This window comes from Rutidosis leptorrhynchoides, chromosome 7, assembly GCF_046630445.1.
Source record: "Rutidosis leptorrhynchoides isolate AG116_Rl617_1_P2 chromosome 7, CSIRO_AGI_Rlap_v1, whole genome shotgun sequence".
Taxonomy (NCBI): domain Eukaryota; kingdom Viridiplantae; phylum Streptophyta; class Magnoliopsida; order Asterales; family Asteraceae; genus Rutidosis; species Rutidosis leptorrhynchoides.
In genome coordinates this window covers 49,340,829-49,412,917 of record NC_092339.1, presented here as the reverse complement: position 1 = coordinate 49,412,917, position 72,089 = coordinate 49,340,829, and the positions used below count along the sequence as shown (strand labels likewise).

Here is a 72,089-nt window from a genome sequence, read left to right as displayed (position 1 = left end):
CGCTCATATACAAGGAAAAGACAAAAGTTTGGCACGACAACCGTCTTAGGAATCTGAAAGATTTTAAAGAGGGTGATCGTGTTTTGCTATTTAACTCATGATTTAAACTTTTCACTGGAAAACTCAAGTCCCGATGGATGGGACCATTTGTTGTTAACAAGGCTTTTCCATATAGAACGGTGGAGTTAAGGAATTCAAAAGGTGAAACGTTTAAGGTGAATGGCCACCGGGTCAAGCACTATGTTGATGGTCCCCTAGAAATCGAAGATGAGGTTAGCCTCAACTTCGAGAACAAAGCGTAAATCGAAATGGGGACGAGTTGGGTGAACGACTCGTTAAAAAATGGTTCACAAATGTAAATATTTTGAATTGTGTGTACGATAATTTTTAGTGTTGTGCAAAATGATTTACGTTTGGACTTAAAACTGGCGAGTGTCGAAGAAAGCAGGTCAGTGAGTTTTAGTTAATTGGGACGCCGTCCCATTTTCCTAGACGTCGTCCCACCTTAATGATCCTGGACACCGTCCCATTTAACTCGACGCCGTCACATCTTTAAGACTTGGACGCCGTCCCAGGTACTGGACGCCGTCCAAGACCTCTGACTCAGAAAAAAAAATACGCGTTTAATACCCTATCCACCCCATTTCTCAACCACAAAACACATTTTTTATCAACTTCTCTCTGCCAAACATGAACACACTTCCAAAAACCCTAATTTCCTACCTCAAATTAGCGTTTTCTTCTACCAAATCCAAGCTCCAATCATGTTTTCTAGGGTATGGTTACTTCATTTTCACATTTTTCTTTCTCAATTACTTGAATTGTATGTTTATATGTCTAATTGGTGAAAGATAAGTGTGGGGTGTTTGATTTGCATGATTATTGTTTAGATTAACATGCCTTAGTTGTTTCATTACCCATATTGAGTTGATTTTGCAAAAATTACATGTTTTTAAGGGTATGCTCATGATTCTAGGGTTTGTGGAAATTGAATCCGAATTTAGGGTGGTTAATTCATAATGTTGAGTTTATGTATGATGTTAATGAAGGTTGTGACGTGTTTAATTATTGTTGGTGATATAGATGTCAATTTGGCCGGGTCATAATTTGAATGTTCTTGAATTTTTAGCATATTGTTGAAATGTAATGAACTTATGAAATATGTATGCTTAACTTTCACTAGTTTAGGCCTGTTGAAGTAAATTGTTGGAATGGAATGCCATAATGTATGACGTTATAATGGTCATTTGAGCTAAAATTGTGAAAATTGTGTTATGATTTGTGATGAATATCATTAAAATGCAAGTTTAAATGTTATGACCTATTAACGCAACATGCTTGAGTCCTAAGTTGATGCTAAATTGTGAAGTTGTGATTTTCATTTTTGAAAGTGTATTAGCGAGTTCATATTGACTTTGGTTAGCTTTGGTTAAAAATTGTGAACATACGCTTTTGTTTAAATGATTCATAATACTTATGAACTTTGAATGGAATGATTAAGTTCTCTTGCTACTCGGTTATGTTTTTAGCTAACATTAACACAACGGTCTCTATGTTCTTTTGGTTTGGTGTTATTATGTTTTGCAGGGACAATCTAGCCGAGGAGGACCAGCAAAGAGAGGCAGGACCGCAGGTTTGGCTCTACCACCACCACCACCGCAACAACATTCATCATCATTGTCTGGAGAGGAAGAAGAGGAGGATCTAAATGATTCTCGAGTTTGGTTGAGACTGGTTCAAAATGACGAAGACTACGCAGAAACATTTGAGAAGGTAAATAGTAGGCCTATTAATGCCACGTGGTATTTTATCTGGGGCCCGTTGGATGAGTCGGGTATGCACCGCCATGTTTCCAACTTACTAGCCATCCCCTACGGTAGGATAGTTACCCACGCATGGGAACAAGTTTTCAGCATCAACGAACCAATTTATCCCGTACTACTAAAAGAATTCTACTCAACGGTACGGTTTAATAATGTCCGTGATTATTTGTCAAATGATTTTCTCCAGTTTCGGTTGGGGGGCAAATATAGGGGTATAAGCAGTTTTGAGCTATGCAGAGTTTTGGGTATTTTTGAGGAACTCACCGACACCCAGTTAGGTGAATACTTGCGGGGTTCCGATTACGTGGTCGATATGTTTTTAATGACACTGTTTATTGGAGAAAAATTTGTAGGCCAAATACATCTACACCATTCAAATCGAGCAGACACAGGTATAATGAGATTGCATCCAGGGATGATACACTTCTGCATCCACTCATTGCATGCACTTTCAATGCGAGAGTCGAAGGCAACGAAAAGGTTAAAACTTTGGATCTATGGATAATGGACCAAATTAAACGGGGTCGCTATACCGACATTCCTGGGTTGATAGGAAACTATTTCCTGACCATCGCTACCGAGACACGGCGAGAAAAGCCGCTTCTTGGAGGCCACTACATCACCAGAATTGCTCGACACTTCAACATAGATTTCAGCCGATTACAGGAGTGTACTAACGTCATGAAACCATTAAAGAAGGTTTCTTATATCAATGCTGAAATTCTTATGAAAGATAGAAATGGGCATTTGGTACCTTTTGTGGCAGGTGGCGCAGGTGGCGCGAGTGGTAGTGGCATGCAGCAAGAACAGCAGGTAGAGGAGGAAGCAGAAATAGAGGCGCAAACGAACGTTGGTGATCAGGGCCCTTGGCATCCGTCCCAATCTAGTTGGGATAATTTGATTAGTAGTGTTAATAATATGAGGTTGAGTCCGAGTGAGCAAAGGACACACAACGATCGAATGTGGGATAGTCAGCAGCGAATAGAGCAACGACAGATTGCTCAAGTGCACGATCAGGGATGGATGAGTTATGGTATTGATTGGAATAACCATAACTCAGAGTTGTTTTATTCCAACCCCGAGCAGTACTATGGGACTACACGTCTGACACCCCAATATTACACAGATCCTCAAAACCCACCTCCTCCTCACCCGATTTATGATAATAACGCTGCGATGCAGGATGCTAGGAACCGGTTTGATCAGGAATACCCGCAAGGACGTCCGTACAGAGATGGTTCGGGAAACTACTTTTGGCCATATGGTAACTAATCCAGTTAAGGCCTGCGTGCCTTTGATCATTTTGTACACTGTTTTCAGATAATTTAATTTGTATGGTGTGTTTTTAGACAATATTTGGTTTGTAATAATTAACTGATTGTGTGGATTGATAATGGGTGTGGTTGAAAAAACACCATTATTTTTAGTATTATTTGTGTGGTTTGTTAAATTGTGCAGCGTGATTGAACTTCAAAGACTGGCATTAAGTTCAGCAACATTTAATTTTATGATGTGTGTATGATGATAATCGCGGAATGGACGATGCTCTTATGCTGGCAGTAAGTTCAGCGGCATCCGTCTACATGTTCCACGATTTGCAGGTTAAAAATTGAAAATTTCTACAATCACCCTATCACTTTGCCCTCTAAATTTAATCATTTTTCTGATTTCATGCAATGAGGGCCTTGCATGATCTCAAGTGTGGGGTGGGGAATAGAAATTTATCGGGAACTCGTTTTACTAAAATTAAGGCGTTTATTTAAAAAAAAAATTTAAAATTTTCAAGTAGCCTTAAAAACGATTAAATGTCCAAAAACCATGTTACACACATTGTGGTCTTAAAATCTAGAAAATAAATGTTGATTTATGTTTTAAATTATTAATAGTCTTTGAAGTTGCTCTATCATTCAATTATTTGGATGAAAATCCTACTAGTTTAGTAAAGATAACTTGTAGGTCACTTGTACCAAAACGAGTGTAAACCGTGAGAGAGCGGTGATTGTATAGCGTGGTCGGAAACCGGATCTCGCGCCAGATCGAAAACCCTAAGGACGATCATCATTGTTTCTCCTAACAAGGACAATGTTGCGTCCGACCACTTCTTATGACCAATAGGATGTATCTATTCCATCCTCAAGGAAGTAAAGTCTTCCGAATGACACACTGATTTAATTCAGAAGATGTAGTCCAGACCAGTTGTAGGGTGACGAAAAATCTTGAAAAGTCATTACTAACATCGACTGGAAATCTACCAGGCCTCAACGTCAAACGGGGAAACTGGTAGTCAAAGTTTGTCTCAATGAGGGAGATTTACTAGTAAAATGGGAAGCGCACCATGATACACAAAATGTCAGTGAATTGATCAGATTTCCAGTGGATAACCTCCGGAAAGGTAAGATATCAGCTTTTAAGACTGATGAACCTCAATCTTCATGATTGGTTTAACGAATTAGATGATTACCTCATAATTGTCAATGATATCCGGACGTAATGTGTATCCTCCTAAGCACATTATTTTCTTACCGGTATCGCGTGGTGTTAGGTACCGTGGGAGGGATTGGCTTGACCAATAGCGGGAAACCCGCACTCATTTTTCAAAATTCAGAAAATCCGACAAAATCGAAAAACGTGCCTAGTTTTAAAACTAGCATGATATTTTCAAAAACCATAAAACGTTTTCATAAGGTCCTGATTTTCGTAGGATCAAATTTTTCGGATACTTGGCTCTAATCTCCCAAAAATGTGTGTGTGTATTTCCATTGTGTATATAGCGTGAGTGTGATTACAATAAAGTTGTGTTATACTTAAAGCGTGTGTTTCATATAGCGTGAGTTGCGTTCCATATCAACGTGTGTGTATCGTGTGCTTCGAGTGATTTATGTAATGTTTGTAATCTATATTGTGTGATTGTGTTTGATATTGTTCTACTTTGTAAAGAAAGAATTGCTTGAGGACAAGCAAGGTTTAAGTATGGGGTGTTTTGATATTGCTCAATAACATCATATATATCTATCGCAATATCGTGTAAAAATGCTCTAGAATCAAGGATAATGAAGGCGTTTCTACAAGTAATAGGCCAAGATGTGCAAATTTGTATCGGAGAGTGATTTATAAAGATTTTTGATGATCTATGACCTTGGTTGATCCCGATACAAGTTAAGGTCTAATTTATGCTCTAAAATGGTAAAACAAGGCATCAAAGGTGTTAGGCTTCGTCCAAATGAAAGAAGATTGAAAAGAAAACGAAACAGCAATTTTCGTTACATTGGGACGCCGTCCAAGGCTTTGGGACGCCGTCCAGCCTTTTAATGTGGGACGCCGTCCAAGTCTTTGGGACGCCGTCCAGCTCTTAAGAACGGGACGCCGTCCAGACTTTAGGACGCCGTCCTGTAGTAGGTTTTCAGCTACTTTTTCCTTTTGACCTACTTTCTCCACTTTAAAACCTACTGATTGAGGGACTGTTTTATCATATACGAAACCAGAGGTTACTGAGACGATTTTGGGAGCAAATTTGGTGAACTCTAAGCTCTTGAAAGAGGATCAACATCAAGTCTTCAAAGATCAAAACCTTCTCCATCCAAGATTCATTCTCTATTAGGTTGTTTTCTTGTCCTCCAACAATGAAATCTACTTATCAGTTGATTGTTATTTTGTTTGTAATTATGATTGTTGGCTAAACTCTATAATGTTCATCTAGATAAATAACTGAGATGTTGAATGTTTACTTTTATTGTTATTATGCACGATAGTTTGATGTTTGAATACAAGAACCATTCTTGTTAAAGCTTAATCCTTTCGATTCAACTAGTTGATATGTTCATTTGATTAAGAAACATCATCTTGTTAAATTAATGTATTGATTTACATCTAGTGACATGTGTTTATCCATCTTTTACCAAAAGGGATAAGTTGAGTTCAAATGGTTAGTTTATATAGGGATGTAAGAACGACTCTTGTAGATACTTTCGGATAGCCTAATTGATATGTGTAGTTATATAGGTGAACGATCAATTCCCTAGATATTGTTATACATATTTTCATTACTCGATTCCATATAACTAATAGGTGTTAGTAATTTGCCTTATCTAGTGACGCTTATAGGGATCTTATTACCACACTAAATTGATTACTTGGGTTGGGTGAATTGAGCATTTAACCGGACCAAGGGAATGAACTAGGCTAAATCATAAGTTGACATAGGAGTGGATCATGATCAACACACCATTGACTTGATCATTCTTCAAGTCTTTAGACTAGTTGAATTATTTGATTACAAATAGGAGGTCTTAGATGACAAGAACATCACTTGCGTCTTGTAATCCCGTTTGAGTGTTTACTCAAGACTACTCTTGGTGAACCGATCAATTAGTTCTCGTGCATAACCAATCAATCCGGTCTTAATCTTAAATAACATTCAACATCGAGGGTAAAAATTGTAGATGAGCATTTTTCCTTAAATTGATATCAAATCTATCTTACTTACTTTCTTTGCACTTATTTTCATCTTATAAACTTAAAAGACCAAAAATATTGTTTTTACTTTTAACCTTCTCTGATTTGGCTAAATCGTTAAATAGCCACCAAAACATAAAACTTGTACCTTTAAGCTTCATTTACTTAGTTAATCATAATATAGTTTATAATTCTAGTTTGACTAATACAACTGTCCTTGGAATGATACACGAAACTAAACTAGTTACTATACTACTACACGATCGGGTACACTGCCCGTTAGTGTGTAGCAATCTCTAATCGGTATTTTTCCATATTATTTTATACAACAATTCATACACCACTTTTCGCATATCATAGGGCTTATGAAAATCATAAGCTCTAGGAAAATAACTTACTTCTACTAGCTTATGAAAAAAAGTAGAGTTTATGAATTGAAAAATAAACTCCAGCTAGTTTACCAAACACTTACAGAGAATAATAAGCTTCAGCTACCAGCTTCAAAAATAAGCTCCAGCTCTAACTCTAGTCCATAGCTCCATCTTCAGCTACAAGTTCCAGTTCCAGCTAGTTTCATCCAAACACACCCATAATGGGTGTAAGTAATAAAATTACTACTCCGTAAAAGAGTAAAAGGAGTCTTTCATGGTTCCAGAGTCCATGGTTGTAAAAAACGTTATTCGGGGATTAATCGGTAGGGCTTTTGGAAGGATTAATCGGTAATTCGAGGATTAAACGGAGATTAATCGAATGTTGACTAACGTTGACTTTTAAATATATAAATATATTTATAATAAATATAGTAAACGTAAATCTTTCAAAAATAAATATTTCTAACTTAAAAATTATAAAACGTAAACATATATACTAATTGAAGTAATTGTACTAAAATATCCTAGTATCACTTTGATCTTAACAAGACGATAGGTCACGCGTTTCGCGGCTAAGAAACATTTGCAAGTGTTTCAATGCGTATTCATTATGCACTAACTTGATATGGAAAAGCATTTTATGGTCCAAAAATTACTATTATTCGTTGATGGCTATATCACAAAGTTAGCTTACATTGCAAAGTATTTGACGATTACAAAGATAGGATTGTAAACAGGATAATGTATGTAAAAAAATCAAAATAGAAGCATACCAATTGCATACATCAAAATAGAAGCATACCAATTGCATACATACACTGGAAGTACTTAAAACGACACATTGATTAAGTATTCTGCATATCGCCACTGAAAATTGTAGAATGATAAGATTACAAAGTTACCATAATCTACATGCTAAAGTGTTTCAGGAAGGACTACAAACCTAACAAATTACCATAATTCACATCAACACATTATCTCTTGTGAACTTTAACAACATACAAAGCGACAACCAAATGGACCTGAATTATTATTTAGTTCGCCACATTACCAATAAATGTCCATTGTGAAGGTAGCAAACTGGCCATATTCCATTTCTCCATGAATCTCATCTGCAAGTAATGTTCAAACAAACACATAAAAAAGTGATCAGTAGCAAGTAACTAACTGAAGCTGAACTATCTAAAATTTGTGACAATGGACTAAGTAAAAAACATTCAAAAATGATACTTCGTATACGAATGAACTAAGTAATATCATGTCCATTTTCATCGAAAGAAACAGTTTTTAAAATAATTATAAATTACCTTCAAATAACCGAATTCCAAGCCTTCCAAATGTATCTTCAAGCAAATGAGCTTTTTTCGTAACTCAAAAAGCTCACCAGAAGCAATCATATAGAATAACCCACCATTACTAAAATCAAAACTAAAAGACAACATTAGCAACAACTTAGATTTATTGTCCAAGAATAAATACAATTTACAATGACATTCACAAACACATACATATACAGATATACTTATATAGTTATATACATCCTTAAATTTAGAATTCAGGTAATGTTTCTAACATGTCAAACTTGTAAAATAGAAACAGAATGATCGGACAAATGGTTTGAAAGTTGACAAAAAGGCATTTCTACATTAAACTATGGAAATCGTTTGTTTTGAGTCATACGATTCGTATTGAAGTAATATAATTATTGTAAACGCATTTGGCAAACTAATTATAATTATGCTAGTACCTTGAGGGATGCATTTTGAGCAAGAAGTTGATCATAATCACTCCTAAGGTGACCCACTTCTGCTCTAAGAGAAGCGTTTTCTTCTTTCAATGCTTCGGCCCATTGTGCCAGCTCATCACATTCAGCCTGACTCAAAACAAAAATAATAAATGTAATCTAATCAAATTTGAAATAATTATGAGAAAATGGAGAATGTAAGACCTTCCAAACTCTCCCTTGTTTCTTACTTATGCAGTCATATTTAAACTTGTACACATAATCTATGGATAACTATAATACTTTTGTTAATCATGATTAAAGTATCCTTTACTAATAAAAAGATTTAAAATGCACAAAATGGTGTTCTGACATGGTATAAAAACTACCCATTTTGACCTATAACACAATCTGCCTACCTAACCCATCTTGCCACCTTTGAATAGTTTGTTTTTCATAAACAGTTATGTTGTAACGGGACTACTTTAGCAATAGTAAAGGCTAATTTCTCTAGATGCATACAGCTTTCCCATCACTTTGTCTTAATCCTTGTTGAACCATACAATTACCATAAAATAATCAGCAACTTTCGCTCTTTTTTTCTTCTTTAAGGTTGCTGGTTGTTGACCTAAAGCATTACTTAATATAACCAAATGAGTTTACTTTACTATATCATTTCCCTTGATAACTCTTAACTTTTTATCACACGGGTAAAAATGGGTTGGGTCAGAACAGATTAACACAAACAATTTAACATTCTAATTTAACCTTTCAATCTTCATAAATCACACAAAGTTTTATGCATAAAAAAAAGTAAAAGAAAATGTAAACCATAATGAAGTTACCTTGAAAAAAGATAACTACCTTGACACTCCTCGAATCATCTTAAGCTACATCTAAAAAGGAAACCAAACACCACAATTAAAAAAAAAAAAAAAAAAAAAAGGAGCCATTAAATTGACCCAATATAGTTTAGTGCAACTTACAATTTCCAGCCATATTTTTGCCAATCAGCAACTAAATATAGGACAGTTAGTCACTAGTGTGCGATGTAAAATTGCTAGCCCGATAGCAGTCACACACGACTCGAACCCAAAGTGTGAAACTCGCAAACACCATCTTCATGACAATTATTTTTCCCTTTTCTTCGATGTCATTTGAGTACAAATTATTAATATCAATTAGAAAATATGAAATTGTTATAATAATAATAATAATATAGATATGGATAGTCAATTTTGGTGTATACATATAGTCAATTTTGGTACACAAAGTATGTATTTTTATATTGAGATTTTAGGCTATAAATACTCATGAATGCAAGCATTAAACTTGCACCATTTCTCACACTTACAAAGTGTTTCTTTCTTTCTCTCCATTATCATCTTTGTTCTTACAATTCATTATTAGTATTCTAAATCAAGAATCAAATCACTAAAGGTAGTTATAAGTCTACTGAATTATAACATCAAGAATCAAACCACTAAAGGTAGTTATAAGCCTACTGAATTATAACATCAAGAATCAAACCACTAAAGGTAGTTATAAGCCTACTGAATTATAACACGTTATCAGCACGATAATCTTAATACTAAATATGGTTGGCTCTGCCACCAAAATGATATATGGTCGGTTATACCACCAAAATGATATATGGTCGGTTATACCACCAAAATGATATATGGTCGGTTATACCACCAGAATGATATAGGTCGGTTATACCACCTGAAAAAATATATGGTCGACACTGTCGCCAAATTTTCATTTATGTTTACTAATATTTATATTTTTGTTATATAACATTTATTTATGATTACTTACACATGGTCGACACTGTCACCTACTTATCATTTATGTTATATTAAATTTATGTTTAATGTTTATATACTTATGAATATAAATTGACTCTAATTTATCATGATGTTTGTTTTAATTTTTGATAATAGAAAATGTCGAATCTGAAAAAGCTTAAATTTACTCCTTTAGAATCAACTGGAAACAACTACATGCCATGGGTTATAAAAGTAAAAATGCATCTTAAATCAATGGGCATTCTTGAAACCATAAATGAAAACAACACTTGTTCTGAAAAAGAACAAGCTACGGCATGTTGCTTTATTCATCAACATATTGATGAATGCTTACAAAATAATTATGTGACTGTAGAAGATCCCCATGTTTTATGGGAAGGTCTCAAAAGCAGATTCAATAATCAAAGAGAAATTTTACTTCCAGCTGCAATGGAACAATGGAGAACATTAAGGTTCCAAGACTTTAAGAAAGTAAATGAATACAGCTCAGCTCTGTATAATACATGTTCACAACTTAAATTCTGTGGACATGAAATTAGTGATGCAGACATGATGGAGAAAACTTTCTCCACAATGAATGCTGCAAACATCACAGTGCAAAGAAATTTGAGAATGCTAAAGTTCAAAACATATCCTGAACTTAATTCATATCTCTTAGTTGCAGAGCAAAATGATGAGCTATTAATGAAAAATCAGCAATCCCGTCCTACTGGTACACTTGCAATCCCTGAAGCAAATACTGCAAATAATTATAAACAGGGACAAGGACGCGGGCAAGGTCGTGGTTATAATAACCATCACCATCATCATGCCAAAAGCCATAACTATGGTAGAAACCATCCTTATGGTAATGGTAATGGGCGTGGACGTGGTCGTGGTCGTGGCCGTGGTGGTCAAAGAAATAGTAATCCACGAAAATATAAATATCAACCACAAAACAAGCCCATTAAACAAGATGTTGAAGAAAATTCTTCTAAAAATTCTGAAGAATCTTGCTACATATGTGGTAGAATGGGCCACTGGGCTAATACTTGCCAAACATCTAAACATCTTGTTAAGATGTATCAGGATTCGCTGAAAGGTAAAGAAAAGGAAGTAAATTTTGTGGATAATATTGATCCAACAGTCACTGAGAAACCATCTGATTTATATGAAGATTTCTTGAATGTTTAAGTTGTGTGTTTTTTGAAAAATAAACGATTTAATATCGTCTGTCTTTGTCATTATGTTTGCTAAATGTTTCAGTACTATCTATTTGCGTTTAAAATATTGTGTAATATTAATGTACTCACTATTTATTTCTTATATATGAAGTTCAATATGAATTTTGCTGGAATACAACATCAATCAAGTGGTGGAGATCTCTGTATAGCAGACAGTGGAACTACACACACTATACTTAAATCCGAGAAATATTTTATTGATCTAAAACCAACGGAAGGAACTATACATACAATATCAGGACCTGCTAACTTGATAAAAGGGATAGGAAAGGCAAATTTCATACTACCAAATGGTACAAAATTTTTAATAAATGATGCCTTATTTTCTCCCAAGTCAAGCAGAAATTTATTGAGTTTCTCCGACATATACCTTAACGGGTATGATTATCAGTCAGTGACAACAGAAAATGAGAAATATTTAAGTATCACTGACAAGAGTCATGTGGTTGAAAAACTGCCAAGACTTAGTTCTGGATTACATTATACACATATAAATGTACCAGAAATACATATGGTAGTTAACGAAAAATATATTGATCCTGGTGTATTCAGTTTATGGCATAACAGATTAGGCCATCCAGGATCAACAATGATGAAAAGGATTATTGAATGTACTCATGGACATCCACTAAAGGATAGAAAAATCCATCATGATACAATGGTTCCATGTACATCTTGCTCTCTTGGAAAATTGATAACTAGACCCTCACCACTTAAGGTTGAGAAAGAATCACCAATGTTTCTTGAAAGAATTCAAGGTGATATATGTGGACCAATTCATCCACCATGTGGACCATTTAGATATTTCATGGTTCTAATAGACGCATCTAGCAGATGGTCTCATGTTTGTCTGTTATCAAGCCGTAATGTGGCATTTGCAAAATTTCTTGCCCAAATTATTAAATTGAGAGCTCATTTTCCTGATTACACCATTAAAAGGGTGAGACTTGATAATGCTGGTGAATTTACATCTCAAGCATTTAATGACTATTGCATGTCTATAGGAATTGTTGTTGAACATTCTGTTGCTCATGTGCATACACAAAATGGTTTAGCCGAGTCATTGATTAAACGTTTACAGTTAATCGCTAGACCATTGATAATGAGAACAAAACTCCCTGTATCTATATGGGGTCATGCAATTTTACATGCTGCTGCATTGATTCGCATCAGACCAAGTGCAAGTCATAAATATTCCCCCCTACAACTTGCTTTTGGTCAAGAGCCAAATATTTCCCATCTTAGAACATTTGGTTGTGCAGTGTATGTTCCAATTGCGACACCACAACGTACAAAAATGGGTCCTCAAAGGAGGTTGGGAATATATGTTGGATATGAAACATCTTCAATATTAAGGTATATTGAACCTATGACAGGTGACGTTTTTACAGCACGTTTTGCTGATTGTCATTTTAATGAAACATTGTTCCCTAGATTAGGGGGAGAAATGAAAAATAAAGAAAATGATGTTTCATGGTGTGAACCTCAATTAAAGTATCTTGATCCTCGCACAAAAGAATGCGAGACAGAAGTTCAAAAGATAATGCATATACAAGAACTTGCAAATCAATTGCCTGATGCATTTACAGATACAAAAACGGTGACAAAATCATATATACCAGCAGTAAATACTCCAGCTCGAATTGAAATTCCAAAAGCTGGCAATAACGTCACTCATGAATCTTTGCCACGTCAGAAACGTGGAAGACCAATCGGTTCAAAGGATAAAAATCCTCGAAAAAGAAAATCAGCTGATAATGAAGTAAAAGAAAGTGTTCAAGAAGAACCACAAATCAGTACTCCTACTGCAGAGGAGATTGATGATATCAATACAGAAATTGCAATCAATTATGCATATTCAAAAATATTATGGAACCGAAATGAAATGAAAAATCTTGATGAGAAATTTTCATTTAATGTTGCATATGACATCATGAATAATGATGATGATCCAGAACCAACATCTATGGTTGAATGTCAAAATAGACATGATTGGGCTCAATGGAAAGAAGCAATACGAGCTGAATTAGAATCACTCAATAAAAGAAAAGTTTTCGGATCCATCATTCTCACTCCTAAAGATGTGAAACCTGTAGGATACAGATGGATTTTTGTCCGAAAAAGAAATGAGAAAAATGAAGTTACAAGGTATAAAGCTAGACTTGTAGCTCAAGGTTTTTCTCAAAGACCGGGAATTGATTATGAAGAAACTTATTCTCCTGTTATGGATGCAATTACTTTTAGGTACTTAATCAGTCTGGCAGTTTCTAAAAATTTAGAAATGCATCTCATGGATGTTGTGACTGCTTATCTATATGGATCACTTGATAGTGATATATATATGAAGATACCTGAAGGATTTAAGGTACCAGAAGCATCAAATGCAAAACCCAAAGAAATGTATTCGATTAAATTACAAAGATCTTTATATGGGTTAAAACAATCGGGACGTATGTGGTATAACCGATTGAGTGATTACTTGATAAGCAAAGGGTATACAAATAATCTTACTTGCCCTTGTGTTTTCATTAAGAAAACAACATCCGGATATGTGATCATAGCTGTTTATGTTGATGATCTTAACATCATAGGTACAAATAAAGAGATCCATGAAGCCATTCAACTTCTAAAGAAAGAATTTGAAATGAAAGATCTCGGAAAAACCAAGTATTGCCTTGGTTTACAAATTGAGCATATGCCTAATGGTTTACTTGTACATCAAACAACATATACTGAAAAGATTTTGAAACGTTTCAATATGGACAAGGCAAAACCATTAAGTACTCCTATGGTTGTTAGATCACTCAATGTTGAAGCTGATCCATTTCGTCCATGTGAAGATCAAGAAGACATTCTTGGACCAGAAGTACCATATCTTAGTGCAATTGGAGCTCTTATGTATCTTACAAATTGTACAAGACCTGACATTTCTTTTGCAGTTAATTTGTTGGCAAGGTTCAGCTCTGCTCCTACCAAAAGACACTGGAATGGGATCAAACACATATTTCGATACCTTCGAGGAACTACTGATTTAGGATTATTTTATTCTAACGAATCAAAACAAGATTTGGTTGGTTATGCAGATGCAGGTTATTTATCTGATCCACATAAAGCTAAATCTCAAACTGGATATGTATTCCTAAATGGAGGTACTGCAATATCATGGCGTTCTCAAAAACAAACACTTGTTGCTACATCGTCAAATCATGCCGAAGTGATTGCATTACATGAAGCTACTCGAGAATGTTTTTGGTTGAGATCAATGACACAACTCATTACTGATTCTTGTGGACTAGAACGCGATAAAAGTCCAACAACTATCTATGAAGATAATGCAGCTTGCATAGCACAGATGAAAGAAGGGTATATCAAAAGTGACCGAACAAAACACATACCACCTAGATTCTTCTCATACACTCAAAATCTCATTAAGGACAACCAGATTGAAATGAGATATGTGCAATCTAGCAAAAACTCTGCTGATCTTTTCACTAAAGCACTTCCAACTGCTATTTTCAGAACACACGTTCATAACATTGGCATGAGACATGTTCAAAAGATGTAACAGCTGAAGCGATGTCTACTTGAGGGGGAGTCAACTCCATGCTGCACTCTTTTTCCCTTAGCTAAAGTTTTTTCCCACTGGGTTTTCTTTAGCAAGGTTTTTAACGAGGCAGTAATTTATAGTTGATCTTCAACAAAATAAAATTGCTATCCAAGGGGGAGTGTTATAATAATAATAATAATATAGATATGGATAGTCAATTTTGGTGTATACATATAGTCAATTTTGGTACACAAAGTATGTATTTTTATATTGAGATTTTAGGCTATAAATACTCATGAATGCAAGCATTAAACTTGCACCATTTCTCACACTTACAAAGTGTTTCTTTCTTTCTCTCCATTATCATCTTTGTTCTTACAATTCATTATTAGTATTCTAAATCAAGAATCAAATCACTAAAGGTAGTTATAAGCCTACTGAATTATAACATCAAGAATCAAACCACTAAAGGTAGTTATAAGCCTACTGAATTATAACATCAAGAATCAAACCACTAAAGGTAGTTATAAGCCTACTGAATTATAACAGAAATAACTTATTCAGAAACATAGAATTCAGTAGAGAACCTTTCAGACAAAAAAACATTGACAACTACATGCCACAATAAAAAAAAAACAACTAAGATAAAAGACAAAACCATTTAAAAAGAAAATGAAGAGGAATATTACCTATATACAACAACGTAATGATGCAAAACAATTATAAACTTCTCAACGGTGGATGGTTAAATTCAAAGGTGTTAATCCGAGAACTGTTTAACAAAGGATGCAATTAAGTAACATCTCATAAAAATATTCAGTTTCAAATAATTAGCTTAAGTCTTTAATCTTATAATCCACATTCTTGCTTTAATTTCCATCACTGGATTCTTTTCACAAAACTCCACTACAACACCTAATCACTTGTACCCACATCATCAAATTACAAACTGCAAGTCGTTAACTATTGATTATTGATCAACAAAACAAATAAGAAACTCATAAGATAGAATAAACTTTGCAAAATGACCAAATCCTCAAGTTGTAGCTACAAGTTTACACTATTTTTACACTATGTTTATGACTTGCAGAACCCCAATTTTCACAAAACCCCACTAAAACACCTAATCACTTATACCCACATTACCAAATTACAAACTTTAACTCATTAACTATCGATTATTGATCAGTAAACCAAATAAGAAACTCGTAGGATAGACTAAACTTTGCAAAATGAACAAACCTTGAAGTTATAGCTACAAATTAACACTATGTTTATCACTTGCACCACCCCAAATTTACACCCTTATAGAAACACAATTAAAAAACAAATAGAAATACAGACATAAACAAAGTTAACAAATAAATAAAACCCACCAAATATCCAACAACTAAAAATATCATGGCATATTTATTAAGTCCATGGCTGCAACGCGTAAGACCATGGACAATTGTTTAAAGACCATGGTCGCGTACGCGCGCCCATGGCATATTTATTACGTCCATGGCTGCAACGCGTAAGCCCATGGACAATTATTTAAAGACCATGGTCGCGTACGCGCGCCCATGACATATTTATTACGTCCATGACTGCAACGCGTAAGCCCATGGCCAATTATTTAAAGACCATGATCGCGTAAGCCTGACCATGGCATATTTATTAGTCCATGGCCACAAGAAGTAAGCCCATGGACAATTATTTAAAGATCATGGTCGCGTAAGCGCGCCCATGGCATATCTATTAAATCCATGGCTGCAACGCGTAAGACTATGGACACTTATTATAATCTCATGGCAGCATTGCGTAAGTCCATGAGGTCACTTTATTTGCTCATGGTCGCATACGTATTTTTCACTTCCCTTCTAAAAGTGGTTTAAGTTCCATTCTAGATTTCAACACCACTAAGTACTTTAGTACTATTGAAATGGGGGCTACCATGATATGCGCATAACTATTAGAAAGGATTATTTCCTTTCAATGATTAGCGGTTGCATGCCAAAAATCCTTTAAATAGGTAGAATAGACCCGCATACACATCACATATATTATTTTTGCGGTTAAGCCCGTAAAGAAAACACACTTATCGAGGGAACTGATCCACCCTCTGCAGTGTTTCTTATTTAGTGGGTCCAAAACACTATAAACATTAAATATGTTGAGTACACGCACCGCTGCACAGGGAACGCTCCGAATCCCAAGTGGCATAGTTTAGTTTGGTTACTAAAACTATAAATAATGGTGACAGTAGTAAAACATTGGTTTGTTTCAAACGCTTGTACACCGCGCAGGACGGAGATCTGCAAAGTCATGACTATAAAATACAAGTTTGGTTACTTGTCAATATCGCGGGCATTGGAATGGCCGGAAGACTCTTGAATAAGCATTGGTTTGCTTATATACGGATAGTGACATTGGTTTGTCCATGCATAAAATACTTATAAGAAATTTATAAAAGTCAAGAGTATAATATTTAGAGCATTGGCTTGCTCTCTATGCGGACAACATTGGATTGTTGCCGCAAAAATAAAAAGATTACGTCTGTATAGAGGGGTTGCTCCCGTCATGCAGCAAAACATTTATTCTACGTTATTGTGCAAATAATGAAAACTGGCTTTTAACCAGCTATTTTGCAAAAATTAAGGAACTAAGTTGTTTCTTTGCTCAAGCATATGCCAGAATAAACACTGAATGCAGAATAACGACGCGCACATAAAAATACTATCAGAAATTAAAAAGGCATTAATTTGCCTGCGTAAATATACTCAAGTATACGCAAATTGCGGCATTGAATTTCCCGCGCAATTAAATACCCCTCACCCTTTGGTTGGGATACCTCAAAATGACTGAGTACGGAGCTTGCAATTCAGAGATGCCTTGAATGCAACATCGATCTCCGATTTATCGCATTGTTGTATCAAGAAGACTCCTATGCGAATAGCTGGAGAAGCCTCGACGTGGCCTTGAGATTCGGAACTCAAAGTCACTAGCGAGATGTCTTGAACGCAAACGAAAATTCCGAACAATGTTTGCTTCAGGAAAGCCTTACTTTACGATAAAACGTTTTATGGGTAGACCATGGCTTTGTGCTATGGCCCACTCTTCATTAATTCCATGGTCGCGTAAGCGCGCCCATGGCATATCTTTACTAAATCCATGTTCGCGTAAGCGCGCCCATGGCATATCTTCATAAGTCCTTGGTCGCGAAATGCCCTTGGCTGTTATACTTAAGACCATGGACGCATGGCAGTACTTTGTAAATCCATGATCGCGAAATGCTCATGGCCATTATTATAGTTCAACATAACTAAATACTTTAGTTATATTGAACTGGGGGAGTAACGATATACTAATATACTATTAGTATACTTTTACGGCATTATTATATGGGGTTATGTTTCGTAATTGTCCCGCATAGACATAATTTTGTAAATCACACCTAAAGTATATCATTCATAAGTATAGGTATTCGACATTGGAGCTGTCATGATCACGATGTCACTTGGCCCAATAGATGCTCATTAAGCATCATTACTTGGCGCACAAGATGTGCAACAAATGCTTATTGCAACTTTACTAAAACGTGACAGTTCTTTCAAGTTACATGCAGTGGCATATATTATAAGTTCGATACGATACATTTGCTATATATCATACCAAACTTGGGGGACTTGATGATCCGCATAGCACATCAGGCTATTACTTAGGCTTTCATTTAAGTCTGGCCCGTTAGCGGCCCGTTAGCCTTTTTCCTAGAAACCCTAAATATGCCTCTATAAATAAAGGGCATGACTTCTACCCTAAAGAGATACATCCTGGAAGCTCAAACGCTCTCCTCTCCCCTCTAGGGTTTTACCTACACAAGTGTAGGGTTTTTCCCTAGCCGCCAATCGGCACGCCTCGATGGCGGCCAAACAGCCATAACCACCCTCCCGAAATCATCATCTCGGCTAGGGTTATCACGGTAACCGGACCGAAGGTTAACGTCGCTGTACATAACAAACTCTCCACTATTGCACTCAAGCGTATCTCTAGCATTCGGTGGAAATATGCTTGATCACAATAGATAATAGAAAAGGAAGAAACAATGACAGGTATTCGGAATCAACAGTAGAGAAAGATGAACACAAATATTACCTTTATACACTTACCCAAGGCTGCGGAGCAAATTACCTTCATCAGCGAAAACAGGTGAACCTCAGTCATAAATGCAGTTGGAGAGTTGTAACAACATCTGACAAAATTAGCGATACAGTAACCAATTAAAAGCAGTAGCATAAACCCTAAACGAAAAGGGTCGAGGCTTATTACCATCGGAAAATAAAAAAAAAATAGAGAGAACATAGCTAAATTTGGATGGGAAAAACGTTTCGTTTAACATAAAAAACAATACGAAGCATAAACCGAAAAATTCTACCATTAAATTACCTCTGGAAATAAAAAAATGGAAGAAATCAGATGCATATGGATGATTGTTTTGGTACCCTAAATAAACTGGAGAACAGAAGGTGATAAGTTGAAGAAAATGAGTTGAAACTAGAGATGGGCTGAAGACGTGGAGGAGCTGTTGGTGTAAGGTCGTACGGTACTAAAAGTATGGTGGAAGACATGGAAGTTTCAGTACACTACCTTTTGAGTCAAATTCAAAGCAGGATGAATTTGGATGTGATAAATGAAAAGATGAAAGTAGGGAAAGAAGATATCAGAGGAAGAAGGTAAGGGAGAAGGTGAGGGAGACGGTATGGATGCACAAGAGACTGTAGTTTGATTTTGTTTACCTTTTTTTTTTCTTTTGAATTCAAGTAAAGAGATGAGAGGAAATATGAATAGTGTCTCTAACCAATTAAATTGCACCATTTTTTCTCCTAATAGATAGTATATTAAATTAATATTAATAAATTAATATATATATATATATATATATATATAAATTAATATATATATATATATATATATATATATATATATATATATATATATATATATATATATATATATTGTAACGACCCGACTTTTTCGACTTGCTTTTGTGCTTTGTGCTTTGTGCTTTCACGAAACTACGTATATGTGCGTACTGAGCTAGTTTATGCTCTGGAATCTTATTTAATGATTAATTACTTTCATTAATACCTTACAACGTGCTATTAAGTGTGTAATCACTTAACTTGATCCCCGAAAGCTTTTACGACCGTTGGTGTCACTTGACGTTTGAAACGAGCTATGTATTTCGGTACACGTTTAACTTTGGTCATAATCGGAATATTATGACTACGAAACACTAATTGTTATTTTATAATAACAATTACTTGAGTTTTTGGATGCTTAATTACGCTTAGTAATTTACTAGAGCACACTAGTTAGTCTTGTTGGACTTTCTAACTTGTTACTTTCATTATTTTGTTAAAGATCTTAGCTTTCTAGCTTATGGTCTCATTAAATCTTGTAAAGATCCAAGCTTTCTAGCTTAGGGTTTTCTTAATACTTGAGATCTAAGTTATTATTGTAGATATCACTTACTTGGAACCTTTTTGTGTTTGTTGTAATGATAAAGATCAAGTCTTCATCATCACATATGTTGGATATGCATAAACTTGTGTAAAATGGACAAAGGTTGAAGCTTTATTGGATCTATGCAATAAAGAGGCAATCTTGATGTTCAAAACTTGTAGAATGATAGATTTTACTCTTAGTTGTGTATTAATGGTTGAACCTTGGTCAAAGTGATGCTAAAACATTATAGAGTTGTACACTTGAAGCTTACAAGCATCAAGGATGAAAACCGTAATGAGCATCAAGCACCAAGAACCTCACCAGAGCACTTGCTTGCTATTTTTCGGGGTCTGATCAGACTCATGGGCTTCTGTAAAATTGGTTTTCGGATAGTTCGTTTCGATTAGATGACTTTTCGTTTAGGCCTTGACTTAATCCGATATACGGTTTAGGATTTATAGCCTTCCGAAAGTCACTACGCCTTTGTAACGTTGTGCTAAAATTTCTGACCTACTCGCACTTAAACCATCGCCACGATCAAATGAAGAGGAGTTAGGTTCTGAAAATTGGTCAGCAGTTAGAGGACTCACATACGGAGCCATAGCCACTGACTACGCATCTTTTCAATTTATATAGAGGTCGTAACAACTGTCCGAAGTCAGCCTTTTGTTTTGATCTCTATTCTTGTTAAACTTACCTTAGTGTTGATGAATGAAGATGATAATGATGATGATGATGATGATGATGATGATGATGATGATGATGACATTTAAACTTAATTTATTCACTTTTAAACTTATGGGGACAACATACTGACCTCGTGACCTTTGACTTAGGTTGACGACCTTTCGGACCGACTTACTACCTGCATACTTTCCGTATCGACTTTTACTGCTTATTCACTGTGAGTTATAGCTTCCCTTTTTACTTATACTATTTTTGGGACTGAGAATACATGCGCTTTTTATGTTTTACATACTAGACACGAGTACTTAAACTTTACATATGTGTGGGTTATATAACGGCATAAACTTTCCCCTTAGCACGGTAACGTTTAATCATTGATTTTTGAACCGGTGAACGCGAATATTAGATATGGATCCATAGAGTTTGACATCCCCACTCGGACTAGTCGTGCTAGCATTTAACGGGTGTTTAATACTTCGAGGACAAACGCACTCGCCAAGTGCACTTTTAGGGGGTGATATACATACGTTAAGTCTAGTTACCGGGTGCCCACGTTTAAGCATATACTTTATCTTACTGTTTTGAAACGCTGTTTGAAGCACTGAAATCTTGTAGTCTACATTACATTACTGATTACAAACAAACTATAGCTCACCAACATTCGTGTTGATTTTAAGCGTGTATTTCTCATGTGCTTATACGTTGTTGCTTTCTCTGTTAAACTTGCTGTCTTGGTGTTATAGACTTGCTGGTATGGACCTGCTGTGTTAGATTTCTGCTGCATTACTTAGAGATGTCTCAATCATGAAACTTATATTTTGCATTCATAACTTGTGTTATTTTCAAACAATGGCTTTATAACCACCTTTGGGTCACATACTTATGTTAATGCTTCTATTGCACGTTATCTTTTGTAAAACGCTATCTTTTATGAATGCAAAATCGGTTTTCAAATAGCATATAGTGTTTGACCTTGTAAGGATCATGTTGTTGATGAACCGTACACGATGGTTTTGTACGGGGCGTCACATTTGGTATCAGAGCATTAGTTGTAGGGAATTAGGTTGCATTAGTGAGTTTAGACCATGCCGAGTAGGATTCACTAATAGGACTAATCTACAACTTGCTTGTTTACCTGCTTTTACGGAACTGCTGCATGCTACTGTATTATATTACTGCATGTTGCTGCTTACTACTACTGCATGCTACTGCCTACTTTCACTGCTATGAGAACTTACTGTATGCTGCTGCTTATTCTCGCTACTGCATGTTTGCATGATACTTCTGTTGATACTGCTATTACTGCCATGCTATGTACTGTTGTAGACGCTCTAGGCTGCTGTAGTTACTATGCCTGATTACGTGCTTGCTACCAGTCTGCTTTTTGCTGTACCGACTTGAAGAACTTATCCTTCCTAGTTAAGATGTTTTTCTGAACTACCTTCCCGCTCGTCTAACCCTAAGGATTAGTATTGTAATCCACCTGTTACTACCGTTCCACCATTCCAGAGATCAAAACATTACTTCAAGCAATATAGGAGGAGTACCCCTCGGAATATACGCCCACTAAAGTTGATCCTTGGAGGAGGAGATATGTGAGGACTTGTCGGAGTAACCGCACCCCGAGCTCACCCTAATTAGCCACGTACAACGTATGAACATTATAGTGATGCTCAGTTTCTGTAAGATGACTCGTATCCCGTACACTTTCATGACCGTCACTTATCTCTTCCATTCTCCACCACTACTCGACGATCTAACGACACTTCTGGACTTAGGTCCTTAACACTCATAGGCATTGGAGAAGTCAGGAAGGCATCTCCTTTCACAAGGTCAAAGTGTCATCTACTGATGCCCAACCATACCTGAAGACTTGGGAGTCATCTCAAGACATATCGTATTACTACTTGCTACACGTACAGTTCGACACGAGACCCAGATGGAACTTCTAGAAAGGAAACTAATGACGATACCTGAACCCGACAATTTTGAAGAAATTTCGGGACCTTTAGGCATTGATGCATGACCCACGGAACCTACGTACCCACACCGAGAAACCATGAGATTAATTATGTAGAATTTGTTTTGAGATAGCATAAATAAAGCGCCGTTAGATGAAATTGAGTAGAACTTGAAGTGATCACGTTACATTGACCATATGGAGTGATATTGGAATGAACGTACGATTTAGTACAATATAATGATGCCAGGCCAGCGTGATTATATTGAAGTAAATCATGCAGAAGTCCCAATGTTACTATATAAGGAATATGAAGCGATTCAAAGGAAATTTTGGTAGGAACCATTTAAGTATACGCATTATGGTCTGTTAGAGGTAGGAAAAGAATAACCACTTAGCCCAGATACTACACAAGAAGGGCCTTGATTGCAGAATTGATAAACCGAAAATTTGTTATGGATATAGACACCCTGGACACTTAAAAAAAAGTTCTTAAATAGGAAAAACTTTGGACTTACTTGCGGTAGAACAATCGTTATCTCAGCTATGGGGACTCGCATGAATCCCGATTTTAGTTAGGGTACGTTTCGGAATTGTTTAATACTAGAGCGATAGAGACCTTATATCTAAGAACCTTAATGTTATGACTAATAAGCCATTAACAACCATGAGAGTTAAGTACACTATAGGACAAGATAATGGTAAGCTGGCAGTGATAGAGGAATAATTTGAGGTGGTACCTTAAAATTAACAGGGGGTCATTTGGAAATGACCTCATGTCAACAAAACATGGAAGTTTTAAAGTAGTAGTGGAAAGGATTAGTTACCCACGCACAGGTAGATGTCATTTGAGAAGATTGATGGAATTTTTCACGGTAGTGCAGTAAGATTTAGTTGGAATAACCTAATACTCATCAAGTTAGGAAGCTTGATGTAAAAGTTAGAATGGACTTTAGGATTAACCTAATACTCATCAAGTTAGGAAGCTTTGATGAAATAATTGGAACGGACTGGCTTTCAAGGATGAAAGCGAAAGTTATTTATAGTGAGAAAGTCATTCGTATACCTCGCAAGAATGGTGAGCCGTTAATAGGTTGCGGGGAGAGAAATAGCCCGAAGTTGAACCCTATTAGTTGCATGACAACAACCCGAAATCCCACAAATGGAAATGGGAAGGAATAACCATGGATTTCATCACAAGCTACCAAAAACGGTAGGCGGTTAGGACACTATCTGGGTTATCATTGACCGCCTCACCAAATATGCTCACTATCTAGTCATGAAAGGAACCGATACAATGGACAAACTTGCACAACGATACATGAAGAAAACTGTATCCCGTCACTTCAGTAATTCAAATTCTATATTAAAGATTACCCAAGAATCTTATTCGATACTCATTCTTACGCGACTCTGAATCCTAACTCATTCTGAGAGATTCCTTATTCGATGATAATCACACCATCATCCTTCTTACTTCGATATTTGTCATACCAGTTCGAAATTTCCAAAATCAATGGGTAGTTAATTCCCATCATCATACTCTCCCTTTCATATCTCACTTATAAGCAACAACTTTACACTTAAGCATTTTTTTGTCGAAGGACTTATGCCCTACTAATAATCATCAACCACATTTAAATTCAACAGTTTTCATTAGCTCGTAACATTTTTGCTCAAATATCACCCGAAATTTTCAAAAGTCTTTTACTCGATTCTCATCAATATTTTTCCAACTTGTAACCTCCGAAATATGAAAATTTTGTTTGCCAAAATTTTTCTCATACTATTTTACGGTACGATCCCCTCAAAGTTTTATAAAATTAAATTTATTTTATTTGTCATTCGTGCAAATTTTTGAAATCGTATATGTTATATAAAATAAAGTAAATGATTACTTATTTTTGACAAATACATATGAAATTTTACTTTCACTTTTACAAACCAAATCTTTTATTCAAAAGATATTCTACTTTGAATGGTACGTGTTGTACATAACCCTAGTTTGCTAAGAACTTCGTTTCTTTTCTTACACTGTCACCTTAAACAATTTCTATAAAAATTTTCGTTGCTTATTCTTATCCAAGACATCATGAAGACTTTACAACCATCGAAATCAAGGGATTCATGTGTGTGTGTATGTGTTGAAGACACTTACTGCCACGTCATGTAGAGCCTTTGGGCATCCACTAACACTTAAACCATTCAAAATTATTGCGTTACCCCAAGGATCTTATTTGCCACGCCTGTTGGAACGATGCTCTTTCTTACATAACTCGAGGTCCTGACTTATTCCAAGAAATTCTCATCTAGCGATATTAACACCATCAGTATTCCGACTTTAGTATTAGTCATAACCTGTTTGGTATTTTGCAAAGTCAAGAAGTGATTAACCTCTCATCCTCATGCTCTATCCTTCATACCTCACTTTTCAGCAACGGCTTCACACGTGAACATTTTTGGCCCAAAGACTTATGTCCTGAAAATTATCAAAACTACATTTAATTCATTAAGTTTTCAATACCTAGTAACATGTCACCCGATGATTCAAAGATTTTTCACTCAATCTTTTTCAACTCGTAACCTCTGAAATACGAAAAACTATGTTTATCAAAAAAAAAATTACACGTTTATTTGTGCGGTCCTCACGAGATTTATGGACAAATGAAAGTACTAAAAACTTTTCTGTCACTTATGCGATTTATAAAAATCATATATGTATAAATTTATCCTTACTTATTTTGGTTAGTACATACTAAGTTATACCTTCAAATTATTTAAAAATCGCTCCTTTATTGAGTTGTTTAACTTAAGTCAAATAGTTTTGTGCAAAATGGTACACGTTGTACATACTTCTAAATTTACTAGGAACTTCGTTTCGTTTATGTTGTCACATCAAACGTTTAAAGGTTTTTTAAAACTTCGTTGGCTGATTTTATTAAAGGTTTTCGTATTAGACTACACCATGTATGGACCACACTTTTTCTCGCCCTCCGTTAGGGACGAAGCTTATCATTAAGATCTTTGTTAAAAACTCTTGAGCCACTTTGGATGGCCGTTTTATACAATTTGTTAAGGAGTCTTTGCGCTCATAAGATGTTCCTTTTAAGGTTAGACTTGGCAAAAACGCGGGCCGATAAATCAGTTTTCTGGAGAACACTCAGTGGTCACCCTATCGTAGGAAAGGCACTAGGCGGGTTTCTACTCTCAGTGCTTCAGGACTAATCGCAGCACCTTCGTAAACATCATCTCCATGAATCAGTATATTGAGGTACAAGAAATCATTTTTGGAAATTCTTTTCACTTGGAGTAAACCATACTTTAGGACCAAAGGTTCACGTATCTTCTCATCCGTGCATCCCCTTAAGTATAAGGATAAATTCAGAATAAACCGCTCGAAGAGTTCACCCTGGTTCAAAGGTCACACCTTTCGTGCGATCTTCTTTCGGACTTGTAGTGTAAAATACTTTAGGAATCTATGAATCTTGTTATCCTCCTGGAGGGGACTGCTTAAAACATTTACGACACTGATGTGGATACTCTATATATATCTTCCTTAGTTGGTTGCAACTATATGTTGTTCTAGTCAATGCTAACCCTAACTTCAACATGTAACTGAAAGGATAAAGTTACATTATGGAACTGTGCTTTCATTCCATTCGAGGATAAGATCACATGCATCATGGAAAACTGGGTGATATCTTTCATTGTTCGTTCAGACCGCCCTGAAGACACTATAAATAATTATGGCTGGCATTGCATATAAGTCCGATTAGTGACTCTCAGCTAAAATTTCAATTCTTTTATTCAAATGAAACGTTCCTTAAATATCGGGTTCTTTATGCCTATGGACTCCTTCCGAAATTAAGGGATTAGTAAAATCCGTGGCTAACACTACCCAGACATCAAATCGCATGGTCTTGATCACCATGTTTTCCATTCTACCTGTCAGCTTGGTATTGTGACATAAGCGCTCAATGTTTTAGATGAGTTTGGTAACATTCATGATGCATTTTGTGCATCCAGCCTACTGAAGATGCATGTAAGGCTAAAAACATCATCTTTCCTTTTGTGGATATATATTCAAGAGGACATGTTCATGTTAACAAGAAACGAAATCAGTTTGTTGATCTCTTAGGACAAGAGACTTAATTAATGGCATATACCTATTCTTACTTTTATACGCCCAAGCACCTTTCAAGGTAAATAGCTCACTTCTGAGCCACGAGTCTCTCGGAACTTTGATACGCACCCCTTCTTCAAATTCGGTACCATTGTTGGTCACTCCTCAAAATTTCGGGACGAAATTTTCTTTAACAGGTGGGTAATGTAACGACCCGACTTTTTCGACTTGCTTTTGTGCTTTGTGCTTTGACGAAACTGCGTATATGTGCGTACTGAGCTAGTTTATGCTCTGGGATCTTATTTAATGATTAATTACTTTCATTAATACCTTACAATGTGCTATTAAGTGTGTAATCACTTAACTTGATCCCCGAAAGCTTTTACGACTGTTGGTGTCACTTGACGTTTGAAACGAGCTATGTATTTCGGTACACGTTTAACTTTGGTCATAATCGAAATATTATGACTACGAAACACTAATTGTTATTTTATAATAACAATTACTTGAGTTTTTGGATGCTTAATTACGCTTAGTAATTTACTAGAGCACACTAGTTAGTCTTGTTGGACTTTCTACCTTGTTGGACTTTAGCCCACCCTACACTAGCTAGTGGTCTATTTAATTAGCCCAATTATAATAAGTTAGTGACCCATAATAATGAAAGACAAATGCCCATTTATTAGAGGGAACAAACTAGCATTTTTGTTAAGCATTATCCTTAATGTTGCATGAGATCCTAACATAAGCACTAACTTTAGACAACCATTAACCAAAAAGCAAATCGGGGGAAACAATTTTTTTTCGTTTTTTTGGAATTTTTTTCCAGGCATCAAGATCACACGAAAATATGAACACTTAAAAAAGACACTTCGTGATGAATGTTAATATTTAGGCAGGTAAATGATCGACAAAAATAACATTCAAGATAATATTGATCGTAAAAAAATGTTAACGTTTTTTTCTTCATGTTTTGTGAAGTAAAATTTAGCCCGATTTAGAGTTTAGGGTTTACGGTTTTGGGTTTAGTCCCAAAACCCAAACCCCAAAACCTTAAACCCTAAACCCTAAACCCTAAACTCTAAATCGTTCGTACTCAATCTATATCCTAAATCTAAACCCTAAATCTAAACCATAAACCCTAAATTTCTAAGCCCTAATTTCGAAACCTTATAAACCCTAATATCTAAAACCTCAACATACGCTTGAAAAATACGATAATTGTTATATATTAATTTTTCGAGCGTTTTCCCGTCAAAATAAAAACATTTATCACAAAGTTTCTTTATTAAATGTTCATATTTTCATCCAATCTATAATATTCGTGACTAAAGTTTTTTCAAAAACGAAAAAAAAAAAATTGCTTCCCCCTAATTGGTTACTTCCCCTTAATCCTACCACTATATATATATATATATATATATATATATATATATATATATATATATATATATATATATATATATATATATATATATATATATATATATAAGAGGAGGTGAGAGAGAAGGTATGGGTGCACAGGGGAGTGTCGTTTGATTTTGTTTTACTTTTTTTCTGTTGAAATCAAGTAAAGAGAGAAGAACGAAACGTGAATAGTCTCTAGCCAATCAAATTGCACCATTTGCTTCTCCTAATATATATATATATATATATATATATATATATATATATATATATAAAAGAGGAGGTGAGAGAGAAGGTATGGGTGCACAGGGGAGTGTCGTTTGATTTTGTTTTCCTTTTTTTCTGTTGAAATCAAGTAAAGAGAGAAGAACGAAACGTGAATAGTATCTAGCCAATCAAATTGCACCATTTGCTTCTCCTAATAGATACTCCCTCCGTCCCTATATAATTGTCCACTATTCCATTTTGGGATGTCCCAAATTAATTGTCCACTTCCATAAATGGAAAGGAAATAAGATATTTCATTGGTGGATCTGGAGAGAGAAGATATTTCATTGGTGGAGAAATGAAGTTAGTGGAATTTTCTTAAACTGTGTATTTTTTGTCTGGTGACAATATATATGGGACGGAGGGAGTAGTATATAATAATAAATTAATAAGTATATACGATATATATATATATACACACACATATACATACATACATACATACACACACACACACACACACACACACACACATATATATATATATATATATATATATATATATATATATATATATATATATATATATAGTCATAATCAAGAGGGAACCATTTTTTTGGGGGAAGTGGGGGGAAGTAATTTTTTTTTTAATTTTGATTTTTTTCAAAATTTTTTTCATACATCAAAATTAAGTAAAAATATGAACATTTAAAAAAGACACTTTGTGACGAATATTATTATTTTGACGGTAAAACGCTCGAAGAAAAAAATGAAAATATTCAATGCATTGAATGTTTTGATTCTGAGTTTATTTGCATCGTTTTGTTTTCATCTTGTGTGAAGTGTTTTTTTCGAAATTTAGCCCGATTTAGAGTTTAGGGTTTAGGGTTTATTGTTTTGGGTTTAGTCCCAAAACCCAAAACCCTAAACTCTAAACTGTCCGTGTTAAAATATTCAATCTAAACCCTAATTTCTAAACCCTAATCCCTAATTTCTAAACCCAAAACCCTAATTTTTAAACCCTAATAGGTAAACCCTACCCCCTAATTTCTAAACCCTAATTCCTAACCCTTAAAAAAAACTCAGAATCAAAACATTCAATGCATTGAATGTTTTCATTTTTTTCCTTCGAGCGTTTTACCGCCAAAATAATAACATTCATCACAAAGTGTCTTTTTTAAATGTTCATATTTTCATGTGATCTTGATGTCCGAAAGAAAAAAATTCAAAAAAGGAAAGAAAATTACTTCCCCCCACTTTCCCCTAAAAAGTGCTTTCTTCTTGATTATATATATATATATATATATATATATATATATATATAGTTTTCATTAAAATTCTATAATGATTTTTTTTTTGAAAAGCAAGAAAGACTTATATTAAACAATTACGAATAGTACATGGTTGACTGGGCACCCTTAACAACACGATACATCACGAAAGAAATAAGGAAAAACAAATTACATCGCCCTAAGCTAATTGCAAAGATTGCAACTAACAAAAGGAGTTAAAACTAAGGGTGTGAGAACCATTGTAGCCAATCCATAATATGACCCTTGCAACGTCGTGAAATCCAGTCATATGAAAGAACTTGAACCTCGCTAAATAAGGATGGGACCGTCTCGAGCTTATTCTTGAACACCTTTGCATTTCTATTCTTCCATAGAATGTAACAAACCACCCAACTAACCGCTTGCCATTGATTTTTTTTATGATCCTGTGCTACACAGCCGAAAGTACCATTAAAAATATCCTCAAACCCGAATATAGCCGAATTATACCCCCACCATTTAAGAACTTTAGCCCAAATGTCTTTTGCCACTTGACAGGAAAAAAGTATATGCTCCACCGTCTCAATGTCATCATCACAAATCGGGCATCTCACACTATTCAAGTCGATGCCCCGTTTATCTAACTCGAATCTTACCGGTATACGTCCTAATCTCGCCCGCCAAATAAACACCTCCACTTTTTTTGGAACCAAACCATTTCGCAACGACTCAATAGAATTAACCGCACGTGGTAGAATGACTTTGTCGACAAGAACCGAACAGTCCTTGACCGTATAAGTGCCCTCTGAATTAAGATTCCAGCTCCAACAATCTTTTTTACCTTCGGTCAGCTGTAAGTTTCGAACAGTATCACGCAACTCATTTAGTTCACTATTCGTTCGGCCCATCGGTGGATAGGCCCAATTGCCAAGCCCATCTCCTTTGAATTCTTCGACTTTGTTACTGATGTTGATATCTTTGTCAATCTCTAGCCTGTGTAGTCTTTTGAATCTGTCCTTAAAGCTTTCGTTCCCCACCCAAATGTCATCCCAAAAAGAAGTGCTTTTCCCGTCCCCGATTGAGCGTATGAAAGAATTAGAGAAAGAAATCCCTAACCCGTCCACATGTTTTCCTGCATCATAAATAGAATTCCAAAGGCTAGCGTTTGGATTCCGGGCACGCCCATTACCAAGCTCAAGACCTCCATTAGAACCATAAATGCTACGAATAACGGTGACCCACAAAGTGTTAGTTTCGGTTTTAAACCTCCACCACCACTTACAAAGAAGAGCCAAGTTTTTACTTTTTAAGGACATGATATTTAAACCTCCTTCTTCGTGAGGAAGAAGGATTTGTTCCCACTTAACCCATGACATTTTAGAATTAGAACCCGTCCCGCCCCAAAAAAAATTCCGTCTCACACTCTCGAGAGAATTAAGCACACAAGTAGGGGCACGAAAGAGCGAGAAGTAATAGAGAGGTAGGCTAGAGAGAACCGACTTAACTAAAGTTAACCGTCCACCGAAAGAAATCATTTTTGCTCTCCAATCCGCTAACCTCTTGTTAAATTTCTCGATCACCGGGGTCCAATCATTCAATTTCTTCATCCTATTACCCACGGGAATACCCAAATACATGAAAGGCAATCGACCGCCGAGACACGAACACCAAGACGCAAGAGCTTCCATGTTATCATTACTGATGCCTATCCCAAATAATTGACTTTTATTATAATTAACCTTCAGCCCCGAAGCCCGTTCAAAACATTCCAACAAGTATATTAAATTTCGCGCATTACGTCTACTCCATTTGCCAAAAAAAATCGTATCATCCGCATATTGCAAATGGGAGATGACGACTTTATCTTTACCCACCTCCACCCCTTCATACATTCCTCTCTCAACCGCCACTTTCGTTAGGATATTAAGTCCCTCCGCTTCAATAATAAAAAGAAAAGGCGATAAAGGGTCACCTTGTCGAACGCCCCTTTTAAGATTAAACTCACTTGTCGGAGACCCGTTTATGAGAATGGAGATTGTAGCCGATTTAAGACACGAGGAAATCCACTTGCACCATTTGGTACCGAACCCCATACATTTCATCACTTCAAGAAGATAATCCCAATTAAGCGAATCAAAGGCTTTCTCGAAGTCTATCTTAAAGATTAGGCCGTGCTTTTTGTTTCGTTTAAGATCTTCGACCACTTCATTAGCAACTAACGCACCATCAAGAATATATCTACCCCCAAGAAACGCACTTTGTTCCATCCCTACAAGACGAGGTACCACTTTACGAATTCTCAAGGACAACATTTTCGCGATAATCTTATAATAACTGCATATAAGACTAATCGGACGATAATCACTAAAACTTAGCGGATCCGATTTCTTAGGAATAAGGGAAACAAAAGAAGCATTGCAACCCATTGAAAACTCACCAAAAACCCAAAACCAGTTGATTGCACCTACCAAATCATCTTTGATTATGGACCAAAACTTTTTGAAAAAACCAAAGTTGAACCCATCCGGTCCCGGGGCCTTCGAACTACTACAACATTTGACCGATTCCCAAATTTCCTCTTCCGTAAAGGGAGCTTCTAAGAGCTCATTATCCTCTGATGTAATCGATTCAGAAAACAGCCCTTCAAGGCTTGGTCCATCCGAATTATGCACCTCAAAAATGCTCTTAAAGTGGTTGAAAGCAACTTCTTTGATTGTGTTAGGATTTTCACACCAAGACCCGTTAACATTAATCTCCCGGATATTGTTTTTATTATATTTTATCTTTAAGGAATTATGGAAATATTTTGAGTTTTCGTCTCCATCAATCATCCATCGAACACGTGCTTTCTGCTTTAGCATCCCTGTTTTAATTTTTTCTTTTTCCATCCATGTTTTTCTCGAGTTTAACCATTTAGCTCGCTCTTCATCATTTAAACAACCTACTTCAGCTTTCAATTCAAGATCCGTTACTACCTTTTTAACCGTCTCAATCTCACTATCAAGCTTACCAAAGTGAACTTTACTCCATTCTTTAAGGTCACCTTTTAATCTTTTTAACTTGTTACGGAAAACGCAATCCTTCCGGTTACCCCCCATTGGACCAGACCAAGAATCGGCAATAACCTTGTCAATACCCTCAACCACGAACCAATCATCAAAGATTTTGAACGGTTTAGGCCCAAAATCCACCTCACCATCCGACAACGAAATAGGACAATGGTCCGATACACTTCTATCTAAAGCCACCACGTTTAGATCGGTCCAAAGATTAAGAAAGTCGTCCGAAACCAAGAATCTATCTAGCTTACTCATTTTCATCCCATCATCACTAACCCTAGTAAATTTCCTCCCACCCAAAGGAATGCCCACTAAACTATTTCTGTCAATGAACTCGTTAAACCTCTTAGCCCGATTATCAAAAAATTCACAATTCAATCTTTCCGACTTATCTCTAACCTCGTTAAAGTCCCCACAAATGACCCACGACACACCATCAATACACAAAATCTTATCAAGCGAATCCCAAAATTTACATTTGTTAGCGTCATCATGCGGACCGTACACATTGACAATAATCGATTCATTACCCGACTTTTTCCATTTTCCCCGTATAGCAATAAAAAAGTCACCAATTAACTCACTAGAAACCTCGAAGATGTTTTTATCCCAAATTAATAATTGTCCGCCCGACTTACCAACCATTTCTTTTTGAACATACCCACAATCAATAGAACCCCAAAGCCCGAATAACCAATTGTCGACTAGGTTATGACATTTCGTTTCTTGCAACGCTAGAATAGAGGGCCTTTCTACGAAACATAAACTTTTAACATCACCAAATTTACTTTCTTTCCCGGACCCGAACCCACGAATGTTTAAGGAGATAATCTTCATTAATAAAAAGAAGATACGAACAGAGAAAAAAGACACTTACATGTCTTTCTTGGTCCATTTTAGACCAAGATTGGTGCTGAATTCCTCTACTCCAATACTGCTTTCCGATATCAATTGGCTCACCTCCTTTTTCTTGCTATTCCTAGGTGACGATGGCTTCTTACTCAGTTTCGATCTTCTACTACCACATGTCACACAATTAATCCCACTTGGTTCCTCAACGCCTTTTCCTTTCCTACTCGCTCTCTTCGCATGTAAAATTTTTGATGAAGCTTTCCAGTTGCCAATGGAATTCCAGCAGCAATTGGATGAATCAGAAGCATAAACAACCCCTTTACTTGCTTTTTTAGGCAAATAATTGTTAGCGGTATCCATAACTTTCAAAGAGGATGAATCACCGGAAATCTTAGCCTTCTCCACCCTGTCACCACCGAAATTCTTAACAGGACTGTTATAATCATCTTCCTCCGTTGAGCAATCTGTATGGTCGAGGTCCTCTATCACCACATTATCTCTTGGATCGGCCGAACTAATGACATTAGAATTATTTTGATTTTTAGGTCCATCAACACTCGTCTCCTTTGCTGGATTATCACGAGTTACTGGGCCAGATTTATTAGCATTGAAGTTGGGCCCATTTAAGTGAGTTGGCCCAACACTGGCACCCGAATAACAACCTTCCGGGTTTACTTTTTTACCCGAGACGTTTGAGTTGCCAAGCAAACTATCATTCTTCACCTTGGTAACTGGAATCTTGGACTTGGAGAGATTTGCGGCTCTAGGTGACTCTTTCACGTTGGACATAAAAGCATCGTCATTAATATCTTTATCAAAAAGTTGGTTAATTCCCATGCAGGAAGACCCATCTTCTTCCATCTGCACTGGTAAGCTGCCATGACCGCCACCAATCTCCTGGCCTTTTACCGATCGAAACTCCCCATCTTCAAGTTCATCGGAAGCTTCATCACCGGACAAAGAATCCGGAATTCCTTCCTCATCTTCTGAACTATCCCAGTCCGACTGTGAAACATTTTCCAAATCAAGTTCTACTTTATCGTCACATTCAAGAATACCAACATGTTTGCACCATATTCCTGCCACCAATTTTACTATTCCATTGATGCGTTCGTCATTCTTAGTATGAATCAGGACTTTTCCGGAAACTAGATTTTGATTCGCATGAATAATATTGCAATTTTTGAACTCTAGGGCTGGCCCCCAACACTCCGCAATTGATTTAAAGGTACTACAAGACCAGTATTTGAACGGAACCCCTATGATCTCGACCCATGTTAATCTACCCGAATTGACTGAACGGCCATCCCACAGTTTTAACTCATTAAAACACTTTTTCACCGGCGAATTAACATCACTTACAATATTTTTGGCCATAACACTGTTGGCACATATAAGTAATACATGTAGGCCACCAATGTACTTAATATGTATACCATCTAATCCGTTTACCAGCCATATCGTGGAAATAAGGTTAAGTGCACCAAAGTTTTTAAGTTCACCAACGATAATACAAGCTTCCATCCCAACCAATGGAGAGTTATCTTCAACCTCCACCGTACGAAACCTTTCTGCTTCTTCCGATTCCCAGGCCTTTCTCGATCTAGATTTGGTCAGCAATGTTCTTAAATCTTCTACAGGTTTAGGTTCATTGACTAACCTAAATTTAGATCCGCCAAAAACCTCATTAAGAGCAGGGAAATCATCTCCACAACTAGTGCCCATCTTTGATGACCCCTTCGGTAACCAGACAGCACCATCAGTATTACCTTTTGTTCCATTACCTTGAAAACCAGGCCTAGGCCTGGTATTGAAACGATTTGAGACCGGGTTATGCGAACGATTGACGGCTCGAAAAACCCTAATTGGCCTTGAATCAAACTTTATGCCTTCTAGTCGACGAAGAAGCTGTGCCTCATCTCCAACACCATGGAACCTGGCAAAAGCGAACTTGAGTCCATTTCTTAGTCGTTTGCCTGCCAAGTAGATGTCCCTAAGATCACCGAATTGCTTGAAGACCCGCCAAAGATCAGAAATGGCCCAATGGTCACCGAAATTAAAGAACATAAATGAAGTCAAACGATGCCCGAAAAACTTTGTTGTCGTCGGAACCCTCGGCTTTCCCTCTTCACGGTCTCTCTGCCCTGTCGTACTAAACCTGTGTGCATGAATCTCTCTCCTCTCACTCTCTCTCACACACATATTTTTTTTTTATTATTAAGAAAAAGGATAGAATGGAATTGAAATGAATTGAATTGAATTGAAAAGGGATCAAAATCAAACAGAATTGGACTATTAATTGAGTGCCTGGCGAGCGGATCTCGGAAAAAATCGAGCCATGAGAACTGATAAAAAACGAACGGGAAAGTGGATCGGATAATGGATTTGAAGTGTTGATCAGTACACCTTCACTGAAAGTGGATCGGATAGGAAAGGCTGAATCTAAAAGAAGTTTCGTTGATGATGACAGGTTTTTGATAGATCGAGTAGGACTAGATTTAATTCGTTTTAATTAAAATTTTCAGTGTTGATTGAGTTTACCGGAAAACTAATCGATCAGTAAATACTAGAACACAGATTGAAAGATGAAAGAGTATTAGTTTAGTTAACGGAGTAAATTAATAAACAACTGGATGAGAAAATACCATAACAAATTGCAAGATGAATATGGATTAAAAGGATCTTGCGTTACCGGAGGCGTCACCGGAGTAAGGATGGCGTCACCGGAGTATGTAGATTTTATGTTAAATGAAAGATGGGGGAAAAAAAAAAATTCTATAATGATAATGTCACTATTAGACTAATTCCTTTATTAAGAAAAAATAAAAATAAAAAATCAAAGCCCTTAAGATGATGTCATTAATTTAATTAATGACTAATTAAATTAAATCTACTTATTTATTTATTTCATGTTTTTGGTGAAAAAAATTCATTCTCATTAATTATTATTATATTATTATTCCAATTTAAATATGGGTTCTTTTACGAGATTAATTACGTTATATATGTATGCGAAATACACGTTTCAATAAAAGGTTCTATGTAGATGAGAGAATATATGTACTTCATTTATTCCGACCAAGTTAAGTACAACAATGTGTCTGTAAAAACAATGAGAAGTTTCTTAGTTGGAATCCGCCGGGTCATTAAACTAAATGACTTCAGCGCTTAAATTCACTTAATACCTAAAATATATCATTAAACAGTTTCGTTTAAATGAACTCGTGGTTTCACGAGTTATTTCACTCGTATATATATAATACTACGTAATTAATAGAACTAAGAACAAAAGGTAAAAACAAAAATAGAATTTAATAAAATGAAAAGAAAAAAAAATAGATGGTGGTAACATGTCCACGTTTCAATTTCAATGTAACTTTATCCTTTATTTTTGGGAGTTGATATTTCCAAATGCATAATTGATAGATCCACAATTATTTGATGTCATCTTCTCAAAATAATCTCAAATAACTTTTAACATAAAATTTGTGAATTTAAATTTAAGTGCATTTGTAAATATCACTCCCTTTTATTTTTAGACCTGATCAGTCCAATATCGCTTCGTTCTCTCTTCTTCCCAATTTCCAGATCTCTTCATCTTCTTTCTTCTAACATCTTGCTTCTCATATCAAAATCAAAATCGCAGATATATTTGGAAATCAAAATCGAAATAACGTTGGTGTTTGACCCGTTTAATCTGTTTGAATAATCGGTGTTTGACCCGAATAGTCGGGTTGACCGTTTTCTTGAGCCGAATTACCTTAAATCAGAACGGGAGACTAAGAATAACGATTAAAAGTCGATTAAACGCCGTTTAATTCCGTTTTTTTTCAACACTTCCAGTTATCAAAAGTTAGAAAACCCTAAATCTAAAACTTACTGCGCCTATCAATCTTCATCTCATCTTCATCACTTCATCTCATCTTCTCGGCTTCTCGCATCACAGTAAAGTAGCAAATTGATTTGCAACGCTGTAGCCTGTAGACGTTGTTGGCAAGCTTAAAAAATTAGCAAACTGATTTGCAATTCTGTAGCCTGTAGACGCATTTTGTGTTTGGATTCACTTCTTCAATTTGGATCTGTAAGTATGAAACTTTCTTTTGTATGTATGTATATGCTTATATTTTATTCATTTATAATCCTAATTAAATAATTACTTAGTTCTCTTAGTTCTAAAACATGACATATATATATATATATATATATATATATATATATATATATATATATATATATATATATATATATATATATATTCTGGATTCAAAGTCTGTGCACTTGTTGTTCTTAGAAAATGACATATGTTGGTTAGGTAGAAACTAATTTTATCCAAACTGATTTGGTTAGATGTAATATGTGATTTATGTGTAATTTGTATTTTGTAATTTTTATATACAGTTCGGATTTTTGGATAGTCAGATATCTGAATCCGAAATTTCTGATTTGTATAGGTTTCGAACGCCCCTATTGGGCTCTATGTTAAAAGAACAACACGCACAGTGTATTGCTTTGATTTTGTTGCTTATTGTGTCTTTATAGAAATATCTCGGATAAATGCTCGGCAACACGCACTACACATGAACCAACACACACCGTGTGTGGTCAAAGGACACTTTTGGAATTCCGTAATTTCAAGCGCACAACGTTGAACGGTTTTGGAATTAGGGGGATTTTGACCAGTCCATATACCAGAATACTTTATTTGGTTCAAGTAATCAAACAATAGCCCCACCCAAACATGCCAATAGTTTTCTTCAGTGCGACGTGAGTTGATTCTTTTGTTTAGGGTTTACATTACACTTAGAATGAATATACTTATATTTTTATGCATTTTCTTGTAATTGGTAGTCACGGTTTATATTTGTTGGATTTTTACACATTTGTTTTTCTAAAAAAGCATGATTTTATACGCTATTAAATCACGTGTATCATTTACAGTATATGATTTTATTTAATTTCATATGATCCATATTGGTTCATATAAATAAATAGTTAGGGTTAAGAATAAAAATACAATTGGGGTTAGGAATATCCTTTTGATATTGTAGTTAATCTTCCATTTTTGGTACCTAAGAAGTTATCTTATGCATAATACTGTGCAAATTACACATCCATGTAGCTGCTTTTTTGTCATAAAAATGAGTGTTGTATTATTTGCAATGTATATGTAAAATGGTTATTTTTAATGGTCAAAATTCCTCCTCATCGTCCAATTTTTGGACAAAACATCTACTTATATTAAAAAAAAGTCAAGAAATTTCGCTCTAAAAAGCCCACTTTAGAGGGACATTGATCAAATTGTTAACTAAATATCGCTCATGAGCAAGGTTTAATAAAACGGAAACGTGCCTCGAGGCGTTTCCCCTCTGTGAGGCGAGGCGTACGCCTCGAGGCGTACGTTCGAGGCGGAGTTAAAAAAAATACATAAAAACATTAACAGGGGTTGTTAATGTTATTTAATTAAAGGTTTAAGAGTTCATATCTAGTTTGTTCTTGGTATTAAAGTTTGGTAAAAGTTGAGGGGCTATTATTGTTCTTTGATAAAAGGAAAAAAATAAAATAAATACAACGTACTTAAAATATCTACCAGACAACACTAATCTAAAAAGATCACTTGTTTCCTTCTTTTCTCTTTCTTTATTATTATACATATCATCATCATTATTATGATGATCTAAAAAGATCATTCTCCTCCTTTTCTCTTCCATTGATATTACGAGTACTAGACAAGTACCTCAAAGAATTCATGTACCTCAAAGAATTCATTAAACTATGTCTGATTTTGGGATGCTTCAATAACCCATGCCTAACGAAATATTCTTCCGTATCATTCTGATTAAACGACCCACGGATTTGTTGTCATAAATCGGTTTCTCAGGTGGGTTTCTTTTCCTATTTTTTGTGGGGGATTATGTGGTCAGGGTCCAACCACAAGTCCACCACGTTTTTTGCATGTCGACTATGAAGTTCGGGGAGAAACCTCGACTCCAGTCACCTCCTTTCAGTTTATAGCAACAATTAATCATACTATAAAGTGTTGTATCTTTTTTTAGAGCGTTGGATATATCTTTGATGAACTTAAAGTGTTTTCACTGGTGAAAAGCCAAAGGTTGTAGTAACAACATGCGAGATCTCTTCTGCATCAATTTAATTACGTTGGTTATTCTATGAATATGATTATTCAAAAACAGAAAGTACATTTAATTTGATAACTAAAGTAAGATACTTTTGAAACATTTGTTCACATATGTTGTTTACATACCTGAGGTAGGTCTGTAGGTACATATTGGTTAATGAGGTTTTTATATTTTGTATGTTTTCTAGTAGCCACTCACACTTAATTGTTTACACAATCATACATTTGGTAGTTACTTCCAGAAAAGAAAAATACGAGCACCTCATACACATGTTTCACATCTAACCCTTAGAAAAAGAGATCCAAACGTTTTATTTTTGCGAGAAAAAAATAGTAAAATTAAAAAAGATATAATAGATCAATCATTGCTATATTATTTTTCCGTCTTGAAACCTAACGCTTTGGCAAGGCTAAAGCCAATAATCCTTGTTTTCTCAAAACTATTAAGAATTATTCTTAGGATTAATGTTTAGGTGGGCTATACCTTCCTCATGGAAATAACCGAATCCACATATGATATCCCTATAATTAAAATATGAAGAATTATTAGTTGGTGTAGTTAATAAATATTAAATATTAATATTATATTATTTATATTACCTGATTAACGGCCGCTAATCAGCATCTAGTGGATTATTAACTTTCATAATATCTCTAAGGTTACATTTGCATTAGTCGAAGGCGAGTAACCATTTTTTGTACTCTCTATTAATTTCCGTTCCACGAGAGTACAAGACTCCCGTGAAAGAGTTTAAATTCCAAAACTTGTCATAAACCTCCGAATAAACTCATAATTGATCTCCGAATTTCACCGCAACGTGGTGTCCTTAATAAGTTCATTCGAAAACGTGTTTATTGGGCACTAATCGTTTTGCTTCCCACTTTTCTAGCTTCTCCCATTTTTTACTTACTTATTTGTATTTGATTATTTGAGGCGAATTTTCTTTCAAAAATTATGTCTTTATATAATCTACCGGTACGTTCAGAGATACCTAAATCCTTTCATTCCCTTTCAGACTTAGTCCAGTCCACTGTCTGCAGTATATCACACTTATCAAATACTTTTTACTTGATTTGCTGTGAATTTAGCTGTGAAATTACTAATCATAGTATCCCCAAGCTTTTACAAAAATCTATATTTTTTCATACAAATTCATAGAAAATTTAGAATAACATCCATGTGTGTATCTTTATCATAAGTATAAACGGGTCACAATATACATTGTATTTATGAAGACTTTTGATAGTGGTACTGGTCTTGATTCGTACCTGAAAGTATAAAAGTCTTCCGGATGTCAATGCATCTTGTGTGTTGTCTTATACTGATGATAAAGATGCACACATGGTTGATATTTCAAAATATTTACGAAGTTATATGAAAAATATAGATTTCTTGGAAAAGCTTGGGATATTAAGCTTGAGAACTTCAAAGCTAAGTTAATCAACAAATCGAGTAATAAAGTACTCGATAAGTGTGATATACAGCTAACAGTGGACTGGACTGAGTTTGAAAGGCAATTGAAGGATTTAGATGTCTCTGAATGTATGATTAGTCGTATGAAGACATAATTTTGAAAGAAATTTCGGCTCAAATAAAATGCAAATAATTAAGTGGAAAATGGGAGCAAGTTGGAGATGCAAAAACAATTTGCGCCTAATATATAAGTTTTTGAAGAAACTTATCAGGGACATCTCGTTGAGGTGAAATTTGTAGATCAACTATCAATTTATTCGGAGGTTTATGAAAAGTTTTGGAATTTAACTCTTTCCCGTGAGTCCTGTGTAGTCTCGTGGAACGGAGTTTAATAAAGAATACGAAAAATAGGTACTCACCTTCGAGCTATGCAAATGTAACCTTGAGATTTTATGATAGTTAATATTTCGCTATATGCTGATTGGTGGCTATAATATTTTATTATCTATTAATCACACCAACTCATGATTTTTTTATATTTTAATTACAGGGATATCATACGTGGATTCGGTCATATCCACTAGGAAGGTATAACCCACATAAACATAAATCATGAGAATATACTTATTATTAATATTGAAACCAAGGATTATTTACTTTAGCTGTGCCAAAGTGCTAAGTGTTAGATACGAAAAATAAGTAATATAGTAATGACTGATTCTTTTATCAATTATTTTTTTATCTCGAAAAATTGTAACGTTATTTTTCTAAGAGTTGGATGTAGAAGATGCGTGTGAGTTGCTCATTTTTTTTTCCAGACGTAAATACCAAATGTGTGATCTTGTAAACAATGAAGTGTGAATGAATATTTGAAAGCATACATTCTATAAAACCTTATTAACCAATATGTACCTTCTGACTTACCAGAGGTTATATGTTATTAAACAGATGTTTCGAAGGTATCTTACTTTAATTATCAAATTAAATAATTATATTTAATGTACTTCAATTTTTGAATAATGATATTCATTGGATACTCAACGTAATTTAATTGATGCAGAAAAGATCTTGCATGGTGTTACCACAATCTTTGGCTTTTCACTGGTGGAAATACTTTAAAGTTCATGAAAAATGTATCCAACGCTCTAAAACTTGATACAACACTGTATAATATGATTGATTCTTGCTATAAAAACTAGAAGGGGGTGACTGGAGTCACCAGTTTCCCTCGGGCTCGGGCTTCATAGCCGACATGCAGAAACGTGGTGGACATGTGGTTGGACCCGGACTATAGAATCCCCCCACAAAAGATAGGATAAGGTACCCACACTAGTAACCGATTTATGACACCAAATATGTGGGTACTTTAGTCACGATGATGCCGAATTTTATATGCCACCGGGAGGCAGCGTAGCGAACCTTGGAAATTACAAAGGAGACGAAGAAGTTATCGCTAGTACATTCAAAAAAAGCGTTACCTGGTTTATAACTAGCAATTAATATCAAATTGTAGACCGTGGTGCGCTCACTTTCATACCTACCCCATGGAGAAATTTTGGTCGTTATTACGTGGATTCATGGAAAGAGATGCGTTGGAACTAGGATGAATGTTTGAAGACACTCTAATTTTCCTTATACTTTATGTAAGTGGTTCAACTTATTTTTGCTTATTCAAGTAATTATGGTTAAGAGTATGCGAAAGTTATTGATAAAAGAGTGGATAACGTGGTGAATGAAGCATTTAGAAACTAATCCGGAAAGTGGCAACCTACTATCATCATTAATTTATTGTTTTAAACTTATATACTTGAAAAATGTTGTATAAAGCACACTGTCTTATGTTGTTGAAGAGACTAGCAAAAATCTGTTGCACATAGCCAATGAGCGACAAACTAATGCATAAAATTGTTGCCTTGTTTTGCAGAAAAATGTTGGGAAGGGCGGAAGGCTGTGTTTGTTATTTCAAGTTGTTTTGTGTTTGTTAGAGATGGTTGTTTTGTTTTGGTTAAACTAGTATGTTAGGCGTTTACAGAATTTCGACTATTTGTAATTTTTGGAGTCTTTTGGAGTTTGGACTGTTTGTGACTTTCTGTTCTTAAGTATGTAGAAAACAACTTAGGTATTGGTTTCAGGTATCTGGTTTTGAGCACCTCTATGTGAAACTACATCAAACAATCATACCTTCAATTTGGGACATTCAGGTTTCTATTCGGAATATTGGTTTCATATAAATGGTTATGTGAAGTACTCCAAGGTTGATTCGAAGAAGTCATCTACAAAATTACTTCGTAAAATCAGTGGTGATTACACGATTAGAATTCAATGGTGTCTTGATTTTTTACAGTATATGATTTTATTTAATTTCATATGATCCATATTGGTTCATATAAATAAATAGTTAGGGTTAAGAATAAAAATACAATTGGGGTTAGGAATATCCTTTTGATATTGTAGTTAATCTTCCATTTTTGGTACCTAAGAAGTTATCTTATGCATAATACTGTGCAAATTACACATCCATGTAGCTGCTTTTTTGTCATAAAAAGGAGTGTTGTATTATTTGCAATGTATATGTAAAATGGTTATTTTTAATGGTCAAAATTCCTCCCCATCGTCCAATTTTTGGACAAAACATCTACTTATATTCAATTTCGCTCTAAAAAGCCCACTTTAGAGGGACATTGATCAAATTGTTAACTAAATATCGCTAATGAGACATCACTTGTTGGTGTCTAGTCAGTCGGGACCTTGTAGGCCTAATCGTCCAACTGATAGTTGGGAGTTGGCCGTTGACCGATTTTGACTGACCTTGACCGGATATTCTAACGACGACAATCCGACTTTTGAAAATTTTGACCTTGAAGCTAGTTAGACTATTTCAAAATCCTCTAGGCTCTAGTAATATATTACGAATGTCGAATGATGGATCTCTGACTAGTAGATTTCTGGACTGTATTTTGAGAGTGATGATATAAGTTTCTACTATATAGAAGAAACTCTTGGTTTCTCTTTTAGTGTTACCATCATATAGTAGTACATATATATCTTTTGGAGTTGTACACATGTAATAATTTTGTTGTTTGTGTTTAATAAAGCAACGATTAATATTTATTTAGACTCTTTTGCATGATTAATATTTATTTAATAAATTTTGTTGATTGTGTATATAATATATATATATATATCTTATAAATGACATACTGTGAGATGACTCGATATATATATATATATATATATATATATATATAGGTCTTTTTATATGCAAATAAAGTGATGATGTCATCCACTACAAATTGGTTTAACCTTCCCCTCGACTTGAAGATAAATATATTCGTTAGAATTTATCTGCTTGAATTACTTGAGAATGCACAGTTTGTGTGCACTGATTGATATAAAGTTTGCAAGGACCCTTCTATGTGGAAAGTCATCAATCTGTACGGCTTGATGGATCGTTTGGGTGGTAGTTACACTGAACACATGAATTTTCTCCTTGGGGTAGGTAGGAAGGTGAGCGCTCCTCGGTCTCCAATTTGATTTTTTTTTTTTTTTGAAAAGCAAGAAATTTTATTAATGTAATGGAAATTTACATGGGCCCTATATAAGACAATACAATAATCTGGAAACGAAAATTTGCAATCTGAACAAAAAGAGACTGAAACTAGGAAGCATATCCACTAAAGAACTTGCTAGCAAGCTGAGGAGAGGCAACCAACAGTACTCGATCAAGCGATGACAAAGTTGGCAACAACTACTCATTTAATCAAGAGAATACATTTCCTAGCGAAGTAGTATGAGACAGATTGATGGATCCTGATGTTTTTGGATATCACGTATCAACCAATTTCCACGCGTTGAGGATTTGAGACGACGTAGAATGAGGGATTTATGAGCCATTGTTGCCACTCGATTGTTGTCTTCTTTAGACGCTTGGAAATCCACGAGAATGATTGGGTTTGAATTTCGGATAGTATTGTTGCGGGGCACCATTCCTTTTTGGAAAATACTTTAAGATTTCGGTGTTTCCAAATGATATAGATGGATGACCATTTGGTTGCTTGCCATAAAAGTGTGCCTTGTTGAGTGTTTACGAATGATTGGTTGTTTGTGATTGCATCTTCAAGGTTTGAAAAAGAGCTAGACGGTTGATTCCACCAAAGTAGGATCGAGTTCCATATGTATGTAGATGATGGGCAACAGTATAGAATGTGTTCTATGGATTCTACAGTTGTGTTACAAAGAGGGCATAAAAGTGTGTCAAGGTCGACATTGCGTTTGTCTAACTCGACACGGGTTGGGATTCTACCAAGTTTGGCCCTCCAAATGAAGATGTTGATTTTTTGTGGTATCAATTTATTTCTTGGTGTTCCTCGTTAATGGAAATAGATGCGAGCTTTAGATTGTCAAGGATGGAAGCGAGGGCTTTAGTAGTGAAACAACCGGTGGGGTCAAGTGACCATTTCCATGAGTCGGGATTATCGGTTAGGAGACATGCTGAAATTAGATTGTTGAGTTCATTTAGTTCGATAAGGATGCGACCATTAGGTGTACGCGACCAATTCCAATTACCGATAGTATTTAAGTTGCATGTTGTGATTCTTTCTGCGACGGTAGCCGATTTGTTGGATTCAAGCATAAATAACCTTCGAAACATGTTACTAAATAACTCCGTGCCGCACCAATTGTCTAGCCAGAAACGAGTGGTGGAACCATTTCCGATGCGTTTAATGAAAGAGTTGGTGAAGTTTGCTCCAATGTTGTCTGCGATCCTTCCAGCTTTGATAGTTCCATTCCAAATGGTGCGACCTGAAATGTTCCTACAAAAAACGTTAGAGTTTAACCCGCCCCCTCCCTGTAAATGCTCTTTATTATTTTTACCCATAGAGCGCTTTTTTCATTATTAAAACGGCACCACCACTTGCATAAGAGTGAAATATTTTTGCAAAGTAATGAGCCTACGTTTAACCCGCTTTTTTCATAAGAGCGAAGGATGTGATCCCATTTAATCCAATTGATTTTTTTGTCCGCGTCGCCCCCTCCCCAAAAAAATTTCCTTCTTTTAGATTCAAGGATGTTAATTGTGCTTGATGGGGCATGAAAGAGAGAGAAATAATAGAGAGGGATGCTTGTGAGGACGGATTTAATTAGTGTTAATCTCCCGCCGAAGGAGATGGATTTTGCTTTCCAATCCGAGAGCCTTTTGTCAAATTTTTCGATGATTGGATGCCATGAAGAGGCCTTAGAAGTGGGAACACCAATGGGAAGGCCAAGATATGAAAACGGTGTTGTACCGGCAGAGCATTCGATGTACCTTGCCATGGTAACAACATCGTTTTTTGGGACGCCGATTCCGTATAGGTTACTTTTTTTAAGGTTAACTTTAAGTCCGGATATGTTTTCAAAACATTTGAGTAGTTTAGAGATGTTTTTAGCGTTGCATTTGCTCCATTCACCGAAGAAGATTGTATCATCCGCGTATTGGAGATGAGAAACTATAATCTTGTCATGTCCGACCGAGAGACCCCGAATTTGACCATTTAGAATAGCACGCTTCGCAAGGATGTTAAGACCTTCGGCGGCTATAATAAAAAGGAAAGGAGATATTGGATCACCTTGTCTTATGCCTCTTCCGGGAATAAACTCTTTGGTTGGAGAACCGTTTATAAGGATGGAAATGGATGATGAAGAGAGACACGCACGGATGAAATTGACCCATTTGGGGCCGAATCCCATACAACGCATGGTATCGAAGAGGAATTCCCATTCAACGCAATCGAAGGCTTTTTCGAAATCGACTTTGAAAATAAGACCTTTTTCTTTTTTTCTTTTGAGTTCGTCAATGATTTCGTTTGCAATTAGAACGCTAACTAGGATGTTTCTACCTTTTAAGAATGCGGTTTGTTCGACTCCAATCACTTTATGTATTACATTTGAGAGACGGTTGGATAAGAGTTTGGTTAGAATTTTGTAATAACTTCCGATTAGACATATTGGGCGGTATTCGTTGAAACCGATGGGATTTAATTTCTTCGGGATTAATGTGAAGAACGAGGCGTTACATCCTCTTGATATTTCGGAGTTAAGCCAAAACCAGTCGAGGGCTTTAATAAGATCATCTTTAATCAACAACCAATATTTTTTAAAGAATTTCATATTGAAGCCATCGGGACCGGGAGCTTTTGAGCTTTCGCAATCTTGGAGAGCCTCCCATATTTCTTTTTCGTTAAAACGTGCTTCGAGAATTTGGTTATCGTAATTTGATATGTATTCTAGGTGTGGTTCGTTTTAGAAAGAGCAATTTCCTTTTTGCTTTTTTGGTTTGAAAAGTGATTCGAAGTATTTTAGGGCTTCGGTTTTTATTGTGTTTGGGTCTTCTGTCCATGTTCCGTTAGTTGAGATACCACGAATGTTGTTTTTATTAGCACGTCTTTTAATATAATTATGGAAGTACTTGGAGTTTTCATCACCTTCGAGGGACCATTTGATTCGGGCCTTTTGTTTTAACATTTTGGATTTCGTTTTTTCTTTTTCTATATGTTTTATTTTTTCATCTATCCATAATTTCCTTTCATTATCCGTTAAAGATCTAGATTCGGCTTGTTTTTCCCATTCGATGGATGCATTAAGGTGTGAGTTAATTTGGTTGTCGATGTTATCTAATTGGTTACTACATTTTTTTAGTTCAAGTTTTACATTTTTTAATTTGTTTCGGAAGATGCAGTCGGGTCGATTGCTGTTAGTCGGGAGAAGCCATGTGTTTTTTATGATCTCATCCGCCTCTTTAAGTTTAATCCAAGTATCGAATACACGAATAGGTTTTGGTCCGAAATCAATGAAATCATTTTTTAATATTATAGGACAGTGATCGGATTGGTCTCGGTCTAGTGTTTTAGATGAAATGTTTGGCCATATTTTAAGTATTTCATCTGATGCTGGGAAGCGATCAAGTTTGCTGAATTTTATTTTATCATTGCTAATTCGAGTGAATTTCATTCCACTCAGTGGGATATCGATTAAACTCGAGTCGTTTATGAATTTATTGAAGTTATCCGCCCAGGATTTTTTGAAAATACAATTGAGTCGTTCCGAATTGGATCTAACTTCATTAAAGTCACCGAAAACTATATGGGGAGTGTCGAGTGAATTCGTTAGTGTGGTGAGTTCATTCCAAAAACGTATTTTTTTTATGAGAGTGTGGGCCATAAACATTAATCATTACGATGTTGGTATTATACCCCGCCCATTTTCCTTTGATGGCAAGAAAAAATTCCCCTTCGATTGCTTGTTCGAAGGTGAACGATTTTGTGTCCCAAATAAGAAGGATACCCCCTGATGCCCCTATTGCATCTTTTTGGACGAATTTAAAGTCAGGATTACCCCAGAATGATTCAATTAAGTTATCTTGTGTTGGGCCACATTTAGTTTCTTGTATTCCTAAGATAACAGGATTCTCGGTATTACATATTCTTTTTAACCATTTTATTTTACCCTCTTGCCCTAACCCCCGGATATTAAGTGAAATTGTACCCATTAAAAAACTTATCGCGCGATAATGGGAGACGTAAGCTTATTGCTCCCCGTTCCACCGGATTCCAAGACCTTCACCGTAATCTTTAGTCCCGATTGAGCTGTTGGAATCGTTGATTGAGATTGTGTTCCTCAGTTTCTTAGCAAAGGATGAGTTTTTTGATGATGATTTGGTCATACGACTTAGTTGTGAGAACTTTAACTTTTGTCCGCTTCTAGCACAATTTTTTATATGTAGGTACTTTGAATTGTCCTTTTTCTTGCTCGTCTCTTTGGTGTGGACTGCTTCGGGTTTTAACGGTGGTTTAGTGGTGAGTTTATCATCCCTTGCCATCTTTTTAAATTTCATTTTGTCGATTCTGTGATTAGCCTTATGTTTCTTTGCGATTGGTGAGCCTTTGGTTTTCAGCTTTGCTTTGATTTTTGCTAAAGTCATGTTGCTTTCCAATTCACTGTTGTTTGCAGAAGCATTTATGGGGGTATGAGGTGGGATTGGTGTAGCCGCTACTTGAACTGGTGAAGGCGTATCATTAGAGGGACAAGATGTGTTTTCTATAGGTTGAATTTGGATTGATGGGGATTGAGTTGAATTGGGTAAACTTTTGGTGGTGGGCTCGATTGATATACCAGGCTCAATTATTTTAGTGGGGTAGTATAAACTAGGTGTGGGCACAGTCGTTATGATGGGCTCGTTTAGGCTAGGTGTGGGCTCAATTGTTATACTGGGCTCGTTTACAGGAACATTCATGGTGATGGGCTCATTGGTAATAAGTTGTGTGTTGACATAAGGGTTGTTATTGGGCTCGTGATTGTCAATGGAGTCTGATATGTGGGTTGGTTCAGGGGATTTGGTTTTTGGGGAATTGTTTGAATTTGAGTCGTTATTATCAACATCAATATTCTCTTCGTTTTTTGATTCGCATTTATTAGGGGTGGTTGAAAATTTTGTGGTTTCAATGCGTTTTGAGGATTGGGATGATGATTGGGATTTCGAATGATTGGTATCGAATTCTTTGTTGTCGCTATTTGCCTTCGGTGTATTGACAGGGGGATGATTTGAATAGCAATCTGTGTTTTTTTGTTGACCTTCAAACATATTTTCGCCGTCCATGTGTGATTCCTCATCCGAAACAAAGTCCTCTGAATTTAAATCGTCTTCCCATATACTTGAGCTTTTGTCGTTGGAATTTACCTCCTTGTTCCAGTTGATGTATTCTCGAACGTATGCTTTGCTAACCTTGGACTTATGACAAATATAGATGGGGCAGTTTATGTAATCGAAGGAATCAGATTTAATAAGAACCTTACCATGCGAGAGATCTTGGAAGCCTTTCTCTTCGATGTTGCAATTTTGAAGTTCCACAACTTCACCCCAACATGATGCAATATCCCTGAAAGTTTTTTCAGTCCAGCAAGTTATGGGAACTCCTAATATTTCTAACCAAACCATTCGGCCGGATGATGAGTATTCTTCGGGGTCCCATGGACGAATGTTATCTAACCATTTCCATAGAGGGTGTTTCGTGTTGTTGATTGTGTCTAAGGCCATAGCTTGATCTTCAAATATTAGCATTAATTCGTAACCACCAAGATATTTAGTTTCAAATCCGTGTAAGTTTTCAGCCTTACAAATTTCATCGAAATAATCAAGGTATTCGATGTTTCTTACACCACCAATGACAGCTTGGCCAAGAATTTCCATAAGTTTGTCGTCGTGAGAGGAATTTATAATACGATCCTTTTTACCATTCTCTGGGTTAGTGGGGATATTGGAACCATTTGTGGCTTTTTGGCGATAGAATGACATCGGAGTATTTTCTTTCATCAGTCAACTTATTTGTGTCGACCCGGGGAGTGGTTTTAGGGTGTTGTTTAGTGTTCTGTAACGGAGATGAAGGGGTTATTTCTACTTGAGTTGAGTTACGAACTCTTGCTTTGTAGACGATTAAAAGAGAACCTTCAGCTTCAATCATGTTGAGTTTTCTTTCCATTGAATCGATTTGGTGCTTGGGGATATTCCTGAATCTGACAAACCCATATCTTTTACCATTTTTCAGCCTAGTTTTGGGGATATAAACTTCAGTAATTTCACCATATTTTTTGAATAAACCCCAAAGGTAAACCGAATTCCACTTTTATGGAAAATTGAAAAAAAGGAAGGAGGTGATGGATTTGTTGACGGATGTGGATTGATCTTGGTTTTTTTGGAACGATCCATACTTGTTTATAAGATCTTTTGCGTGTTCATGTTGTTTGAATCTCTGGTAGATGTTTCTTGAAGAGCTGTTGGGATTGATCGGATGAGAAGGTTTAGGAATTTTTGGATCGATTTGTTTATTGTTGTTCTTGTCAACCTTGATCCAAACACCCACATTATCAGGATGATAGTTGATATTGTTAATCGTACGGGAGGGCTGTAGATATCGATTAATAGATGTATGGCGTGGAGTGAAAGGTGAAAGAGGGATTGAAAACATGGTGTATGCAAGTATAGATGCAGTAGAAGAAAAAGAAAATCAAAAGTAGAAGAAAAAGAAAATCAAAAGTTTAGCCTGGATCTGATCAGAAAATAAACAGTAGATAGCATTATTGAGAGGAGAGAGAATGTGAATACTAGTACTGTCTCCAATTTGATGTTAATTCTTGTAATAAATTAGAGAAGACTTTTTTGAACGTACTAGCGATAACTTCTTCGTCTTGTTGTAATTTTCAAGGTTTTCTACGTTAACTCAGTGGCATATAAAATTCCGTATCTGTAACACCGGCCATTTTTTTTTTTTTTAAATACACAGCGGAAGACTTTATTAACAAACACAATATAAGTCACGTCATTACGTTTAAGTTTACACAACGGTGTTACGTTATCACAAAACATTATTTATACAAAAGTCCACATCAGAGTTGGGTTGTCAAACATGTCTTCTGCAATAGCACCCTTCCCGACTAGCAGTACCTAAACCTGCAAGGGGAGAATATGTGGGGGATTAGCGCACCGCTAAGTGAATGGAATCTATCTAACAGATATAGCTTAAGTCACACACAAGCTATATACTAACAACAACACATGCTAACTACCAACTAGCATACAAAAAGACAATACGAGGATCGACGGCTTGTACGAGCACACGACTCCCAGCTGATCGGGCCTGAGTCTACCGATAGTCCCTGCTAATCAATTCACAGTATAGTTATCCAGATGCAGGGGATGCATCATTCACACTATACTCTACAATCAGTAGCCTATGGACCCAACCTCCCCTAGGCACGGTTGACCTCATACGGACTCTAACCTCTCCTAGGCACGGTCTCGAGTCCCCAGTCTCCCTAGGCCCGACTGATGCCATTCACACAGTGTACACATAATTCACATACAACATCAGGCAAACGATATTATTCTATCATGGCAATTCCTACACTATGCATGGTAAAAGAGTCAACCACAGTAGCATGATATGCTACTTAAACTCTATCCGTAGATAGACCCACTCACCAATTACCAACAACTGCTCAGTTATTATTTCTGAGCTTCCTCCTTGTCCTTATCTCCTGAGAACAGCAAAAACAAGTTAGAATAGTGTCCCCATCAAGATTAGACACACTGACAGCGAATTATAGCAAATTAGTAAAAAAATGCGTCCGCTAAACGGCTAGAAAAAGGCACTTTGGTAAAACATTCTGCCCTGTACACACAGTCGGTCGACTGACACTTACAGTCGGTCGACTGACATAGACAGTCGGTAGACTGTTGACACAACCGGTCGACTGACTTTCCCAATCGGTCGACTTATTTGGTATCACCACAATCAGCCGAAGGCAATTCTCAGTCGGTCGGCCTCAGTCGGTCGGCCTCAGTCGGTCGACTGTCGTCCGACAGTCGGTCGACTGTCGTCCGACAGTCGGCCGACTGTGTTCATCTTCCTCAGAAACTGAACAAAGGCTACGGACTTCACGATGAAATCCTCAAATCTCGATCTAGAGCTCGTTTTAAACACCAAAATCGACCACAACTTGTTCACTACTTGTTATAGACTCAAAATTCACAACAATTTGACCATAACAACACTTAAATCACTTGTTTTGACACAAATTCAAGCTTTTTACAAAACTCACACAAAACCAAGAATTTAACAACGAATTGAACACAAAAACACATGTTACTTACCTTGATAGACTCAGTAATCTGTAAGAAACAAGATGGTATGAACAATTTGAGCTCTAGAACACAATTTAGGAATTAGGGTTTGGTTAGGTGGGAGGGATGAAGGTACGGTGTATTTTCTAAAAATGGAAAGAAAATGAGAAAGTGGCAGCTGGTATAACACTTAGTTGTGTTATATCACAATACCTCTCAACACACGGGTATTTACCAGTTATCTGATATCTTTCGCACAAGATTAGGTAACCCAAACGAGGTCCAAATAAAATAAACAAACCTGTTCTGGGACCCTTGTCACAAACTGGACACAACACAAATATAATAAAACACTAATTAAATAATTAAAATAAAAGCACTTAAGACTAAGAACAAACCCTTAGGGCAAAATGGACAACTTACAACTAGCCCGGGTTTCAGTCTGTTACAAATCCACCCCCCTTAAGGAGATTCCGTCCTCGGAATCTGGTCTTGGTCAAACAAATGAGGGTAGCGTTTTCTCATCAACTCTTCCGTTTCCCACGTAAGATTAGATCCCAAACTGTGTTTCCACTCAATCAACACCATCGGAATCTCTTTCTTTCTCAGCTTAGTCACCTTTTGGTCAATCACACGGACCGGCTCTTCCACCAATTTCTTATTCAAATCGACCCTTAAATCTTCTAAAGGAAGAAGTTGTGTTTCATCGTCGACTTTACACTTACGAAGATAACATACGTTGAATGTATTATGAATACCAGCTAACTCTGGCGGAAGATCTAACACCACAGTCTGATCATTCAACACTTCACTGATCGAAAACGGACCAATAAATCTCGGTGCTAACTTTCCACGTTTACCGAATCTGATAACCCCTTTCATCGGCGAAACTTTCAGATACACTCGTTCACCCACATTAAAGGTTACCGGACGTCTACGCGGATCAGCATACATTTTCTGCCTATCTCTAGCGGCTTTCAACTTTTCTCTCGCAATTGCAACTTTTTCGGCTGTCATTTGAACAATTTCGGGACCTGCAAACTGTTTCTCCCCGGCTTCTAACCAACAAGTCGGAGTTCTGCAACGACGACCGTACAACATTTCATAGGGCGGCATCCCTATACTCGAATGATATGAATTATTATACGCGAATTCGACCAACGGTAAATGTGTATCCCACGAACCACCGTATTCTAACACACAAGCCCTTAACATATCCTCCAAAGTCTGTATCGTTCTTTCACTCTGACCATCTGTCTGAGGATGATAAGCTGTACTTAAATTCACACGTGTACCCAAATTTTGTTGAAGACTGTTCCAAAAATTCGACACAAATCTGGAATCTCTGTCTGAAACTATCGATAATGGCACGCCATGTCGACTAACTATTTCTTTAACATACAATTCGGCTAACTCACTTAACGAAGCTGTTTCACGAGTAGCAAGAAAATGAGCACTTTTAGTTAGATGATCCACTATTACCCAAATCATATCATGTCGTTTCTGAGTTCGAGGTAATTTGGTCACAAAATCCATCGTTATATGTTCCCATTTCCACTCTGGAATCTGTAACTGACGTAGCGAACCATAAGGTTTCTGATGTTCTGCCTTCACTTGAGCACAAATATGGCACTTTTCGGCATATCGAGCGATATCTGTTTTCATTGTCGGCCACCAATACACTGTTTTCAAATCATGATACATCTTATTACTACCCGGATGTACTGTCAATCTTGATTTGTGAGCTTCTGTCATGATTAAATCTCTCAAATCTCCAAGCTTAGGCACCCAAACACGATTGTTTAAGGTCTTTAGTCCACGTGAGTCATCAATTAAGTCCACTTTCCGTTTGATCATTTGTTCAGATTTAATATGTTCGTCCTCTAAAGCACAGGCCTGAACGGTTCTTAAGCTGTTAATCAAATCTGGAGTTATATTCAAACGAAGAAATTTCACATTTTCACTTGACTTTTTACGACTTAGCGCATCTGCAACCACATTTGCCTTACCCGGATGGTATTTAATTTCACAATCGTAATCTTTGATCAACTCTTGCCATCGTCTCTGACGCACATTCAATTCTTTCTGTGAGAAGATATACTGCAAACTCTTGTGATCTGTACATATAACACAATGGGTTCCATACAAATAGTGTCTCCACAGTTTCAAAGCAAACACTACTGCAGCCATTTCAAGATCATGCACTGGATAATTCTTCTCATGAACTTTCAACTGTCGCGAGGCGTAGGCGATTACTTTATCTCTTTGCATTAATACACAACCCAACCCAGCATATGATGCATCACAGTATACCACGAAGTTGTCTAAACCTTCTGGTAAAGCTAACACTGGTGCCTGACACAGTAGCTGTTTCAAAATCTGAAAAGCCTTTTCCTGTTCATCAGTCCATCGAAAGGCTATATCTTTACGAGTCAACTTAGTCAATGGACCCGCTATTTTAGAGAAATCTTTGATAAACCTGCGATAATAACCAGCCAATCCCAGAAAACTCTTAATCTCAGTCGGAGTCCTCGGAGAATTCCAATTCATTACCGCTTCTATCTTTGTGTAACATCCCGTTTTCCCGTACGTGTCTTAAGGTACTTATTTTATTGATTTAGAACATTATATATTGCTCGTATATGTGTTTAAACGCTTCAAAGTGTTAATTGTTATATTACGCATGAGAATGTATAGGTGTACGAGTATACACATGGTTTAGGTGAGGTATTAAGTCTTGTGGGGCTTAAAGTTGGAGTTTAGTGTATAAGAGAAACGTGAACGAAGCTTAAAAGTCGTATAAATTGATATTTGGTTTTTCATAGTCGAAGTGGTCAGGTGACGGCTAATGCCGCGCCGCGGAGGCCTTTGTCGCGCCGCGACAAACAACGCTAACCAATTTCAGAAAAAGTATTAAGACAGCTCGAAAACTTAGTTAAATGCTGTAGTGACCCGAACTTTTCCATGTTTATATATATTAATTGAGATTGATATTTACATGATTAAATGTTTCCAACATGTTAAGCAATCAAACTTGTTAAGACTTGATTAATTGAAATATGTTTCATATAGACAATTGACCACCCAAGTTGACCGGTGATTCACGAATGTTAAAACTTGTAAAAACTATACGATGACATATATATGGTTATATATATAGTTAACATGTTTTTATTATAAGTATGTATCTCATTAGGTATTTTAACAATGAGTTATATACATAAAAATGAGACTATTAATTTAAGAAACTCGAAAACGATATATATAACGATTATCGTTATAACAACGTCTTACTAGGTACATATGAATCATATTAAGATATTGATACACTTGGTTAATTATGTTAAATGATAAGTAAATATATTATTAAGTGTATTAACAATGAAATACATATGTAAAAATAAGACTACTAACTTAATGATTTCGAAACGAGACATATATGTAACGATTATCGTTGTAACGACATTTAACTGTATATACATCATACTGAGATATATTATATATCATAATATCATGATAATATAACAATTTAACATCTCATTTGTTATAATAAACAATGGGTTAACAACATTCAACAAGATCATTAACCTAAAGGTTTCAAAACAACATTTACATGTAACGACTAACGATGACTTAACGACTCCGTTAAAATGTATATACATGTAGTGTTTTAATATGTATTCATACACTTTTGAAAGACTTCAAGACACTTATCAAAATACTTCTACTTAACAAAAATGCTTACAATTACATCCTCGTTCAGTTTCATCAACAATTCTACTCGTATGCACCCGTATTCGTACTCGTACAATACACAGCTTTTAGATATATGTACTATTGGTATATACACTTCAATGATCAGCTCTTAGCAGCCCATGTGAGTCACCTAACACATGTGGGAACCATCATTTGGCAACTAGCATGAAATATCTCATAAAATTACAAAAATATGAGTAATCATTCATGACTTATTTACATGAAAACAAAATTACATATCCTTTATATCTAATCCATACACCAACGACCAAAAACACCTACAAACACATTCATTCTTCAATTTTATTCATCTAATTGATCTCTCTCAAGTTCTATCTTCAAGTTCTAAGTGTTCTTCATATATTTTACAAGTTCTAGTTACATAAAATCAAGAATACTTTCAAGTTTGCTAGCTCACTTCCAATCTTGTAAGGTGATCATCCAACCTCAAGAAATCTTTGTTTCTTACAGTAGGTTATCATTCTAATACAAGGTAATAATCATATTCAAACTTTGGTTCAATTTCTATAACTATAACAATCTTATTTCAAGTGATGATCTTACTTGAACTTGTTTTCGTGTCATGATTCTGCTTCAAGAACTTCGAGCCATCCAAGGATCCGTTGAAGCTAGATCCATTTTTCTCTTTTCCAGTAGGTTTATCCAAGGAACTTAAGGTAGTAATGATGTTCATAACATCATTCGATTCATACATATAAAGCTATCTTATTCGAAGGTTTAAACTTGTAATCACTAGAACATAGTTTAGTTAATTCTAAACTTGTTCGCAAACAAAAGTTAATCCTTCTAACTTGAATTTTAAAATCAACTAAACACATGTTCTATATCTATATGATATGCTAACTTAATGATTTAAAATCTGGAAACACGAAAAACACCGTAAAACCGGATTTACGCCGTTGTAGTAACACCGCGGGCTGTTTTGGGTTAGTTAATTAAAAACTATGATAAACTTTGATTTAAAAGTTGTTATTCTGAGAAAATGATTTTTATTATGAACATGAAACTATATCCAAAAATTATGGTTAAACTCAAAGTGGAAGTATGTTTTCTAAAATGGTCATCTAGACGTCGTTCTTTCGACTGAAATGACTACCTTTACAAAAACGACTTGTAACTTATTTTTCCGACTATAAACCTATACTTTTTCTGTTTAGATTCATAAAATAGAGTTCAATATGAAACCATAGCAATTTGATTCACTCAAAACGGATTTAAAATGAAGAAGTTATGGGTAAAACAAGATTGGATAATTTTTCTCATTTTAGCTACGTGAAAATTGGTAACAAATCTATTCCAACCATAACTTAATCAACTTGTATTGTATATTATGTAATCTTGAGATACCATAGACACGTATACAATGTTTTGACCTATCATGTCGACACATCTATATATATTTCGGAACAACCATAGACACTCTATATGTGAATGTTGGAGTTAGCTATACAGGGTTGAGGTTGATTCCAAAATATATATAGTTTGAGTTGTGATCAATACTGAGATACGTATACACTGGGTCGTGGATTGATTCAAGATAATATTTATCGATTTATTTCTGTACATCTAACTGTGGACAACTAGTTGTAGGTTACTAACGAGGACAGCTGACTTAATAAACTTAAAACATCAAAATATATTAAAAGTGTTGTAAATATATTTAAATATATCTTGAACATACTTTGATATATATGTATATATTGTTATAGGTTCGTGAATCAACCAGTGGCCAAGTCTTACTTCCCGACGAAGTAAAAATCTGTAAAAGTGAGTTATAGTCCCACTTTTAAAATCTAATATTTTTGGGATGAGAATACATGCAGGTTTTATAAATGATTTACAAAATAGACACAAGTACGTGAAACTACATTCTATGGTTGAATTATCGAAATCGAATATGCCCCTTTTTATTAAGTCTGGTAATCTAAGAATTAGGGAACAGACACCCTAATTGATGCGAATCCTAAAGATAGATCTATTGGGCTTAACAAACCCCATCCAAAGTACCGGATGCTTTAGTACTTCGAAATTTATATCATATCCGAAGGGTGTCCCGGAATGATGGGGATATTCTTATATATGCATCTTGTTAATGTTGGTTACCAGGTGTTCACCATATGAATGATTTTTATCTCTATGTATGGGATGTGTATTGAAATATGAAATCTTGTGGTCTATTATTATGATTTGATATATATAGGTTAAACCTATAACTCACCAACATTTTTGTTGACGTTTTAAGCATGTTTATTCTCAGGTGATTATTAAGAGCTTCCGCTGTAGCATACTTAAATAAGGACGAGATTTGGAGTCCATGCTTGTATGATATTGTGTAAAAACTGCATTCAAGAAACTTATTTTGTTGTAACATATTTGTATTGTAAACCATTATGTAATGGTCGTGTGTAAACATGATATTTTAGATTATCATTATTTGATAATCTACGTAAAGCTTTTTAAAACCTTTATCTATGAAATAAAGGTTATGGTTTGTTTTAAAAATGAATGCAGTCTTTGAAAAACGTCTCATATAGAGGTCAAAACCTCGCAACGAAATCAATTAATATGGAACGTTTTTAATCAATAAGAACGGGACATTTCAGTTGGTATCCGAGCGTTGGTCTTAGAGAACCAGAATTTTGCATTAGTGTGTCTTATCGAGTTTGTTAGGATGCATTAGTGAGTCTGGACTTCGACCGTGTTTACTTGAAAAATGATTGCTTAACAAATTTTGTTGGAAACTATATATTTTTAACATGTGAATATTATGTGATATATTAATCTCTTAACGCGTTTGATATTATGTGATAGATGTCTACCTCTAGAACAAGTCCCATTGACTCACCTAATAATAATGAAGAGTCAAATGTAAATTGGAATGATTCGTGGACTGATTCACAAGTTCCCGAAGAGGAACCGGAAGAAGAGTCGGAACCGGAAGAAGAATCGGAACCGGAAGAAGAATCGGAACCGGATGAAGAAGTAGAACCGGTGGGGGAAATAATAAAACGGTTAAGTAAAAGAAAATCCTCAACCAACCGACCAAGGTTAATTATGGTCAATGGTGTTTCCGCTAAGGAAGCAAAATATTGGGAGGATTACCAATTCTCCGATGAATCGGATTCCGACGAGAATTCCGATGATGTTATAGAAATTACCCCAACTGAATTTAAAAAGGCAAAAGAAAATAATAAGGGAAAGGGCATAAAAATAGAGAAATCTAATTCCAACCACGATGAACTTTATATGTATCGTCAACCCCCGAAGTCCTTAAGTTGTAACAATGACCCGGGAACCTCTAAACCACCAGGTTTTTCTAAACCGTTGTGGAAAACGACAGTTAGTATTAGGGGAACATCATATATCCCTAGAAACTTGGCAAAACGAACCAAAACTGAAGAAGAAGAAACGAGCGAGTCGGAATAAGATAGTTGTATTCGTGTGGTGTAATATATGTAATATAGTGTTCTTATGCTTTATGATATATGTAAAAATTGCTTGTATTAATAAGTATTTTTTTTATGAATCTAACTCTTGTCTATTTTACAGTTTAAAAACACAAAATGGATAGACAACCCAATATTTTAAGAGACCTACCCGGAGACATGATTGATGAAATCTTGTCTAGAGTCGGCCAGAATTCCTCGGCACAACTATTTAAGGCGAGATCAGTTTGTAAGACATTCGAAGAACGTTCCAAGAATGTCTTGGTTTATAAGAGACTTTCGTTTGAAAGATGGGGGATATCACATTGGGAAACCCATAAGTTACGATGTGTTTACTTTGACGCATATATTGCGGGGAACCCAAATGCTATTTTACGCAACGGGTTAAGAAATTATTTTGACTCAATATATCCGAATATTGGACTTCGTGATTTAGAAAAAGCGGCTAACATGCAACATAAAGAAGCATGTTATGCTTACGGATTAGTAATGTTCGCTTCTCACCAAAGTGAGAACAAGAACATCGGGCTACAACTATTAAAAAAAATGTTTCCACAAGTGACGGAGTCGGTAATTGGGGTAAGAAATGAGGTTTTTAGATTATTACGGGACTGTTGGACATTACGTAACCCTCGTCCCTTTGACGACGTTACAACACGCTGTCTTATCAACGGCCATAACGGTTATGTTCCACAAGACCAAGGATGGGAAGTAGTCCTAGTAAAACCAGAATGCATGACTTGTTTCTGGACGTATGAATTACGTGTCTTTATTGCCTTTGCTGAACGACTTGTGTACTAGCTAGAATTATCTTCACAACTATCTTGTATCAAAGTTATTGTGTGCTATATTTCATGCTTTATGTAAAATAAGCGGTATTGTAAGTTTGTAAAATATTGTATAAAAGTTTGAACGCGAAATATTATTATAATCAGTTTTTTATATAGAATTGTAGTAGTTGAATTGTATATTAGCTACTAAGTATGAACTTAACGGGTAGGTACTACCCGAATTTAAACTTATAAAACGCTAATATGAAGAAAAAGCTTTTATAAATGAGTTCATATTATGCTACGAAATACTATTAACTACTCTTAATATTCTGTATGATTAACTTGTTCCATTTGACTATTTTGAAGGAAATGGCACCGACTACTCGACACACCGTAAATATGAATGAAGAGGAATTCAGTACTTTTCTAGCTTCAAAAATAGCCGCAGTACAGGCTGCGCTACATACCAACAATAACCTTGGATCTGGCAGTACAATAAATCGTGTAGGATGCACCTACAAAGAATTCACTGCCTGCAAACCTTTGGAATTTGATGGAACCGAAGGACCGATCGGATTGAAACGGTGGACCGAGAAGGTCGAATCGGTGTTTGCCATAAGTAAGTGTACTGAAGAGGACAAAGTGAAGTACGCTACGCATACCTTCACAGGTTCTGCGTTAACATGGTGGAATACCTATCTAGAGCAAGTGGGACAAGATGATGCGTACGCACTACCGTGGTCAGCATTCAAGCACTTGATGAACGAGAAGTACCGTCCCAGAACCGAGGTCAATAAGCTCAAGACAGAACTTAGAGGGTTACGAACCCAAGGATTTGATATTACCACGTACGAAAGACGATTCACATAATTGTGCCTATTGTGTCCGGGAGCATTCGAAGATGAGGAAGAGAAGATCGACGCGTTTGTGAAAGGATTACCGGAAAGAATCCAAGAAGATATAAGTTCACACGAGCCCGCCTCCATACAACAGGCATGTAGAATGGCTCACAAACTAGTGAACCAGATTGAAGAAAGAATTAAAGAACAGACTGCTGAAGAGGCCAATGTGAAGCAAGTCAAAAGAAAGTGGGAGGAAAATGGTGATAAGAATCACCAATACAACAACAACAGCAATTACAACAATAATCGCAACAATTATCCCAACAATCGCAACATCAATCGCAACTACAACAAACGGCCCAACAACAACAACAACAACAACAACAACAACGGCAACTACAACAATCATCCCAACAACAATAATAACCGCAACAACAACAACAATCAGAAGCAGCTATGCCAAAGGTGTGAAAAGTATCACTCGGGGTTCTGCACCAAATTTTGCAACAAGTGTAAAAGAAATGGTCATAGCGCGGCGAAGTGTGAGGTCTACGGACCAGGGGTTAATAGAACGAAAGGAACAAATGGTGTCAGGACGAGTAATGGCGGAGCAAGTAGTGTTGGAGCAAGTTATGCCAATGTAGTTTGTTATAAATGTGGAAAACCGGGCCACATTATTAGAAATTGCCCGAACCAGGAGAACACGAATGGACAAGGCCGCGGAAGAGTTTTCAATATTAATGCGGCAGAGGCACAGGAAGACCCGGAGCTTATTACGGGTACGTTTCTTATTGACAATAAATCTGCTTACGTTTTATTTGATTCGGGTGCGGATAGAAGCTATATGAGTAGAGATTTTTGTGCTAAATTAAGTTGTCCAGTGACGCCTTTGGATAGTAAATTTTTACTCGAATTAGCAAATGGTAAATTAATTTCAGCAGATAATATATGTCGGAATCGAGAAATTAAACTGGTTAGCGAAACATTTAAGATTGATTTGATACCAGTAGAGTTAGGGAGTTTTGATGTGATAATCGGTATGGACTGGTTGAAAGAAGTGAAAGCAGAGATCGTCTGTTACAAAAATGCAATTCGCATTATACGAGAAAAAGGAAAACCCTTAATGGTGTACGGAGAAAAGGGCAACACGAAGCTACATCTTATTAGTAATTTGAAAGCACAAAAACTAATAAGAAAAGGTTGCTATGCTGTTCTAGCACACGTCGAGAAAGTACAAACTGAAGAAAAGAGCATCAATGATGTTCCCATTGCAAAAGAATTTCCCGATGTATTTCCGAAAGAATTACCGGGATTACCCCCACATCGATCCGTTGAATTTCAAATAGATCTTGTACCAGGAGCTGCACCAATAGCTCGTGCTCCTTACAGACTCGCACCCAGCGAGATGAAAGAACTGCAAAGCCAATTACAAGAACTTTTAGAGCGTGGTTTCATTCGACCAAGCACATCACCGTGGGGAGCTCCTGTTTTGTTTGTCAAGAAGAAAGATGGTATATTCAGGTTGTGTATCGACTACCGAGAGTTGAACAAACTTACCATCAAGAACCGCTACCCACTACCGAGAATCGACGACTTATTTGATCAACTACAAAGCTCGTCTGTTTATTCAAAGATTGACTTACGTTCCGGGTACCATCAAATGCGGGTGAAAGAAGATGATATTCCAAAGACTGCTTTCAGAACACGTTACGGTCATTACGAGTTTATGGTCATGCCGTTTGTTTAACTAATGCACCAGCTGTGTTCATGGACCTTATGAACCGAGTGTGTGGACCATACCTTGACAAGTTTGTCATTGTTTTCATTGATGACATACTTATTTACTCAAAGAATGATCAAGAGCACGAAGAACATTTGAGAAAAGTGCTAGAAGTATTGAGTAAAGAAAAACTGTACGCTAAGTTTTCAAAGTGTGCATTTTGGTTGGAAGAAGTTCAATTCCTCGGTCACATAGTGAACAAAGAAGGTATTAAGGTGGATCCGGCAAAGATAGAAACTGTTGAAAAGTGGGAAACCCCGAAAACTCCGAAACACATACGCCAGTTTTTAGGACTAGCTGGTTACTACAGAAGGTTCATCCAAGACTTTTCCAGAATAGCAAAACCCTTGACTGCATTAACGCATAAAGGGAAGAAATTTGAATGGAAGGATGAACAAGAGAAAGCGTTTCAGTTATTGAAGAAAAAGCTAACTACGGCACCTATATTGTCATTGCCTGAAGGGAATGATGATTTTGTGATTTATTGTGACGCATCAAAGCAAGGTCTCGGTTGTGTATTAATGCAACGAACGAAGGTGATTGCTTATGCCTCTAGACAATTGAAGATTCACGAGCAAAATTATACGACGCATGATTTGGAATTAGGCGCGGTTGTTTTTGCATTAAATACTTGGAGGCACTACCTATATGGGGTCAAAAGTATTATATATACGGACCACAAAAGTCTTCAACACATATTTAATCAGAAACAACTGAATATGAGGCAGCGTAGGTGGATTGAATTGTTGAATGATTACGACTTTGAGATTCGTTACCACCCGGGGAAGGCAAATGTGGTAGCCGATGCATTGAGCAGGAAGGACAGAGAACCCATTCGAGTAAAATCTATGAATATAATGATTCATAATAACCTTACTACTCAAATAAAGGAGGCGCAACAAGGAGTTTTAAAAGAGGGAAATTTAAAGGATGAAATACCCAAAGGATCGGAGAAGCATCTTAATATTCGGGAAGACGGAACCCGGTATAGGGCTGAAAGGATTTGGGTACCAAAATTTGGAGATATGAGAGAAATGGTACTTAGAGAAGCTCATAAAACCAGATACTCAATACATCCTGGAACGGGGAAGATGTACAAGGATCTCAAGAAACATTTTTGGTGGCCGGGTATGAAAGCTGATGTTGCTAAATACGTAGGAGAATGTTTGACGTGTTCTAAGGTCAAAGCTGAGCATCAGAAACCATCAGGTCTACTTCAACAACCCGAAATCCCTGAATGGAAATGGGAAAACATTACCATGGATTTCATCACTAAATTGCCAAGGACTGCAAGTGGTTTTGATACTATTTGGGTAATAGTTGATCGTCTCACCAAATCAGCACACTTCCTGCCAATAAGAGAAGATGACAAGATGGAGAAGTTAGCACGACTGTATTTGAAGGAAGTCGTCTCCAGACATGGAATACCAATCTCTATTATCTCTGATAGGGATGGCAGATTTATTTCAAGATTCTGGCAGACATTACAGCAAGCATTAGGAACTCGTCTAGACATGAGTACTGCCTATCATCCACAAACTGATGGGCAGAGCGAAAGGACGATACAAATGCTTGAAGACATACGACGAGCATGTGTTATTGATTTCGGAAACAGTTGGGATCGACATCTACCGTTAGCAGAATTTTCCTACAACAACAGCTACCATTCAAGCATTGAGATGGCGCCGTTTGAAGCACTTTATGGTAGAAAGTGCAGGTCTCCGATTTGTTGGAGTGAAGTGGGGGATAGACAGATTACGGGTCCAGAGATTATACAAGAAACTACCGAGAAGATCATCCAAATTCAACAACGGTTGAAAACCGCCCAAAGTCGACAAAAGAGCTACGCTGACATTAAAAGAAAAGATATAGAATTTGAAATTGGAGATATGGTCATGCTTAAAGTTGCACCTTGGAAAGGCGTTGTTCGATTTGGTAAACGAGGGAAATTAAATCCAAGGTATATTGGACCATTCAAGATTATTGATCGTGTCGGACCAGTAGCTTACCGACTTGAGTTACCTCAACAACTCGCGGCTGTACATAACACTTTCCACGTCTCGAATTTGAAGAAATGTTTTGCTAAAGAAGATCTCACTATTCCGTTAGATGAAATCCAAATCAACGAAAAACTTCAATTCATCGAAGAACCCGTCGAAATAATGGATCGTGAGGTTAAAAGACTTAAGCAAAACAAGATACCAATTGTTAAGGTTCGATGGAATGCTCGTAGAGGACCCGAGTTCACCTGGGAGTGTGAAGATCAGATGAAGAAGAAATACCCGCATCTATTTCCAGAGGATTCGTCAACACCTTCAACAGCTTAAAATTTCGGGACGAAATTTATTTAACGGGTAGGTACTGTAGTGACCCGAACTTTTCCATGTTTATATATATTAATTAAGATTGATATTTACATGATTAAATGTTTCCAACATGTTAAGCAATCAAACTTGTTAAGACTTGATTAATTGAAATATGTTTCATATAGACAATTGACCACCCAAGTTGACCGGTGATTCACGAATGTTAAAACTTGTAAAAACTATACGATGACAAATATATGGTTATATATATAGTTAAAATGTTTTTATTATAAGTATGTATCTCATTAGGTATTTTAACAATGAGTTATATACATAAAAATGAGACTATTAATTTAAGAAACTCGAAAACGATATATATAACGATTATCGTTATAACAACGTCTTACTAGGTACATATGAATCATATTAAGATATTGATACACTTGGTTAATTATGTTAAATGATAAGTAAATATATTATTAAGTGTATTAACAATGAAATACATATGTAAAAATAAGACTACTAACTTAATGATTTCGAAACGAGACATATATGTAACGATTATCGTTGTAACGACATTTAACTGTATATACATCATACTGAGATATATTATATATCATAATATCATGATAATATAACAATTTAACATCTCATTTGTTATAATAAACAATGGGTTAACAACATTCAACAAGATCATTAACCTAAAGGTTTCAAAACAACATTTACATGTAACGACTAACGATGACTTAACGACTCAGTTAAAATGTATATACATGTAGTGTTTTAATATGTATTCATACACTTTTGAAAGACTTCAAGACACTTATCAAAATACTTCTACTTAACAAAAATTCTTACAATTACATCCTCGTTCAGTTTCATCAACAATTCTACTCGTATGCACCCGTATTCGTACTCGTACAATACACAACTTTTAGATGTATGTACTATTGGTATATACACTTCAATGATCAGCTATTAGCAGCCCATGTGAGTCACCTAACACATGTGGGAACCATCATTTGGCAACTAGCATGAAATATCTCATAAAATTACAAAAATATGAGTAATCATTCATGACTTATTTACATGAAAACAAAATTACATATCCTTTATATCTAATCCATACACCAACGACCAAAAACACCTACAAACACATTCATTCTTCAATTTTATTCATCTAATTGATCTCTCTCAAGTTCTATCTTCAAGTTCTAAGTGTTCTTCATATATTTTACAAGTTCTAGTTACATAAAATCAAGAATACTTTCAAGTTTGCTAGCTCACTTCCAATCTTGTAAGGTGATCATCCAACCTCAAAAAATCTTTGTTTCTTACAGTAGGTTATCATTCTAATACAAGGTAATAATCATATTCAAACTTTGGTTCAATTTCTATAACTATAACAATCTTATTTCAAGTGATGATCTTACTTGAACTTGTTTTCGTGTCATGATTCTGCTTCAAGAACTTCGAGCCATCCAAGGATCCGTTGAAGCTAGATTCATTTTTCTCTTTTCCAGTAGGTTTATCCAAGGAACTTAAGGTAGTAATGATGTTCATAACATCATTCGATTCATACATATAAAGCTATCTTATTCGAAGGTTTAAACTTGTAATCACTAGAACATAGTTTAGTTAATTCTAAACTTGTTCGCAAACAAAAGTTAATCCTTCTAACTTGAATTTTAAAATCAACTAAACACATGTTCTATATCTATATGATATGCTAACTTAATGATTTAAAATCTGGAAACACGAAAAACACCGTAAAACCGGATTTACGCCATCGTAGTAACACCGCGGGCTGTTTTGGGTTAGTTAATTAAAAACTATGATAAACTTTGATTTAAAAGTTGTTATTCTGAGAAAATGATTTTTATTATGAACATGAAACTATATCCAAAAATTATGGTTAAACTCAAAGTGGAAGTATGTTTTCTAAAATGGTCATCTAGACGTCGTTCTTTCGACTGAAATGACTACCTTTACAAAAACGACTTGTAACTTATTTTTCTGACTATAAACCTATACTTTTTCTGTTTAGATTCATAGAATAGAGTTCAATATGAAACCATAGCAATTTGATTCACTCAAAACGGATTTAAAATGAAGAAGTTATGGGTAAAACAAGATTGGATAATTTTTCTCATTTTAGCTACGTGAAAATTGGTAACAAATCTATTCCAACCATAACTTAATCAACTTGTATTGTATATTATGTAATCTTGAGATACCATAGACACGTATACAATGTTTCGACCTATCATGTCGACACATCTATATATATTTCGGAACAACCATAGACACTCTATATGTGAATGTTGGAGTTAGCTATACAGGGTTGAGGTTGATTCCAAAATATATATAGTTTGAGTTGTGATCAATACTGAGATACGTATACACTGGGTCGTGGATTGATTCAAGATAATATTTATCGATTTATTTCTGTACATCTAACTGTGGACAACTAGTTGTAGGTTACTAACGAGGACAGCTGACTTAATAAACTTAAAACATCAAAATATATTAAAAGTGTTGTAAATATATTTAAATATATCTTGAACATACTTTGATATATATGTATATATTGTTATAGGTTCGTGAATCAACCAGTGGCCAAGTCTTACTTCCCGACGAAGTAAAAATCTGTAAAAGTGAGTTATAGTCCCACTTTTAAAATCTAATATTTTTGGGATGAGAATACATGCAGGTTTTATAAATGATTTACAAAATAGACACAAGTACGTGAAACTACATTCTATGGTTGAATTATAGAAATCGAATATGCCCCTTTTTATTAAGTCTGGTAATCTAAGAATTAGGGAACAGACACCCTAATTGACGCGAATCCTAAAGATAGATCTATTGGGCTTAACAAACCCCATCCAAAGTACCGGATGCTTTAGTACATCGAAATTTATATCATATCCGAAGGGTGTCCCGGAATGATGGGGATATTCTTATATATGCATCTTGTTAATGTCGGTTACCAGGTGTTCACCATATGAATGATTTTTATCTCTATGTATGGGATGTGTATTGAAATATGAAATCTTGTGGTCTATTATTATGATTTGATATATATAGGTTAAACCTATAACTCACCAACATTTTTGTTGACGTTTTAAGCATGTTTATTCTCAGGTGATTATTAAGAGCTTCCGCTGTAGCATACTTAAATAAGGACGAGATTTGGAGTCCATGCTTGTATGATATTGTGTAAAAACTGCATTCAAGAAACTTATTTTGTTGTAACATATTTGTATTGTAAACCATTATGTAATGGTCGTGTGTAAACAGGATATTTTAGATTATCATTATTTGATAATCTACGTAAAGCTTTTTAAAACCTTTATCTATGAAATAAAGGTTATGGTTTGTTTTAAAAATGAATGCAGTCTTTGAAAAACGTCTCATATAGAGGTCAAAACCTCACAACGAAATCAATTAATATGGAACGTTTTTAATCAATAAGAACGGGACATTTCAAATGACGTGCCGCGGCATAGAAGGCCGCGCCGCGACACATAAAGCAAATCAAGATCAGAAGTTGGGTTAAGAAGGGTTCATTTTCCTTCGATATGTCGCGCCGCGACATTTGGGGCCGCGCCGCGGCAATTCTGCTGGACAGATTCGGATTTTAGCTCAATTTAAGGGATTTTAAGGGGTAAGATGGTAAATTCATATGTGGATCTGATGGGAGCTTTAACTCTCAACCACATACTCATTTATTTCATTTTCTTTTCTATTTTCTTTCCTATTTCTCTCCCAAAACACAAAACCCACCTAGCTTGATCTTGAGATTTGAAGTTGGAGATTTGTGAATCGAACCTAGGAGCGAGATTTAAAGTTGTTCTCCTTGTTACTAGCTACAAGAAGATAGTCTTGGTAAGTTCTAACTCTAAGTTTTGAGTTTTAATTGGTTAATGACTAGGGTTTGGGTACTAGAGATTTGTAAGACCCATTTGGTGGAAAAATGGGCGAGTTTGGGTTATGTTGTTGCAATGAAACCCTAATAGCCATAATCTAGGGTTTTGGCCTTGTGATTTGAGGTTTGTAATTGCTAATTGGTGTGTTAGTCACTAATGCACTTTAAGATTTATGAAAGAAGTGTAAATGGGTAAGTTTGACTTGATTATGAGTCTAAGTAATGTAAAATGGGTCAAAATGTACTAGTTGACCTAATTAGATGAAATGGGTATGGATTACCCTAAGTTTTGTGTTAATTGAAGTTAATAGACCTTGATTCACTAGTCTTAGTGATTTAAGTCGAGACTTGGCCATTTATGGGCGGTTGTGAGTAGTTGAGCCATTTAATGCAATATGGGTCATTAAATGCTCAAGTGGGAGTATTGTGGTTAATCCCACTAGTTGTGAAATTGAATGTGCACTTAATGATTTAGGTACATTGCGTTGAAGCTTGGAAGTACTAGATCATCATCCTTGTGACAAGGTGAGTGGAATAATTATATATGTATATATATGATTTATTTATTTGTGGGGTAGGGGTTTAAAGTTCGTTGTTGACGATACCGTACCCTAGAGTATATATGTGGGTTTAAAGTTCGTTGTTGACGATACCACATTAATATAAACGTATGGAATTTAAGTTCGATGTTGACGATGCCATACGACTATAGTAGTGACGTTGGATGAGGGTTTAAAGTTCGATGTTGACGATACCTCATATGTGGGTTTAAAGTTCGGTGTTGACGATACCACATTATTATAGGCGAATGGGTTTTAAGTTCGATGTTGACGATACCATTCGTTAGGCTAGCCTTGAGATTTTGAGTACTATAGATGTTGTGAACATCATCGTTATACTTGTATTATAGCATATTGTATTGTTGTGTTATATGCTATTGTTATACTAGCCTTGTTGTCGTGGTACTTAGCGTTATACATGTGAAAGGTATGCTAATTATGTAACTAGTACGTATGCGGATTTGGTAAGTGTTTGCAAGTAAGTAGGTTATATATATGTATGTATAATTGTTGTACTCACTAAGCCTTGCTTACCCTCTCGTTGTTTACCATTTTTAGGTTCCGGCTTGGACAAGGGTAAGGGCATACGTTTGGACTAGTGGTCTCCCGCTTATGTTGTCGGGGAGTACTTGTGGTGTTGGCTTTTGATGTTGGCCTAACGTTTTGGGTAGTTTAGTCCCAAATCATGCTCATGTGTCGTTTGGATTATAAACTATCAATTATAGTAGGTCAAACTTGTATCACATTTATTAATGGCCTTCGTGCCTTTTGTAAACACTAAACTTGATGTATGTTTTAACGAAACGTGTGAAATGGTTTACACATTTAATTGGCGCGTAAATGTGTATTATTATTATAAAAAAAAAATTATCGTATGGAATACGGGTTGGGTTGTTTCACTTTGTCGGATCAACTTTTATACCCTCGGTACAAATCACATGACCCAAAAACTGCACTTCACGTAACCAAAATTCACACTTTGAAAATTTTGCAAATAGTTGCTCACGTTTTAACAAGTTCAAAACCAACCTCAGATGTTCAGCATGTTCACTCTCTGTTTTCGAATACACCAATATGTCATCAATAAACACAATCACAAACTTATCTAAGAATGGACGACACACTCTATTCATTAGATCCATGAAGACTGCTGGCGCATTCGTCAACCCAAAAGGCATGACAAGAAATTCATAATGACCATACCTTGTTCTGAACGCTGTTTTCGGTATATCTGATTCAGCAACACGAACCTGATGATATCCGGATCGTAAGTCTATCTTAGAAAAGAATGAAGCACCCTGTAACTGATCGAACAAATCATCTATTCGAGGTAACGGATACTTATTCTTCACAGTTCTTTTGTTCAATTCACGATAATCAATACACATACGCATTGACCCATCTTTCTTTTTAACAAACAATACCGGAGCACCCCACGGTGAAGAACTCGGTCGGATAAACCCAC

The 72,089-nt window shown here is 35.9% G+C and overlaps 1 long non-coding RNA gene across 3 annotated transcripts; it reads left to right on the top strand.

Annotated features, from left to right (window-relative positions):
* Window positions 1-37,542: 37,542 nt before the first annotated feature.
* LOC139857833 (uncharacterized) lies at window positions 37,543-43,976 on the top strand. Of its 3 annotated transcripts, XR_011762712.1 has the most exons (5): window positions 37,543-38,084; window positions 38,543-38,767; window positions 42,104-42,141; window positions 42,614-43,196; window positions 43,478-43,976. It is a non-coding gene; the product is annotated as an uncharacterized lncRNA (long non-coding RNA). The 3 variants fall into 3 exon arrangements; XR_011762710.1 differs by having other exon boundaries at window positions 42,104-43,196; XR_011762711.1 differs by having other exon boundaries at window positions 38,455-38,767; window positions 42,104-43,196.
* Window positions 43,977-72,089: the final 28,113 nt, after the last annotated feature.